The sequence below is a fragment of the Cyprinus carpio genome, chromosome A20 (assembly GCF_018340385.1).
Source record: "Cyprinus carpio isolate SPL01 chromosome A20, ASM1834038v1, whole genome shotgun sequence".
Lineage (NCBI taxonomy): Eukaryota > Metazoa > Chordata > Actinopteri > Cypriniformes > Cyprinidae > Cyprinus > Cyprinus carpio.
Window position 1 is genome coordinate 13,034,670 of NC_056591.1, and position 52,988 is coordinate 13,087,657.

General features: G+C 37.1%; 3 protein-coding genes across 5 annotated transcripts; 2 read left to right on the forward strand and 1 right to left on the reverse strand.

Moving 5' to 3' along the window:
* Positions 1–535: 535 nt before the first annotated feature.
* LOC109073930 (palladin-like) lies at positions 536–12,001 on the forward strand. The gene is made up of 10 exons (XM_042777674.1): positions 536–650; positions 1,321–1,422; positions 3,524–3,742; positions 4,928–5,075; positions 5,856–5,946; positions 6,660–6,792; positions 7,738–7,945; positions 8,390–8,558; positions 9,040–9,173; positions 10,256–12,001. The coding sequence occupies exons 2-10, from the start codon at positions 1,342–1,344 to the stop codon at positions 10,414–10,416; spliced, it is 1,344 nt and encodes a 447-aa protein (XP_042633608.1). The 5' UTR covers positions 536–650; positions 1,321–1,341; the 3' UTR covers positions 10,417–12,001.
* A 137-nt stretch (positions 12,002–12,138) lies between these two features.
* LOC122148968 (carbonyl reductase family member 4) lies at positions 12,139–15,303 on the reverse strand. 3 transcript variants are annotated; one of them, XM_042777673.1, is made up of 6 exons: positions 15,240–15,303; positions 14,481–14,632; positions 14,166–14,286; positions 13,866–13,999; positions 12,799–12,933; positions 12,139–12,693 (listed from the first exon to the last, which is right to left on the reverse strand). In XM_042777673.1, exons 2-6 carry the CDS (start codon positions 14,623–14,625, stop codon positions 12,515–12,517), a joined length of 714 nt encoding a protein of 237 aa, XP_042633607.1. In that variant the 5' UTR covers positions 14,626–14,632; positions 15,240–15,303; the 3' UTR covers positions 12,139–12,514. The 3 variants fall into 3 exon arrangements, with proteins under 3 accessions (XP_042633607.1, XP_042633606.1, XP_042633605.1); XM_042777672.1 differs by having other exon boundaries at positions 15,235–15,300; XM_042777671.1 differs by lacking the exon at positions 15,240–15,303 and adding an exon at positions 14,987–15,200.
* A 2,451-nt stretch (positions 15,304–17,754) lies between these two features.
* LOC122148969 (serine/threonine-protein kinase Nek1-like) lies at positions 17,755–52,785 on the forward strand. The gene is given in 38 exon segments (XM_042777675.1): positions 17,755–17,893; positions 18,978–19,117; positions 19,255–19,351; positions 20,327–20,424; positions 20,752–20,835; positions 20,965–21,032; positions 21,110–21,196; positions 22,066–22,120; positions 22,542–22,742; positions 22,917–22,989; positions 23,219–23,373; positions 23,573–23,638; positions 24,509–24,568; positions 28,102–28,149; positions 28,253–28,333; positions 29,476–29,723; positions 29,850–29,975; positions 30,083–30,185; positions 30,651–30,737; positions 31,354–31,437; positions 31,638–31,716; positions 32,506–32,600; positions 32,708–32,890; positions 32,978–33,043; positions 33,154–33,394; positions 35,383–35,523; positions 36,200–36,370; positions 36,472–36,650; positions 36,652–36,679; positions 36,813–36,921; positions 38,040–38,116; positions 38,335–38,543; positions 48,583–48,722; positions 48,841–48,970; positions 48,972–49,175; positions 50,019–50,153; positions 51,115–51,247; positions 52,680–52,785. Coding segments are annotated over 37 exon segments (4,272 nt in total). The 5' UTR covers positions 17,755–17,893; positions 18,978–19,000; the 3' UTR covers positions 52,694–52,785.
* Positions 52,786–52,988: the final 203 nt, after the last annotated feature.

The following is a 52,988-nucleotide window of genomic DNA, read 5'->3' on the forward strand; positions in this document are numbered from 1 at the left end:
TTGAGTTTAAAACTCATCCAGAGTTTTTTTTTGCCTTCAAAGCTGCTGCTCCTATTGTCCACCTCTTCATCTCTGTTTTCTCCATTATCTTCCACTAGTTCATTCCTCCCTCTCTTTCTTCCTGGCACTCCAGAGCCAGAGGGGGAAAGATAAGAGACCGCTGTGGAATTTTAAAAACGCACACAAAACAGATAACGAAAATTATTCTTGCTTCCCAGTCCATATGCAAAAAATATGTCCCACGTTCTTCTTGTCAATGTCAATTTTCATATTGCAGTGTATTATAAAAGCTGCGGTTCTGTTCGTTTGTTTTGTGTATGTGCTTTAATCCTAGCCTCTATCTGGAAAGGTTTTTATGGACAGGGAAATTCTATTCTGGAGCAACAGTTTCCCACTTGTCTCTGTGTTTAAGAAATGAACAGCTACAGATTCTGTACTTATAGAAATGCTTATCTGTTGCTTTGAAGTCTTTTTTTTTTCATTTATTTTTCTAAATGTGTTTTAACAGGGCTTTGCCACGTAAGACGAATACACCCCGTACACAGCGTATTATCTCTGATACAGAGATCCAGGGCTCCAAAGATGCAGTCATACAAGACCTGGAGAGAAAACTACGCTTCAAAGAGGAAAGACTCAGCAATGGACAGCAGGTATGTGTGTGAGAGGTCTTATGTTTGTATTACTAAAGAAATTACAGTACATCATTAATAGTACTACCACACTAGCCTTATTAGCATTGCCATCTTGAATATAATGTAGTCTAACCAATAACACATGCAGTCAAAATCAACTTCCCATCTTGCTGTTCTAAAACGCTACTGATTTCTGTAGAGTAAAAACAAAAGAAAAAGAACACTGTTCTCTTCCATACAATGGAAGTAAATCAGAGCCAATGCTACAGTACATATTAATATTTTGAATTGGCTGTTATTTTTATATTTTCAGCTAATTGTAGAGCATTTATTTTTTTTTTTTTTTTTTACATTTCTATTTAGCTTTAATTTTAGTCATTTCTTTTTTAGTTTTAGTAATTTTTGTTGTATGTGTATGTATGTTCAATGTAACTTTTCATTCTTATGAAATACAGCTAATAAATGGAGAAAATTACCTTCCACCATCAACTCCTCCAACTAAAATGTTCAATCACTATAGCACCTCTATACCCACAATGCAAAACCCACCACATGTTCAGCACGACTAATAGCCTTGAATTCAATAGTACAGGCCACCAAATAATCATCATGCTTTTGCGTGTGAGTGTGTGTGTGTTTTCTCACACACTAACCGAGGCTCTGACAGATTAATCCTGCTTGCTTTCAGAGGTTAACCTATGAGGAGAAGATGGCTCGCAGACTGCTGGGTGCTGACAATGCTGCCACAGTGTTTAACACACAACAGGTGGAGGAGGAGCCAGTTACACAGGTATAAACACACACAGATTCGCACAACACACAAAAACCCACCTACACGTCCCCATTGTGTCCCAGTAAACAAAGCAGTTGTTTGTAATTGGCTGGTTTTTAAAACATGCGTTATAATAAAAAGCATCCGTTACAAAATCCATCCACACACTTTTTTCCGATGACTACCAGTGTACAGCTAAGCTGTTGGATGTAGTTCAGAGCACTGTGGTTTGCCTGCATGCTTGTAAATGCGTCTTAAATCGGCTAATAGCTACGAGCTCCCGCATGTGCTTGGCTTGCACATATGCATGATGTCATTTTGGCGAGGAGAGTCGTGTCAGCGAGGCGTTTTGGAGGTGTGTGAGCAGGGAAGATCATAAAAGCAGGATTAGCATCCCAACACAAACACACATTGCCAGTAATGTGTGTGATTTGTCCACTTTTGTGCAATAGGTGTGTATTATGCGCAGGATGTGACATCATCCTCAATCCCCCTGCCTGTTTTCTGATCTCTTTACAGGAAGGCAGCTCAGCTGACTCAGAGTCTGTCCCTCAAAAGGTTATTCATACTCATCCTGTCTGTTACAAACATCAAGCAGCAGCCTGTCTGTCCTTATATTTCGCTCTTCTGTCAGTCTGTCTCACCGCTGTTTTCCCTTCGCTTCACCTCATGAGATCACCCCCAGCTGTTTAATTCTCTCACACCCCTCTGTGTGTGGTCACCCCCATGTTTTGGCCCACTGTATGTGATTGTGGGGGGGGGGGGTGTTTACTCAATCTCCTGTGTTTTCTTCGATGTCTCCGTTTATGGAATATTTGCATCCTGATAAAGCACTGTGGTAAAGTCCTTGACGGCGATATGACTGTGATGACTATTGTACTCTGTGGGAAAATCATCAAATACAGAGATTTACACTGCAATCTTATTGAACAAATAAGCAGTGTATTCTGTGTTTGTATTAAACCAAAACTCCTAGGGGGTCCAATATTTGGAAGAAAAGAAAGTACAGTTTTTGAAAGAAATACTTAATTTTATCATGGATACATTAAATAAGGGACAGTACAGATTTTACATTTGATTCAAAAAAAAAATTTTTTCAAATAAATGCTGTCTTTTTAATTTTCAGTTCATTAAAAGAATCTGTTCTTTGTCAGTTATAAGTTTCCACAAAAATATTAAGCAAAATTAAACTGTTTTCAATAATCATATTAAATGTTTCTTGTGCACCAAATTCTGAAGGATCACGGGACACTAAAGACTAATGGCTCTCATTTGCTAATTACATTTTAAAACGTATTCAAATAGAAGGTCATTATTTTAAATTCTAACAATATTTCATAATATTGCTGTTTTACTGTATATTTAATCAAATAAATCCAGCCTGTAAATACAGTAATTTTCCTTGGCCAGCAGTCAATCATACAGTTTAGCAATCCTTATAAAAAAGATTTGGCCACCGAAATGGCCAATCAACATCATATAAAAATAAAAAAAAAAAGTGGGAAAAAAAAAAACTGTGCTGGGTGCCTCATCATGTGTCTTGTTGTTGCTAACTGATCAGAGACCGCATGCGTCTGCTTCGCACATTTCCTACCCTCGAGTGGAGACACTAAAATGCACATTCTTCTCGTCCACTGAACTGTGGGAAGTGGAGATGCTGTTAATGTTGTGCCATAAATTTTAAAGTGTGCTTGGCGCTCAACAACATGTCCTTGGGCAAATAGCGGTTGTCTGTGTGTTTTGCATAGGAAATGTGCATGCGTGTGTGCTTTTGGGAGGATGTGGCTGGACGTGCAAGAGAACAAGATAGAGAGGGTGCGTTCGTTGTCTACATATATAGTTATGATGGTGTGTTTTTCTTGCTGCAGCTGTGCCTTAAACCTGCAATTATTGTTGCACACTTTTCTCCAGATGTGTTCCCTCTCCCTGCAGAGTGAAATAAAAGGAAACGGAAGACTAGAAACAGGCCAGATGAAAGAGCAATAAGAGTTGGATACAAGACTATATGACACCGTGATGAGAGGATGTGTGCTTGAATGAATAAAATGAGTGATTGAATGAGTTAGTAAGCTGAGGAGAAGATCATAAGTTAAAACCTTTGTGTTTGTTTGTGTGACAGGAGTATAAAGTGTCCAGCTTCGAGCAGCGGTTGATCAGCGAGATTGAGTTTCGTCTGGAGCGCTCACCTGTGGAGGAATCTGACGATGACATTCAGCATGATGAAGACACGCCCGGGGAGGTTGCGCCGTTCTTCGATCAGAAGCTCAAGCATTATAAAGTCTTCGAGGGAATGCCTGTGACCTTCAGCTGCAAGGTCATCGGAGACCCAAAGCCAAAGGTAAGAGGCCATCAACCATGCAGTTTAGCTCTCTTAGCATATTTACACGATGTTGCTTGTAAGCAGATTCATGTCAGCGACTTCCATGAAAGTGCAAATTTTGTTTATTACTGTAATCTCAGCAGTTAGGTAATTAAAGGAATAGTTCACCCAGAAATGGAAAATCTACTTATCCTCAGGCTATCCAAGATGTAGATGAGTTTGTTTTCATTAGAACAAATATGGAGAAATTTACCTTTACATCACTTGCTCACCAATGAATCCTCTGCAGTGAATGGGTGCCGTCACATTGAGAGTCCAAACAGCTGATAAAAACATCACAATAATTCACAAGTAACCCACATCACTCTAGTCAGTGAATTAACATCTTGTGAAGCAAAAAGGTGTGTGTTTGCAATAAATTCATCAAGATGTTTTTTTTATTATTATTTAAACCATTGCCTCCGCCTAAAACACAAGTCCTCTATCCATAATATTGCTTTCTCCAATGAAAAAGTTGTCTTGTCTGAATCAGGAGAGAAATATACACAGATCAAGCACCATTTACAAGTGAGAAGAGTTCAAAATGGTTCTAAATAAATATGTTGGTTGATTTTGATGTGAGAGGACAACGGGAGATGGACATTTTCACTGGAGAGAAAGTGTTATGGATGATGGACTGGTAGCAATAGTTTTAAAGTTAAAATGCCTCTATGGATCTGTTTCTTACAAGCATGGTAACTTTTCACTTCAAAAGACATTATTTAATGGACTGGAGTTGTGTGGATTACTTGTGGATTGTGATGCTTTTATCAGCTGTTAAAAAACACAGTTACTTAAAGGTTTTTTTTTTTTTTTTTTTTTAATGAATAATGTCATTTTTTTATTACAGTTTTATACTGCATATTATTCTGGAGATTACAGTTCACAGTATGGTGTTAAAGTTAAGTTACTTAAAGTTAGTAGGCGAGGTTACTGGAATGATGGGATTGGTGGTTTATCGTCTGTGACTAGGCTGGTTTCATCAGAAGCTCTGCTCTGCTTCACTTCTGAGATTTCTGCCATATAATGGCTGTCTCGCTTTCATTGTTTGACTCTCTCGGACTACCGTGAGACCACAGTAATGACTGTGTGATGACAGCTGACTTAATAACAAAAGTGAGGTACAAGCTTTGCATAACCATGTATATATCTGTGTGTGTTTGAGTGTACTGGTTTAAGGATGGAAAGCAGATCTCAAAGCGCAGTGAACACTACCGTATCAGTCGTGATCCAGATGGCACATGCTCCCTGCACACAGCGGCTGCCTCGCTGGATGATGATGGGAACTACACCATTATGGCAGGCAACCAGCGGTGAGATATAATGTAACAATATAATAAACAGCACATGATTATATTGTCATAGTAAAACATTCTTATGTTGAAAAATAAATCAGAATGCAAAGATAAGTTGCTAAGTATGCAACCTAATGTTAATTATTATTCTTATTATTATACACTGTTTGGGTTTGTTTGGTTGGTTTTGTTTTATTTTAGTTTTGTTTGGAGATTTTTGTTTTTTGAGTTATTTTTTTTTATTATTTGTTTTATTTTTCAAACACAGATGGAAACAGTGGATTCAAACAGATTAATTCTCTGTATTCTTACACATGCAACACAAAATTCCCTAAGAGAACATGGATTTCTCAGAAAATTGGAGACAAGTCAGGAGGCGATAATTTTGCAATAGTTAGTTATTTTCCCAGTAAAAATGAACTGAATGTGTTACGAATGTCAGTTACGAAAAAATATGTCTTTTTATCAGAGTTTGATCTCATTTGATTGTTTTTTTTTTTTCACATTCATGAACATTCACATAAACACACTTTCTCAAGTGGCTAGTCAGCATGACCAGTGTTGTGTGGAGATGATAAACATCGGTAGTCAGAGGAATGACTGACCAGAAGCAACAAAATTACTATAGCCTTTGGAAGGGTCAGAAGTTCAAAAACATGAAGACATATTCCAGCTTAAATTGACCACAAAATAGTTATGTGTCATGCATGTCTCTTTTCTTTCGTTGTCTTCTCCCTAAGAAAGGCAGATAGCATCAGTTTCTTTACTCAAATTTTTCTCTCAATATCTTCTGTCTTAGGGGAGAGTGAGCTGTACTGGAAGGATGATGGTCCAGGCCGTGAACCAAAGGGGGAGAAGTCAGCGCTCCAAACCTGGACACATCCGCAGGTATATAAGCACTGCTGTTTCTAAACATACACAGCTGGAGGATTACAGCAGGTCCAGTATCAGGTTTGCTCTATGGGACTAGCGCTAATAGAGGGCGTGTCCCATGTAAAGCACACTTTTGTAATTTGGACAATGATGCAAGGACCAGTTAAGATGTCTTTTGTGCAGAACAGAATATGTGAATCTTTTTTAAAGGGTGGGGTTTCTTCTGGATTAGAGATAATATATCTGGCCATTCAGGTCGCTTGAGGTTTTTATATGTTTGACTGACAGAGTCAATAGTCTCTGAAGGCAATGCTGTGTGCCAACCTATCATTTAGAGCTAAAACTTACATATGAATCCCTACACAAAGTAAGCTCTTCATAAAAAAAATAATAATAAATTTCTCCATAATTAATTAATTATATATCACCTACTGTATTAAGTTAGATAAATTGTTTCCCCCTTCACCTTAAAATAGTGATTTTTAACCTATCCTATCTTACCTTTCTTGACTATATTAAAATGGTACAAAATCTAATTAATTAATATTACATTTATTGAAGTAAAATCCTTTAATTACCAAAAACATTAATATGCTAACCCTGTTACCAAATCTAATATAGTTTTTTTTTTTTCCTTTAAATACATATTTGATATTAAAATTTGATTATTCACAATGATAACATGAATAGAATTGGGCAACTGACTTTTTTTTTGTCTTTTTTCGCAGACCACGCTCAAGGTCCAGAGACAGCGGTGATGAGAATGAGAACATTCAGGAACGTCACTTCCGCCCTCATTTTCTGCAGGCCCCTGGCGACCTTATTGTGCAAGAGGGTAAACTCTGCCGCATGGACTGCAAGGTGACTGCACAAGCACTGCCACACTCACTTTAACATGCTGACCATCTCCCTTAAAGGCATAGCCCCCCCCCCCTTTTTATGAGTAAATTCATTCTATAGTACCTCTACCTTCTATTGGTCTATTTCTCTCTCTCTGGTTGTTGTCTAACTGTAGTATTATATTCTGGATCTGTACTGCTGCCATGTCTGGCTGTGAACTGTGTATGTTAGAATAAAGGCTCACTGTGCCATAGAGGGTTTCACACGATATAAAAAGACCCTGATCAGTAATGCAATCATGCACAGAGCCTTTAATGTCAGTGATATTTATAGAACCGATTTATTTCCTCTGGCTTTGAGGCTTTCCAAACTTTCCAGGCCACAGATGTCCCTAGATGCAGTTCAGGAGGTCTGAAATCAAAGTGCCTTTTTTCAGTTTGAGTTCTCTGCTTTTTTTATTTACACAGCCTGTTCTTTCAATTCAAGTCATGAACGCACTCAAGTTTGCTGTAGTGAGATGTGTGATGGACACTGTAAATATCACACAGGGAATATGCACACCCAGGGGAACTGTACTTGAGCAGTGTGTTCACAAACGTCATGAGTGTTCTGAGGAACATCACAACCAAAACAGTTGGATAAATGAGCATCTCAGCCCCATGTGTAAACACACAAACACATGCACATATTCATAGACAAACCTAAATGCACAGACACGTCAACTGGTGGTCTGTCGCTGGCACACCTTCGGGTGGAGCAGGTGTTGTGTTTCTCAGGAATGTGAGTTGTTGAAAATAGAGCCCAGGCATTGTGCACAGACTGATTTCCCATGAGAACCACACGCATACAGCCACCAGATACCCTAAATATTTTAAAAGGGGCAATTGCACTATAATTTTACATTTTATAGCAGAGTGGGAAAGAATATATAATGCTGAAAACAACTGACTTGTCTTTCAAACATAGGTTAGTGGCCTGCCAACTCCTGACCTCATCTGGCAGCTGAATGGCCATACCATCCGTCCAGACTCCTCCCACAAGATGCTGGTGAGGGAGAACGGGGTTCATTCATTGGTCATCGAACCTGTCACAAGCAGAGATGCAGGAGTTTACACATGCATCGCCAGCAACAGGGCTGGACAGAACTCATTCAACCTAGAGCTCATTGTTGCAGGTACACAACTATCATCTTCTACACAACCACAGAGTTAAATTTGTAATAAATAAATCAATTTGTAATAATTGGTAAAAATAAGATACTATAAGATAAAAAATGTACCACTAGCAAACAAGATTGGTAAGATTTTTGAAAAAAGTCTCATGTTCACCTAGGTTGCAATTTTTTAATCAACAATACAGTAAAACCAGTAATATTTTGAAATATTATAGCAATTTAAAATAAATGTTTTCTATTTTATTATTATTCATGTAATTTATGTGATGGCAAAGCTGAATTTTCAGCATCATTACTCCAGTCTTTAGTGTGTTATGATAGTTTTGATTTGTTTCTAATGTTCCTTCAGAAATCATTCTAATATGCTTATGGAAACTGTGATACCCCCCTCATATTTGTATTAATTTAATATATATTTATAAATGTGTGTGTGTGTGTGTTTAGCCAAAGAGATGCATAAAGCTCCATGTTTCATTGAGAAACTCCAGAACACAAGTGTTGCTGAGGGTCACCCAGTGCGTCTTGAGTGCCGTGTGTCCCGGAGTCCCATTCCCCCACAGATCTTCTGGAAGAAAGAGAACGAGTCCTTCACTCACAACACCGACAGGATAAGGTAGGAGGAGACCTTGGGCCAATCAAAGCCCTCCTACAGCCATTTCAAACTACAGTTTAGCTAAATATGTATTTTATTATGGTATATCATGTTAAACACTATTTACCTCATAGATACAGTTAAAAAAAATACTGTGCACCATGAGTCTGTATATGGCAGGTGTTGCAAGCCTGGTTTTTAAAGGTACTACATGTGTGTGTGCATACCGATGAAAAAAGACCCTTGTAAAAGAAACATGCACACAAAGTAACCTCACCACAGGCGCTACCGTCTATGCCACCAAAGAGAGACGAGAGCAGTTAGTCACAAGCTGTAAGGTCTCCAGTCATTGTTTTGTGAACGTGGTTTGCTCGTAAGGATTCAAATCAAAGAAATATGCCTGTGCAGCATGAATAAACAATCCTGGCATCTCATTATAATCCTGTTTCAGTGCAAACCATGTTGCCACTTACTCATTCTGATGTTCAATTCTATTTCCCAGCATTCACCAGGACAACTTTGGTTACCTCTGCATGATCATCCAGCCGGCTCTGAAGGAAGACGCAGGCTGGTACACGGTTTCAGCTAAGAACGAAGCTGGCATCATCTCCAGTACAGCACGTCTTGATGTACACGGTTAGTCAAACACACAGTGGAAAATGATCTGAAGAATGCATGTAACAATGCTTAGTTATGATTGGTATATACCAAAGTACACTAAATACAAACTTAGTCATTTTAAGTGGTTTATTTTGATCAATGCGCTTGCATAAATTGCTTCAGACTAAGAACAAAACCGTATTAATCTGTCCAATAAAAGCACACTCCCTTCCTTCGCTCCGTGTGTGTTCCCATAACAATCCCATAGCGATTAGCCAGTGCTGTGTTTGCCATCAACAACAGTTTTTACAAAACGGATGCATTACCTAACATTAAACCAACATTAACATTAAACCCAACAATGGACTGGCAGCCTGTGTGCTGGAGTCTTATGAAAGTGGTTTTAATCACACATGGGGTGTGATTTTACACTGATTGTTCTGATCTCCATCATACCATGATTCAAACTCAACACATCTAGGTCTGGAATGAATTTGAGCTAAAGTTTGCTCAACACTAACATTTTTGGCTTTGATACCCCAATACTGATATAAAATGGATTTACCAATATTAAAACGTAATTATTAAATAAAAAATATATATTAAAGGTCTATACTATTGACTTAATATATTTAAAGAAAAACACTGAAAGATAAACTGATTCATTTTTAATGCTACATGTGAATTTAGGCATCACGGTATTATGATGTTTGAATGTGGATCAGAGTTAAATATAAAATATTGTCTGATAAATCAAAATAAATTGTCTAATATCAGTAAATGATATGGTAAAATTGTATCATGCATATTGCATTATGTATTTGCATATAATCAGAATATAAATAAATGAAATCTACATGAAATCCAAGGCACAATTTCTCCTTTCAAATCACATTTTCCGCCTCTGACTTGCATTTGTGTATTTATTTATTTTTTTTACTTTTTTTCTGGAATACTGTGTAACCCTAAATGAAACTTTCCAAGCTATACAGTTAAGTCTCCATATGTTTTCATAATTGAGGAACTACATTGATTATCTAGACATCAATATTACATCCTCTGAATTGTTCAAAGTGAGAAACCATGTTCATCCTCGCCCTTTCCTTCCCTTCCCTCAGCCCAGTGGCAGCAGACTCACACTCCGAAGCTCAAGAAGGTGCGTCCATCATCGAGCCGCTACGCCGCTCTGACAGAACGGGGTCTGGATGTGAAGGCAGCCTTCTTCCCAGACTCCAGTCCTCTTCCTCCCGGCACCCTAGTGGAGAGTGACGACCTGTAGAGCCTAGCACGGGGATCTGACCTTGGAACTCAGATCCGTTGATCCAGTGTACTCCATAATCCCCACCCATTTCCCAATAAAAACCTCTAGCTGGGATGAAAAAGTGATCGATTGACTTTGAATGGTGAGGGAGGAAGCTGCAAAGCATCTCCTCACAGATTATGATTCTTGGTATTATCACTACGTCTCTGCCTGAGGGAGGACCATTCGCTATACTTTTATTTCAGTTGTTTTCTGAGGGGGAAGTGATATGGGTGATTAAGCGAGGTCATATCCTGCTTGTAGACAGACTTAATGGTTCGCTGACGCACTTAACACACACACACACACACACGCACCAGCATGTGCTTTGAGGAAGGAAGTAGTATACCAATGATCACCTTGTTTTTCATCTCTAGATTTTACAAGTGCCTAAAAAATATTTAATTTTCAAATTAAATTTAAAAAAATAATAAAAACTATTCAAGTAACTATCATCTAGCTGTGCATGTTACTACGGTGCCAACATGTTACACATTTTATGTATTTAGTTATAATGCTTTAGATTAGATATATTTATGAAACGCTGGAAGAAATGTCTTCCTCTCCAGCACAGGAAATAGGACTTTTTTTGGGTGGTTTGGTGGGGGGCTGGTTCTCTGGATGAAGGGAACAGGGCTGTGGAAAGAGGGACACTCCTAAAACTCCATGGACCTCATCGTCCCTGGAGCTTCAGGGTCCTTGAGATCCAGCATATTGATCAGACGCACACTGCCATCGACAGAAGCCGCGTCTGGATCTCGGCTCCAATCCAGAGATGTCACACAAGGCCGGGCCTTAATGATCTTTTCCCACCCTGTCTTTTTTAGGAGAGATTAAAAGCGGAGACTGATGTGTCATTAACATGAGTGATGAGAGTTTTGCAAGTTTTGGCTGACTGACAGTTTGGACAGATGTTTGTTGTGTTTCCGTGGAAGCGAGAGTGATGAGGAATGCCTATGATGGAAGTACAGGAAGCAGAATCGGTGCATGCATGTTTGTGAAGGATGGGCTGACTGTGGATGAAGGCGAGATTTATACGAGTATTACTGATTTTAATGATGATGGTGCATGGAATGACAAGATGGTAATGCTTTGACAGGTAGGCTTCAGTTTTCAGGTTTGGAATTACAGAAACATGCAAAAATGTGATACTGGCAGCACAAATTTGTTTCATAAATTATATGTCATTGGCTTTTTAGGTAACTCAAACCTATTCCGTCTTCGTAACGCATTTGTAAAGATATTAGCATTCTCTCAACATTTGCTTTGATCAGTCGAGTATCAAATACTCAGTTGGGAGTTCACATAGTTTAGCCTTCATCTCACACACAATTGCAACATATATACACAACAATATAGCATAACAATATACACAATATAAGCCTGTGATTTGCATATGTTTTTTTATTCTTACACAGCTGTTTATCTTTCAAATAGACAGATATAAGGAGGTTCTTTGCAGTATTTTCTGTTTTCCAAGCCAATCTGTGCCTGTATACGGACTGTTCTCCTTATTCTCTTCTGGTTTATGAATAGTAAAATAAATAAACATCTCTGAAATGACTGAGTCCGGGTTGAGTCCAGTTGCTCTTGGCAAAAACATCCCTCAAAGATGAATTAGCTTTTTTGATAATCTGTATTTTTATGATGGTGAAAAGGCCACAATTGAACATTTTAATTAGTCTACCCATTTTATTTTTCTTAAATTATTTTTATATGAGTTATGGCTTTAACTCATCTGTAAGTGTAATGTAGCACAGCTTATTTGGATGCTAAAAATAACTATGACAACACAAAGCGAGTCATATCCTCCACGCATTGACCTGTGACCTCTGTTATCCCAAGTATGCATGCAGCCATAACCCAAAAACTCCAGTGAACTAAAAATAACCTTAATCCAATCCAGATGGACCAAAACTGCTCTTACACAATGATACGTGTGACTCAGAATTCAACAGAGCAATGAGGAGGTGATTAACAATCCCAAGATTTGACGCAGTCTGTAAATACAGTTAGTGTATATTATCAGAATAACAAAAATATGCAGTCGGCTCACATGGTTTGCTGGCAGAAATCATCACGATGCCAGCTGTAGTCCTCCATCCACCAGCAGAACCTGTCCCGTGATATAAGGAGACTCCAGGAGGAAAAGAACAGCCTGGGCCACCTCTGCAGGTTCCCCAAAACGGCCCAGTGGAATTCTTCTCACCGCTTCTTCCTTCTCCAGCCCTGCTGTCATGTCCGTCCGAATGAATCCTGAGAGGGGAAGGTGGAACGAATTTTCAGTGTTACTTGTATGACTGCTATTATGCAGATTAATAGGCAAAAGAAGCAGTTGAAGAAAAAGATAGGATAAACAACCTGGAGCCACCAAATTCACTTGTATATTCCGAGTAGCAACTTCCTTCGCCAGTGAGCATGTGAATCCTTCCAGTCCGGCTTTACTGGCACTGTACACACACTGACCGGAGTTACCCTTCACACCCACCACAGAGCCTGAGGAAACGTGATTAAACCTATAAAGCCTACTGTATATATTTGATACACACATTTTTAAGGCCTCTAAATTAACAACACAATGAAAACTCTGATGGCAAATCTGTTGTGCACAATCTACTACAATCCTTATGTTGTCAGACTGATAGTTTATACTTTTTTAGAAAGTAAAAGCCCTTTTAGTATAATTCTAAAAATGTCCCTCTTCTGTGCTTTTTGAAATCTTGAAAATGAAAATGATTTGAAGTAATCATAATACTGAATTGAATTTTTGTTATACTATATATTTTTAAACATTTCAAGTCAAACATTTATTGGACTGAAGCAACTTAGATTATCCATACTTAATTTTTAGAACAAAATCATGTTAAAACGTGAGTACTAATTATGATACACCAGGCTTCTGAGGAATATTTATTTGTGCATCTCTCAGTCATCTCTGTATTACATTGTATTATATGTTTTAAAATTATATGATGTATAATTCCAAGCTATCAGAATTTTTTTTTTGCCATATAAATATCAGCAAGTACACTAAATTGCACATTTTGTACCTCTGAATAAAATTTGAGATGTTTTTCTTCCTTGAGTACAAGCTCCATATTCTCTAGTTTCATAATATAATATGAGCAATAAAAGCCAGACATATCAAATATGATACTCAACAAAAAACACTCAAGCAGTTTTTTTTTATTATAGAATAGTCAATGCGATTTCCATTGAAATTTCCTTTGAAAGTGTGAGAATTACAGTATGATGCAGACAGTGAAACAATTTCAAATCTGTAGCTTCTGCGCCACCTAGTGGTGATTAAACGAACCTAAAATGACCAGGTGCTGATGCATGGAGACTTTTCCCCTTTTCTCCAACTTAAACTTCATGACATTGAATTGAAATAATGTATAAGAAGTTCATAAGGTAGTAAGACTCACCTATGTTGACAATAGCTCCTCCGTGACTGAGCATGCTCCGTAAAGCACCTCTGCACGTCAGTATTGAGCCCAGCAGGTTGGTGTGAAGAACAGACAGCATGTCTTCAGATTTACTCCTCAATAACAATGCATCTCTTTAAAACAAACCAACATGCAATATATATATATATATACAGTCTTTTATTTATCATATACAAATCTGCTATTTTTATTATCATCATCTCTTTTGGCCATGGCATCTGTCTGATATATTTATTCAACAACACATTTTCTGCAACACAGCCTTGTGGCTTTTCTGACCTGTTGATGCCAGCTGCATTAACCAGGTATCCCACAGTGCCACAGGTCTTACTGATGGTCTCAAATGCTTTCTGAACGTTTTCTTCTTTAGAGACATCACAGCTTAGACCCAAATGTTTTTCTGAAATTAAATATACACTCCAGAATTATAACATCTATTTTAACACAATTTAAGATTAAGTCTTTTTAGCTGCTTTTGTTCAATAGATACATACTATACATAAAACTCCAATTTAGGTAAAAAAAAGGCCTGAAGTGTATGATGTCTACACTTTTCATCAGCAAATCAATGCACAGTAATTCAGACCGATTCACCTCCATGGAGAGATTCAGCTGTAGCCTGTGCAGCCTCCTTATTCCTAGACAACACCACAACCCTATGACCCCTCTGTGCTAAAAGCTGAGAAACTGCTCGCCCAATGCCACGCGAACCCCCGAACACTACAGCCAGTCTGGACATCACGATTCTAAAACAGAAACAACAGCACAGGATGAACTGTTGGCCAGCAGTCAGATACTGAATGAGTAAAGGTGAAAGTACAACTGAAAATAGTAACTATTTTTAGTAAAAAAAAAAAAAAAAAAAAGTAATAAAATAAAAGGAAAAAGAAAGAAACCATGCATTTTTGATTGACATTTGATTATTGCTGTGCCAAGAAATTTTATTTAAAGTACTTTGGAGTGCCATGCAAATATCTGTAAATATATGGTATAGGTATATGCATAAGATACACATTGAACAGCACCTTATATCTATCTATAACTATCCCTTATAAAAAGTAAAAAAGTAATAGTTTTTTGGACATGTAGTTTGTAACTACCGTGGTATTCTGGAAAGCCATTCTTAGATGTGCCACACTACTGTTTCTTAGGTAGTATCTGACATTCAAGTTGTTAATTCAGCAAACTGTAGTAGAGCAGAAATTATTGAATGTTCACTCAAAAGTTATAATTTCCACTGACACTCAGCAACATCCCATAGAGACCTTTTGACAAAACACAACTATAGTTGGTTTAACGGCATAGGATTTAGGCTTTTAGAAGACAAGATATTGATAATATCATCTACCGTACGTTGCTGTTGCTAAATGTGAACTTGTGGTACAGAAAGAACGGGTGCCGCCATGTTGATTGCACTGCGCGCGGTGAGCCGATAGGTGGAGCCAAACGCTATGAGTATAAATATCAGTGTATAAACTATATCGGTAAATTAATATTAACTCAAAGACCTTATTGAGAGAAATCAAAGCAATATACAGGTGCATCTCAATAAATTAGAATGTCGTGGAAAAGTTAATTTATTTCAGTAATTCAACTCAAATTGTGAAACTCGTGTATTAAATAAATTCAATGCACACAGACTGAAGTAAGTCTTTGGTTCTTTTAATTGTGATGATTTTGGCTCAAATTTAACAAAAACCCACCAATTCACTTTTTTAGTGAATTGTTGGCCTTCTGGAAAGTATGTTCATTTACTGTACATGTACTCAATAGCTTGGTAGGGGCTCCTTTTGCTTTAATTACTGCCTCAATTCGGTGTGGCATGGAGGTGATCAGTTTGTGGCACTGCTGAGGTGGTATGGAAGCCCAGGTTTCTTTGACATTGGCCTTCAGCTCATCTGCATTTTTTGCTCACTTGTTTCTCATTTTCCTCTTGACAATACCCAATAGATTCTCTGTGGGGTTCAGGTCTGGTGAGTTTGCAGGCCAGTCAAGCACACCAACACCATGGTCATTTAACCAACTTTTGGTGCCTTTGGCAGTGTGGGAAGGTGCCAAATCCTGCTGGAAAATGAAATCAACATCTTCAAATAGCTGGTCAGCAGAAGGAAGTATGAAGTGCTCCAAAATTTCTTGGTAAACGGGTGCAGTGACTTTGGTTTTCAAAAAACACAATGGACCAACACCAGCAGATGACATTGCACCCCAAATCATCACAGACTGTGGAAACTTAACACTGGACTTCAAGCAACTTGGGCTATGAGCTTCTCCACCCTTCCTCCAGACTCTAGGACCTTGGTTTCCAAATGAAATAAAAAACTTGCTCTCATCTGAAAAGAGGACTTTGGACCTCTGGGCAACAGTCCAGTTCTTCTTCTCCTTAGCCCAGGTAAGACGCCTCTGACGTTGTCTGTGGTTCAGGAGAGGCTTTACAAGAGGAATATGACAACTGTAGGCAAATTCCTTGACACGTCTATGTGTTGTGGCTCTTGTTGTCTTGACCCCAGTCTCAGTCCATTCCTTGTGAAGTTCACTCAAATTCTTGAATTGATTTTGCTTGACAATCCTCATATGGCTGCGGTTCTCTCGTTGGTTGTGCATCTTTTTCTTCCACACTTTTTCCTTCCACTCAACTTTCTGTTAACATGCTTGGATACAGCACTCTGTGAACAGCCAGCTTCTTTGGCAATGAATGTTTGTGGTTACCCTCCTTGTGAAGGGTGTCAGTGATTGTCTTCTGGACAACTGTCAGATCAGCAGTCTTCCCCATGATTGTGTAGCCTAGTGAACCAAACTGAGAGACCATTTTGAGGCTCAGGAAACCTTTGCAGGTGTTTTGAGTTGATTAGCTGATTGGCATGTCACCATATTCTAATTTGTTGAGAAAGTGAATTGGTGGGTTTTTGTTGAATGTGAGCCAAAATCATCACAATTAAAAGAACCAAAGACTTTAACTACTTCAGGCTGTGTGCATTGAATTTATTTAATACACAAGTTTCACAATTTGAGTTGAATTACTGAAATAAATGAACTTTCCCACGACATTCTAATTTATTGAGAAGCACCTGTATATCGAAGCGGAAACGCAAGGCGGGGGGACTAACTCATTTTAATGTATTTATTTACTAAATGTACTGACTAAATAATATAACAGCTACACGTCACTTCATCCCTTGAAATCAGAAAGCAGCTAGAATTACTTTTATAGTAAATAAATCTTAAAAAACAAACAAACAAAAAAAAAACCTTGAGATTGTTTTTGCTTATGAATAACAAACATAGAGATAACAAAGGTTTTAACCACGATAAAATAGTAAGTTAACAGAATCTTAAAACATAGACAAATAATTAGAATATATATATATGTATTTATATATGTGTATATATATATATATATATATTTTTATTATAAAATTTTATATATAATATAATTTATAATATTTTATAATATAATTATATAAAAACAATGAATATTAATAAAATAATTAACTAATAAATAATGTAGAAATATATGTAATAAAAATAAATAAATAACAATCTAAAATATAAACTAATATAAATAATACATATTGTTGTTATTTTTACTATTATTATAAATAATAATAAAATAATTTTTTTTTTAAAAAAAAAAAAAAAAAAATACAACAATGCTCTATACTTCAGAAATGCAGTGCACCATAACCTTTTGACTTTTCATTTGCAAAAGCACTTCAGTTTACGACCATTAAAGCGGAAAGTGACCAAGTGGCTCCATACGGCTCCAACCGGTGACGGTTGCTAAGGTGGAATTTTGCACCAAACATTGACAGACAAACCTAAAGGCAATGAGTTTTGACTGACATGTTTTTCACCCTATAACCTGAGACTCGACGTGAGCGCTGACCAATCAAATCACTCTTCTCAGTCAGCGTGCGCCGTCTTCCCGCATGAGTCCGCCCACATCAGAAAATCTTCATGTGAGCTTCCCTGATGCTGCCAATGCTCGCGGACTATTCTGTATATAGAAGGTAAAAACTGATTTCGTTTGCAGAATTGTGTCTTTTATGCAATATATATCGCAGAACTCTGCTTTAAAGTGCATGTCAGTGTCATTTCGCGGGAAGCTAGTAAGACTGGTACGTTCATTTCTCTTCGCGGTTTTCATTAGCGTGCATTTAGTAGCGTATTATCATCAGTTTGGGCAGACCGTTCAATGAGACATGATGCTTTTCAAACTTTGCAACGCAGTGTTCATGTGATGATGCCTTTATCCGTGTTACACAAAGCATCATAACAAATCTTGTTTGTAAAAAAATAATGTTGTAGATATTAAACTGTAAGTCAATCCACATCTCTCAATATCTCTAGCAGTGCCACTGTTTTTGTCCTGGGCTGTTATTTAAATGAAGGTCTTATAAGTTTCTATGTTTTGTCTGCTTTGTGATTCAATATAATTGGACGACAGAGCTTTCATCAGTTTGTTAATCTAATTTATTGCTATCTTAAGGTCCTTCTCTGTCCATCTGATTCTTTCTTTTAACATCTCTCCTTCTGTACCCCTCTTACCTCCTTTAAAGAGTGGTGGTAATTCCTCCTGACATTTCATACTTAATTCATAACCTTTCCTACACTGGCTTTTGATTTTAGTTTTGCTCAGTTTTTGCATTCGTCCAAGCCTGTATTGCTTTTAGGCTTTATTTGTTATTCATTTTAGTGTCCCACTAGTTTGTCTAAAAAGGCAGTCTGCATTTGCCTCATCCAGGCCAGGTGGCAGTTGTAGGGATTCCCAGCATGCAGCTGGATTCTGTGTGGAAAAAATATGAACCTTTCACTCATCAGGAGCTGCTCCGATCGAGTCGGTTTAATAATTCCTGCTGGCATCGTGAATGGATGACTAATATGGATTCTGTGTGGAAAAAATATGAACCTTTCACTCATCAGTATGTTTGAGTGCTATCAGACAAAATATTTGGTTCACCTATGAAAATATATATATATATTTGTATCTATATCTATGTATCTCTCTCTCTCTTCTGAATTGACTGCTAATAATAAAAATCTAGTATTGTTTTACTGATCCTAATTTTATGTGTTCTGCTCTCTCTGTCTCAGCATGAGAAGTCATTTACACAGACATGGATAAATATGAGAGGTTGAAGAAAATTGGGGAGGGATCCTTTGGGAAAGCCATCCTGGTCAAGTCAAGGACAGACAGCCGACAATATGTTATCAAGGAGATTGGCATCTCCAGGGTGAGTTGATCGTTGAGTTGATCTTTGGAATAAGTATTTCAGTTATTAAAAACCTAATTGTTTAAAAGTGGTAAGATGTATTATATTTGATGTGTATCTTCTTATATATATACATGCAGTATTCTTTTCCTCATCAGATGTCGAACAAAGAAAGGCAAGAATCACGCAAAGAGGTGGCAGTTCTGGCTAACATGAGCCATCCAAACATCGTCCAGTACAAGGAGTCCTTTGAAGGCAAAGCCCCCTCATACACTGAGACATCCATATTCAGAAATGTGTATTAAGTGATGTTGTAATGTGATGCTTCGTTGCCCAGCTCTGCCGTTAAGTTGACAGTCATGACAAACGGGTATCAACGAGGTCTTTGGTCTTTAGTTGACCGATCTTGATTAATCTGAGAACATTAGTTCCGGCACAGACCAGACCCACTGCATTTCTGTTCTAAAGGCTTGTGTCTGGTTGATCGATCGTGCAGTCTGCATGATCTGGAGGATTAAATTATAGAGAGGATGTCGTTGAGCTAATGATAGTTTCTCTACATGAAGTCATGCAGCAGCAGTATCTCTGACATCCGGATGCTAGGCTAATTAATGACATAAAACTGGGGTGGTGTATGGATGTTAATGATATTAGCAGTAGAGGGCATTATGTCTGCTTAATTCCTTTTTAAGTTTACAGTGAAACCTAAGAGTCTCAATCTGATTTATCACATACTGTAAAGATACAATACTATCCCAAAGTTTGTAAGATTAATGTATTTGAAAGATGTTTCTTATGCGCTACATTTATTTCAACAAAATATAATAAAAACAGTAATATTGAGCAACAATTTTAAATAACAGTTTTTTAATATATTGTATATTTAAAAATTAATTTGAATATATTGTAAAAGCCATTACTCCGGTCATTGTCATGACCCTTTAGAAATCATTCTAATATGCTGATTTACTACAAAACATTTCTTGTTATTATTAGCATTAAAAATATTTTTGTGGAAAATGTGATACTTTTCTCAAGTTACTGTGTTGAATAGAAAGTTCAAAAGAACAGCTTTTTTATCTAAATCTTCTGTAACATAATAAATATGTTTACTGTCACTTTTGATCAATTTAATGCATATTTTTTTGATTTAGAAAAAAAATCTCACTGTTTAAACATTGCTGTTACTTTGTCATTGAAGTACAGTAATGTTTCTCTCTTTTTCTTCAGAGAGTGGTTGTTTGTACATAGTAATGGCCTACTGTGAGGGAGGAGACCTGTTTAAGAAGATCAATAATCAGAGAGGGACTCTATTCACTGAGGAACAAGTAAGAGGAACAATGCTCTGCACCTAAAAGGCCACTAATTTTTCTCACTCCTACAAAAGTGAATAGTACCTATGAAAAATCAATTTAAAGTCAAGTGCAATTCACTCATATGGGATGAAGAATCCAGTCTTACCAGCCGCTAACCTGTTTTATTCTATAACATACCATTAAATAATAAACAAAATGATGAAGTGAACTTTTAATTTCTTTTATTATAATAAAATAATCTTTGTTGTTGAATGTTAGCAAAATACCAATTTTAAACTCAAGAATAATCTTGCATTGTTATCATCTGAAATCCTGATCCCTGTCTGTTGTTTTCTGGAAATTCTTGACTGGTTTGTGCAGATCTGCCTGGCTCTGAAACACGTACATGACCGCAAAATCCTACACAGGGACATCAAATCACAGGTACCACTATATCTCTCTCACACACTTGAACCAACATTTCAATGGCAGTACAGCACAATGTACAATATCCTTAGACTTGGTTTACATACAGTATGCCTCGTACATGATTTCTGCTTTTGTTTTCTATCAAATATTTTTCTGACCAAAGATGGTACCATACAGCTGGGTGACTTTGGAATCGCTAGAGTCTTGAACAGGCAAGATATTTCCATTTGATTTTGGTGAAGGAATGTGGTATAAATGACCTTCATATGTAATGTGGTTCTGTATGCAGCACCGTGGAGTTGGCGAGGACATGTATTGGCACACCTTACTACCTGTCACCAGAGATATGTGAAAATAAACCATACAACAACAAGAGGTAAAGTACTTCCTGTTCTGAGCCAGAGGGGTATATATGGGCAGTACAGTAGCTACAGAGCACTCATTAACACTTGTACAGTTTGCTGAATCAATGATGTAAGTTTATATGAGTTCCTCTGATCCCAGCAGCTACGTATTGATCCCAAGTCATTTGTTCCTGGACTGTTTGTAACTTGATCAGTTTGAATATTTTAGCCACTATTGATGAACACCAGCTGTGTTACATTTCTATTCAAAGGATTAGGGTCGGTAAGATTTTTAATTATTTTTTCAAAGAATTATCTTAAGCTCAACAAGGCTGCAATTATCTGATCAAATCCAATAAAAATAATAATACTATGAAATATTTTTACAATTAAAAAAACTGCTTTTTATTTGTATGTATTTTGAAATGTAATTTATTCCTGTAGTAGCATAGCTGAATTTTCAGAAGCCATTGCTACAGTCTTCAGCACCACATGATCCTTCAGAAATCATTTTAATATAACGATTTGATGCTCAGGAAACATATTATTATCAGTATTATAAACAGTTTTGCGGCTTAATATGTTTGGTAAAACCATGATTATTTTTTTTATAATAATTCAGTCTGTGATGCATTAATTGGATTTTAAACCACATATGGATATGCATTGGTTTGGATTGCCAAAAAGTCAGATTTTGTACAAAGCTATATTGTTTGATATTCAAATTACTTTAGATTTATATGCTGTTTGTTTGTGTGTATATGTTTTCATGTGCACATGTGAGTAATCCAAATGCGCTACCCCAAAATTTACCCATTTGTCCCACTTTCTCCCTTTCTGTTTGCTTTGTTTTTTGTCTTCTCTCCTTCTTTCTGCGTTGTTCTGTCTGGTCTGACCCTAGTGATATCTGGGCCCTGGGATGTGTCCTGTATGAAATGTGCACGCTTAAGCATGCAGTAAGTACCTCATGTTCTCAATAGTAGCTTTTTTTTTATTTGTGAGTGGTTTTGTGCTTATCTTTTGATGTGAATGATAAAACAGAACCAGATCTTTCATATCTTTTTAACCTGTCTCTGCATGTAGGTTTTATTTTCTCTCCCTCTTCCTCTGTCACTTCCCTTCTTTCATTATTTACACCATGAATGCTCTGTAGAGACTTATATTTTACAGTGGAGAGGCAAGTGAAACTGCAGCAGTTTTAAAAATTGAGATGATTAGCTGTGTGGAGAGACACATTCCAACTGAAGAGATTTCATTTGAAAGACTTTTCCTGTATTCTTTGATATTATTGAAGGCTTACATGATTTATGATTTGAGTGAATATGGTATTATAATTTTATTTTCAATTAGGAGCATTTATATGATGTCTTTTCTCAGTTTGAGGCTGGAAACATGAAGAACCTGGTGTTGAAAATCATCCGTGGTTCATACCCGCCTGTTTCCGTGCATTACTCCCAAGACCTGCGCTCTCTCTTGGCCCAGCTGTTCAAGCGCAACCCCCGGGAGAGACCCTCCGTCTCAGTCATTTTGGACAAGCCTTTTCTTGCTCGCAGGATTCACAAGTTTCTCAGCCCTCAGGTGACACATGATAACAGACTTGTATGGGCAGTGTGATGAATCATAATAGTCAGTCTGTGCGTTGTGACTCAGATATAACTCAGATGTTATATAACGCTTAGGTCTAATTCCAGACCCACTTCAGCATGTGTTGCAGAATTTGTTTGTTTAGTATGTCCCCCTTATATGTTGCAGATTTTTGCTCAGGAATTCAGCCACTCACTTCACCTTAATCAGCCTAAAATGGGTGTGGCCCAGGGAGCACCAGGTAGGAAAACATTCATTAATAACTAATAAATATGTTACCTTCTGTTTATTGTTGCTATATCCGGATTATTCTATTACCCTGAATGTAATAGGGGGAGGGGATTATTTCCAAGTCTTGGTTTCCACTGTCAGATGAGCGGTAGTCACTTATTAAGATGTGCCTGGAGTATATTGTTGACTTGTTCTCTTGATCTCTGAATATCATTGTTCTGTTCCTCTTCACTCCCCAGCCAAACGCCCTGCCCCAGGCCCCATCCCCATCTCCCCAGCTCAGAAAATCACAAAGCCAGCAGCTAAATATGGAGTGCCTTTAACAGTCCGAAGACCATCTGATGCCATCAGAAAGGTCCCGGATGCGGCAAAGAAACCAGTCAAACTCAAGCAGGTGAGAACCATGGGAAATAAGGACACCATGTATGTCATTGGCTAATCCACTCCTTTGTTTTGCCCATACATTATCACTCAGTATGTATGGAGGGGCATTTGTGTAACATTCAGACATTTGTTGATGTTGTCCCGCTGTGTGCTATAAATGAGAGCGAGAGACCTCTGATCCTCGCCCCTCGGTGTCATGTGTTGTCCAGGCTCCCCCTCCTGCAGCAGCTCAGAGGAGAGTGAGTCGAGTGGAGGAGGAGAGGAGGAAGCATGAGGTACTTCAGAGAGTGCCCTCTATCTACAGACTCTTCTACTAACACCCAGCCCCAAACCTCCTTATTAACCCACCTACCCCTGTACAAACATCCTCTGTCCTCCACCAGTATCTTTTTTCCATAGTCTCAAATTGGCTTACACTTTATTTCATTAATAAGTCCCATTTATTGGTCTATTCTAGGTGTTTAAAGATCTGGGCTGCTATAGGCATTATTGTAATCTTCTTGCAAAGAATGATACGTCATATATCATTATTGTGACTTTGAGCAAGACACTTATCCACAGGTTGGTCTAGCAGCACTATCACTGTGATAAGTGAACTTATAGTTGCTTTGGATAAAATTGTAAGCAAAATGACTGTTTCTGACTATTTAAATATAATAAGAGAGATTAGATTTATGCTTAGTTATCACCTACTGCTGTAGTATCACAAACTAATATTCTAAACACACACACACAACTTGTTTTTCTCTTCAGTTAATTTTTTTTTTATCTTTCCCCTCCTTTTTGTTGGTGTCCTCCTGCTTCTCTCCAACTGCTGTCATTTATATGGTGGGCATCTACATTTGTTTCCTTTTCCACCCCTTTTTTTTAATTAACCCTTTCACCAGTCCAATGTTCATACTGTAAATGTGTATAGACCTGCTCTACCTTCTGAGCCACAAGGTGCTGAACCATTATGCTATTGTTCAACAACTGATCTATTTTGGAAACAAATATTCTTTAAAGATTATATGTGGACATTTAACTGCTCTTGCCTCTCTTTGCTGCATGGAGTTGCACAAACAAATTTTTCTATGTCATGACTATTGCAAACAAGTAATGGGAAATATTTGTGGTTTGTGGTGTTTGTCATGTTTCTATTTCAGGAAGGACTGAGGAAGAAACGGATGGAGATGATGGAGAGGGAAAGGAAGCAAAGAGAACAGGTGAGCTATTGTTGACATCATGTCACATGTTTTTTTTTTTTTTTTTAACTATCCAGAATCATCTTTTACAGATATTTTTATTTCAAATAAGTGTTCTTTTGTACTTTCTGTTCATCAAAGAATCCTGAAAAAAATATGTCTTGAGGTTTTCACAAAAAATATTAAACAGCCTAAACCGAACTGTTTTCAATATTAATATCAGTAAGAAATGTTTCTTGAGCATCAAACCAGCATATAAGTATAACATAATTACCATAATTTTATATATATATTAGGGATGTGACGAGATCTCGTGGTATGAGATCTTGCAAGATCCGATGTGTTCCGCGAGATCCGGCTGGTCTCGCAAGAACGTGACGATATCCTTGCAAAACAATTTGCAGTTTACATTAGAGCTGCACAATTAATTGTTTAAAGATCGCGATCTCAATTCAAACACACAGGCAATCTTATTCCTGAAAGACAACGATTTAGCTTTGTTTATTTACAACTGTTTCACATTGCGAGTGTCAGTGGAGCGTGAGAAGCACGTTTTGTCGCTGCCCATGCATTCAGGCTGCTGCTGATACAGAAAGAGCAACACAAAAAGTTTTTTCAATCACACATAATTATTTCTGTGTTACAGACATTTTATTAACATTTATGTATTTTAATTTTGCTCAAATTAATATATTTTTTAAAGACTTAAGCAATAAACAATTTGTCAAAACCACTAGTAAATTGTTATTTTTAGGGATGCACTGATATGAAAATTTTGGCCGATACCGATAATTCTTTAAATATCAAAGCCCATAACCAATATGTTGGCCGATAAATCTAAATCCACATTTTTACATAATTTTTGAGATCCTGATTACCAAAAAAAAATCTCACCATTAAAAGGCATTAAACACTTCAACATGAATCAAACATAAAGCAGCCTTACAAATAAATAAAATAATGCTTAAATAATGGAAACAAGTTACTGGACAACATTACTTACCTGTAAAAAAAATATAAGGCGATAAGATGATGGAGTGTGTTGAAAGAGCACAATCATGTAAGGACTATAGCCAGAGATATTATCAAAATCATTAAATATTGTCATTATTAAGAGTATTTGGCATTTCCAATTAATGTAGACTTGTTATTTTCTGGCTATTATTATTAGGTTACTTTTATTATTAAATTAACATTACAATTAATTTGCTTTGCAACAATTTTATAGCGCATTATCGCATAACTGACACGCTCTGACTCACAGCCTGTGAGGAAAATAAAAAATTAGGCTATTAGCTTAGGCTACTCCTCAAAGAAAATGTTTTAAAAATGTATTTTAAAACAGGTTTATTATAGCCTACAATGAATTATAGACCTATAGCCTAAATAAAATTGTTACACTTCAGTAACACTTTATCAATGAAACAAAAGAGCAGCTTTTTTTTATGCACCGACTTTCAAAAACAACCTCTTCAACATGAATAATGTTTCTTCTCATTGTTTTCACTATGTTCGGGCCACAAGAGAAACATTAAAGAAATAAATTAAACAGTTATATATACCACATATTGGGAGATATAATAAAATATTGTTATACCACATATTGGGAGATATAATAAAATATTGTTACTTGGTGTGTCCTTGTATCTTACACCTTTAACCCTATGATTATTCAGGTAGGGTATAAGGAGAGTCAAATCTAGACTAAACCATAAAGTACTCACCCTCCCACAGGTTGCAGTCCTTTCGGAATGACGTAGAAGACTCTTGTTGTTTTTGTTTGAGGCTTAGTTTGTAGTTATAAGTAAAGTCTCAAGGGAGGCAATCATAACAAGAAAATCTTACTCCTCAGACCTTATACTACTTTTGTGGTAATTCCTATTACATATCAATGTCTGTTACTCATGACGAATGTCTTATGTCGCTTACGTTGCTGTCTGGGTCTAGCACTCTTCCTCTTCTTCATCGTAGTCTTCGTCTGTCTCATCTCCGCTTGATGTTGCAACATGCTTTCTTCACCTTCTAACTTTCACAATGGTTGCTTATTCAACCTAACAAAGCAAGTATTGTAAGTGCAAGCATTTTTATATCAAAGCACATATGGTATTAACATAAAAACAAGCTAATTATATAACATTGAAATAGACATTCGGTAATGCGATATATCACTATAATGAACATGCACAATATTGTTATCATGGGGACTTCAAAATACAGTGAATAATTTTTTATTAGCCTATAATTTATTCGGATTTTTTAATGCATTTTAAGAATATTTTTCCAATCAACTGCGCACTCTCATGTAAACAAGCATGGATGAGAAGTGCATGAGGCGTTGAATGAAAGCGCACATTCACTCTCTGACAGCAGGTGGCGCTGAAAGGCAGAAATGCAGCCGTTACCCCGGAAACAAAGCAGCTGTGCAGTGCTACTTTTTAAAATGTTTTTAAATGATTTAAACAGCCATTCAGATTTGTGTGTTCGCTCTGGTGCTCATCACAGCGCTAAATACTTAAATACATAGACTTAAAGGGGTCATATGATGCTGCTAAAAAGAACATTATTTTGTGTATTTGGTGTAATGAAATGTGTTAATGCGGTTTAAGGTTCAAAAAAACACATTATTTTACACATACTGTACAGTATTGTTTCTCCTCTATGCCCTGCCTTCTGAAACGCGTCAAATTTTACAAGGCTCATCGGTCTGAAAAGCGAGGTGTGCTCTGATTGGCAGCTATCCAATGCATTGTGATTGGCCGAATACCTCAAGCGTGTGACGGAAATGTTATGCATCTTAACATATTGTGATGCCCTGTCCGGCCGGAGCGACGAGACATAAACATAAAACCCATTATAAACGTGATATAAACATGATTTCTAGTTGTGTTTTCTTTTGGAAGGCAAAAACAAAGTCGTTTTGCTTTCTCAACGAAACAGCATCACACACCGCGGCCTTGAGTGAGCGGAGGCTGGAGGCCTAGAGTGAGATTAATAACTTCTGTAGCAAATGTAACTATTGCTCATTGTTAATGTTAGTGCATTAACTAATGTTAATTAATGAGAACTTATTGTAGGGTGTTACCTATTGGTCTTTATAATACTTTTGCACTTTAATCTGTGTGAATTATTTACTTTTTTGTGTATTGCTTTATTGTATTTAAGTGTTCAGTTTCTTTTTGTTATAAGAAAAAAGTTATAAAACCTGTTATACTTTGACAACACTTTTTTGCAATAAAATTTCAGTATCGTGATAATACCATATACCATGATAAAAGCATTAGCAATTAATTGCAACATGAAAATTTGATACGATCACATGCCTACATTGAAACCGGTAAATAGCAATATCAAAATCCATATCCGAAACCATATGTGTGTGTGTACATGGGTACTAAATTGTTGTGTCATGAGTTCACATCAAGTTCAGCAGATGCTGTTCTGGTTTCATTAGATGGATGGATGGATGCTATTTGTAATATGCCTCTTGGGTAGAAAGACATTAAAAGCCTCTTGATTGAGTCAGTGACCCTCAGTAATTGTGTTTCTCTCTGTAGATGTTGTTACTGAAGGCTGCTCAGATGAAGAGATTTGAGAGGGAAAAGGTGAAATAATCAGTGCACATCTGCAAATGGTTATTTAACAATAAATTAACGATGGTTTAATTTGTTTGTGTTAAAAGTTTAACTTGGACCTTTTTCATTTCAGCTGAACCGAATCAACCGGGCTCGGGAGCAGGGCTGGAGACATGTGCTCAGTTCCAGTGGAGGCAGCAGTCCTGAGCGAAAGGTACAATGGTCTTTCTTGTCTTCTACAGATAAGTTGATAAAGTGACGTGGCATTCAGCCAAGTATGGTGACCCATACTCAGAATTAGTGCTCTGCATTTAACCAATCCGAAGTGCACACACACAGAGCAGTGAACACACACACACACACACTGTGAACACACACCCGGAGCAGTGGGGAGCCATTTTATGCTGAGGCGCCCGGGGAGCAGTTGGGGGTTCGATGCCTTGCTCAAGGGCACCTAAGTCATGGTATTGAAGGTGGAGAGAGAACTGTACATGCACTCCCCCCACCCACAATATCCTGCCACGACTTCCCCTAAAGGCTGCTAATATTGTTGTCACTCTTAAAGGGTTAGTTCACCCAAAAATTCAAATTGTCATTAATGACTCACCCTCATGTCGTTCCAAACCCGTTAGACCTCCGTTCATCTTTGGAACACAGTTTAAGATATTTTAGATTTGGTCTGAGAGCTTTCTGACCCTCCATTGAAAATGTATGTACGGTATACTGTCCACGTCCAGAAAGGTAATAAAAACATCATCAAAGTAGTCCATGAGTAGTGACATCAGAGGGTCCGTTAGAATTTATTGAAGCATCGAAAATACATTTTGGTCCAAAAATAACAAAAATTCCGACTTTATTCAGCATTGTCTTCTCTTCCCGGGTCTGATGTGAGTGCGTTCACAATAATGCAGTGACACCGCTGACGTACGACGCTGCTGACGTGTTTTCTGGTGTGCCCAATAACAAAGATAACACGTCACTGCAGTGTTGTGAACGCGCTCATAACAGACCCGGGAGAGAAGTCAATGCTGAATAAAGTCGGAATTTTTGTTATTTTTGGACCAAAATGTATTTTCGATGCTTCAATAAATTCTAACGGACCCTCTGATGTCACTACTCATGGACTACTTTGATGATGTTTTTATTACCTTTCTGGACGTGGACAGTATACCGTACATACATTTTCAATGGAGGGTCAGAAAGCTCTCGGACTAAATCTAAAATATCTTAAACTGTTCCGAAGATGAACGGAGGTCTTACGGGTTTGGAACGACATGAGGGTGAGTCATTAATGACATAATTTAAATTTGAACTAACCCTTTAAGGTTTCTCTTTCTGTGCTTCTTTTTTGCATAGTTTTATGGGAGTGGTGGCGGCGGCATTGGAGCACCACATTCCCCTGCAATAGGCCCCTCCCCTGTGCCTGGCCCCACCCACGCCACACCTTATCTCCCTGGCCCCACCCCTATTGCTGCTCCTGTTCCTGCTTTAGCTCCAAGCAGAGCTCCATATGACCACGTCCACCCAGCAGCTGAAAAACCAGCCAAACCTACACCTAAAGTTGGTGCTGGAGAAGCAGCCAAGTCTTCAGGGAACAATGGCAGGTGAATGAGATGGATGAGAATGAAACTCTGCCATTCAAGACTGTTTTGACAAGTGTTTTTTTGTATTCCTGTCTTTTTTTTTTTATGTAATGTGCAGCGATGTTGATAATGTTATTATCATTAAAGCACCTCTGCTGACTCTGGGACGCTGAATGGTCATGCCTGCATCCCTATTAAGGATGTTGTCAGGAAAGAACCACGTAAAGCAAGTCTCCAAAACGAGCAGATTTCAAAAAACGACTATGCCAATAGGTCAGGTGGCTATGTGTTTTATCAGTTATATATGTCAGATATTCAGTCTTAAGCCTTCCGTCTGTCAAGCAGAGCTAAGATAACCTCTTCTATCTCTCTGTCTCTAGGTTTCGAGGTCAGCTGGTGGCAGAGAGGACTAAACAGGTGGAAGAGTTTCTACAGCGGAAAAGAGAAGCCATGCTGAATAAAGTCCGTGCGGAAGGACAGCTGGTGCGAGTTTTTTTACCTTGACCTCTTTTGGTTAAATGAGTGTTCTGGTTTCATTACAACAATGTTTCGGGCATAAAGTCAATTTCCATGGAAAATCATTTTCACTCTAGGTTTTAAGGTCAACGTGATATGAAAAAATACCCTATCTATTTTGTAAATCCATGTTATTGATCTTATTGTGAACTATTAATCCATGCATATGTTAATTAAAATGTCATAACTTTATTTTCTGGTAAAATGATAGACTTCCCTCTGGTGATATATGCAGACTTCTCCAATTATTTAGTCCGCATAAACACTGCCCCTTTATTACAATCAACCTCAAGCTTGCATTCAGATCTGTCTTCATTCAATTAACTGACGGACAGAAATAAGTCTGTATAAGGTGTTGAAGTCAGTGATGGAATTGATGTTACATTTAATTATATGGCTTTTATAATATCGAATTAACCAATGGGCGAATAGGGGGCCCGGCAAAACCTGGCCGCCATCTTTGCAAGCTGGACAAACTCCTCCCGATGCAGGAGACCCCAAGTCAACAAAGAGGAGGAGGTAGGAGTCCTGTCTGGGACCAAACAACACTCCTCACTCCATCACGTCACTTAAACCCTTCATTGTTTGGTTCCTTAATTTAAGTTGTAAATGTCCACGTGATGTTGCTGCATCTGCTCACCTGTGCCATCTGATGTCCAGTACCTGCACAGTGTATGTTTGTGTATGTGGCCGCGACCTACACTGGAAATGCTCTGGTTCATCATTTCATTGCATTCTGGCAAAATTCCCCAATGTGTGTTTTGTCTTTTTTTTCATTTGAGGATGTTACTCTGCTTCAACAACCCTTGTTTTGGATCCTTCATCATTTTATTCCATTTTTGAAGAGTATCCAGTGTAACTGCAGGATTCTAGCTGAAGACTGACTGCTGCTTTTTATGCTCATTAATGAATGGCTTTGTTTCTGCTGTAAATGTTCACCACTTGGTTTTCTTGAGTTTGCTGTTCCCACAATACAGCGTAAATGTTTAATGCTGTTTTTCTTTTCCAGTATATTTCACCAATTATATTCCATCAGTTCATGTTCAATGTGTTTTGCCCCTATTCTTATGTTTGTTGGAAGGAGACAATGGGAAGAGCACAAAGAGAGATGGTATGTGATCTGTGTGTTTCTCAGGAGTACTTGACGAGATTACGACAGATCAGACTACAGAACTTTAATGAACGCCAGCAGATCAAAGCTCGCCTCAGAGGAGAGAAGGTATATGCACCCACATATACACCTCTTTGACATTTCTTTCAACTGTAGATTTATTGTTGACAATCTTGTCAGCTGTATCATTATATTTATATAAATGTTTAATAATATTTATTTCTATCAGTTTCAGTGCTTTTACACATTATGAAATAGTTTTTTAATTAATTTGTTAATTTTTATTATATTTGGACCATCTATCGCAGTATGACAGTGACTGCTCAGACAGTCAGGAGCCATGTGAAGAGGCAGTACTCAGAAGGAAGAAGATCGAGGCCTTGAAGGTTTTGCATTTTAATATATATTTTTCAAATTAAATGATCAGTGTAAAAATTTTAATCGAATACTTGAATTATATATATACCATTCTTTTCCTTTTTTTTATGTTTTTGAATGTAGTATATTTTTTTTAACAAAAGGTATTTTGTTTGTTTTTTATGCAGTAAAAACAGTAATATTGGGATAAATATTACTAAAATTTTAAATAACTGTTTTCTATTTTAGAATGTTTTAAAATTCCTGTGATGCAAACCTGAATTTTCAGCAGCCATTACTCCAGCCTTCAGTGTGACATGATCCTTCAGAAATCATTCTGATATGCTGATTTGGTGTTCAAGAAATATATAATCTTATAATCAGTGTTGAAATCAGTTGTGCTGTCGTGACAAATAGACGAAACCTGTGCCGCTCTGTTTGGACGCTTCGGAAATTAATCAGAAATTTAAAATCCTAAGTACAAAAATGAAGCAAGCAGGCATCCATCAATTTTGCCATCTTCTATGTAGACATCACCTGGTAACAGTGGTAAACACCTGCCACTCAGATGACGCAAACGTACCGTGATTCAGAACCAAAAAAACACAGTATGAACACGAACCAGTGGGGAAGGGGAGAAGCAATCAAACACTGGTTTTGGACCAGGCAATCGAACCAAATATGAAAGCACCCATAGATGATTCTTAGAAGGTCTTATTGAAAACGTTTAAAGTGTAAATGTCTTAGTATCAGAATGCAAAAGCAACCAAACTGTTATTTGAGTAAAACCGTTATCAAGAATGTGTGCTTTTGTGTAAGCCCAGTCAAAGGCTCGTGCTGCTATACTTAAAGAACAGCTGGAAAAGAAGAGAAGAGAAGCCTATGAGAGAGAGAAGAAAGCATGGGAGGATCATGTATGTCATCTTTGTTTGCCAATCTTCTTGTCTTTCCTCATCTCCCCTCGTCCATCGCTTATGTTTTTTATTGTGCCTTTTGCTTTGTCTTATCTTTTGGAACAAAGCAGCTTGTTGCACGAGGAGTGAAGGTTGCTGTTGGAGCTGTGGGTGGAGCTCCACCTCCTGCAGCACCTGCCACTCAGCCATCTGACTCCACCTCTCAGGAAGATGCTTCCAAAGCCACACCCTCCTTTAGACCCACCACTCCAGCCATCTCCATGACTGCTGCTCTGAAGGATGTGGGCGCGGTTAGTCACCTATCACGCTGATTAAATCACCTTTGCTTTATTTGCTCAAACAGCCATCTCATGTTTACCTGTTTTCTTTTTTGGTAGATTTCATTAGGGCAGAGTTCTCCTATGAAAGAGGTCTCCCTTAAGGCAGAAACATCTGGTGTACAGGTGGGAAATGCATATTTGGATGTGAGAAATACTATTAATATGAGCAGCTGACCGAATAATTATCAATGAACACTTTGACTATAATGAGATCTATGTATTTTTTTTTTTAGAGTGACAAGAAGGAGATTCTTCGCCAGCTTAATCAAAAGGTGCAATCCACTGAGGAAGATGCTGTGAAAGATCCCACACCTTGCAGCAGTGCATCATGCCCAACTCCTCAACAGATCCAACCTTCCATCACTGAGGAAAGGCCACCTACAGCTGGTGATAGGAGGAAATGGGAAGCTGTAGCTCCACCCATATTGTCTGTAGCTGAACAAACTCTGGAGGAGACCAGTGCAACTTTGACAGGTATAAACACAACAGTCAGTATGTTCTTATTACTAGTACTGTCAAATCCTGTGTGACTACTTAAATGTGTTTATATGGTATCTAAAGGGTTGGTTGATTATGATTTCTCTTTTTTAACTTTAGTTAGTGTGTAATGTTGCTGTTGGAGCATAAGCAATGTTTGCAAAGTTAAGACGCTCAAAGTTCAGTGCAAAGGGATAAATTTTATTTTAAAGAAAACACTGTTTAAGGACTACAAAAAAATGCTGGTAGGGACTACAACGAGCTTCTTCCCGGTTTTGTGACATCACAAACCCCTATGTTTACATAAACCCTGCCCCCGGGAACATGCATCTACCCGTAATGGCAAGGGGGTGTGACGTTTCCCAACAATATGCACAAGGCGGTTAGCGAATCACAAACACACTGGGCCAGCTAATTAATCAGAGTCCGATTGCATATTTCTGAGGGAGGGGCTTCATAGAACCAGGAAGTCAACAGACTGTTTTTAGGAGAACAGAAACAGCGGTGTAGAATAAAGGTAAAATATGTGATTTTTTTTTTTTTTTTTTTTTTTTTTTTATTAACTAAGCATGAAGTTATGTTGCTCTGCATAAAATAAATAAAGTTTTGAATTAAAATGTGTTTTTTTTTAAATTTAATGTCAAGTCCATACTCCATACAGAACAATTCCATACAATACAAAAGTAGGGATGTACCGAAATTTTGTTTTTTGGCTGAAAGAGAAGGAAACAACAGCCAAAAATATGAGCTGAGAATATATGCTGCAGCACCTGACAGTGTTCAGCGGGCAGGCTTCACTCTCCCTCTAGCCGTCACTGCGCAGTGAGACACTCCGATCAATATTACACTCTATGAATGTGCGTTCCACTCATATACCGCTCATGCTCACTGGAAAAGCAAAGTACACTCAAATAACACGCCCACAGGAAATCTCTATGTAGTGTACTTGTTCCTTACAGGAACTTCCTGTTTGCAATAGTGCTACTGTGCTATAACACTGCAACGCTGGTAAAATGACGCTACCTTCTCGTTCACTGATCTGCTCACTGCTATGCTCTGCTCACATGCTCTGATAATAATAGCTTCGTAGGACTATGCATTATTTGGATAATTAGTCAAAAAAAAAGTTATATCTGATTCTCTTGCATAGAACGGAACAAAAATTAATTATTGATATATATTAAAATATTTTATGTCCAATTTTATTGTGTTACATTAAAAGTGTTTTTTTAATTCAGTATCATTAAAATTGAGTTAAATTGAAAAATCTTACAAAATGACTTTATATTATTTAATAAAATAATAATTAATACAAAACGGTTTTGGGTTTCTGCCAAGTGCATCTAGAAATTTCAGTTTCAGTTTTCGGCCCAGAATTTTTTTTTAAATCGGTGCATCTAAAAGTAAATTATGTGTCTCCGATTCCTGGCACACATTCATATTTTACTTAAACTGGCTGCTGACTTGCTTATCAACAAAACAGTATAACTGCAAGTTTAAAATGCTTGATTCAATATACAAATGTTTTGAAATTGGTTTATGTACAAATGTCAATACATATATATTATAAGTTGACCAGGATTTACGTTGAAATTTACTTTGAAAATTTACTTTGAAATGTGCGGAGACATTTCACATTTATTTAATTAAACTTTAGCATTTTGAATTTTAATTATTGCATTAGGCCGTATCACAATTCCTGTTTTTCAATCCCAACATTTAAGACCTCTTACAATGATAATTAAGTCTTTATTATACCATTTAACATATTGAAGACATTTTATGAACCTAAATTTGATACTGTATTTACGACATATATTTTTTTTTTATTAATTCTGTTCTGTGTAATTACTAAAGACCTGTCAGATCAGAACATACAAACTTTTTTTCTTGTGTTGTAGGTCAGTAATAAAGGAAAAAATTAATATATTTTAGATATTCGTGTTATATGAGCACACATTCTCTTTTCTCTCTCTGTATCTCAGTGTCTCATTTGGCATCTCCAGAGATGAATGCTCCCTCTGGTGGAGACAGGAAGAAGTGGCAAACTGATGGTACCCCTCTTCTGTCTGTGGCTCAGCAGACTCTGGAAGAAACCAGCTTTACAACAGCAAGTCAGCTAACAGGTAAACTTCCTCATCCTGAGATTCCGGATTTTTTTTTTTTTTTTTTTTTTTATCAAATTGATAGTTTTTGATAAATCAGAACAGAGGTTCTGCCACTGACAGGTGACAAAGTTTTTTGCAGCACTTTGCATTTCCATGACTCTGAGTAGTGAATGTACCAACATGAATGAATGAATGAATGAATGAAGTAAAAATCAAAATATTGCAGCAGTGAAAGGCACACACCATCAGCTCTCATTACATCATTATCGCATATTCATAGTGCATTCAGTTATAAAGGCAACATTTAGGTGATCTACTGTGAGAAATTAGTGGATACATCAGGCTGCACATTTGAATATTTTGACATTTGTTTTTGCTAGTTGACTAGATGAAGAATAAAAGTAGTCGATGCTTTATACACATCCCTATTACTTCCAGAGTGAATGGATTATGTATTAGAGTGTGTTTTATTTTGTAACCATGGATGGTGTGTTGTGTTACATGCACTGGGACTCCAGCTGCTCTACAGCAACCGGATTAATAACAAACAGGGCATTAGGTTATTTGCTAGATCTCTAGTCTTCTTTGCTCTGAGAGCAAAATCATGTAATTTCTGTTGTATGTAATAAAAATGTAATAAAATGTGTTATTTATATGCAGTAACATATTATTCTTTTTTTTTTACTTGTTTCAGAAAAAACAGCAGGTGAAGTCATTTGCATGGATGCTTGGCAGGGGGAGGGGCTAAGGAAGGCTTGGGGGCAGAGTCCAGACTCGGAGGTTCTGAAGGTGTTGGAAGAGGCAGAGCTCCAGTCCTTTACCCAGAAACTAGATCCTGCCAGCACCAGTGACCACACACTGACTGGTAAGTTTTTGAGTGTTTTTCTTCCATGTGATGAGTTCAGTCTTACTGACAATAGCTTCCTGTAAATCCTGTGGTGGTGTTTTGTTTTGTTTTTTCTTCAGAAAGCCTTAATCTCATTGAAGAGTCTTTAGATGTCACTGATGAAACCAAACAAGTGCCTCTTCCTCAGCCACGCCAGCTTGCCATTGGCCTTGCCAAACAAGAAGTGACATGTCAGGAGATCACTGCAGAGGTTAAAAGTCTGGAAATAATCCCACCAACACCAGAGGAGATAAAAAAATATTCAGTCTGGAGAAAGTGAGACAGAGGGTGAGAATAGTATTACACTGATAATGAATGCATTACTTTTAGCGACATACCTTAATATCTGGAATTGAAATGTGTAGAAATTCAAATTCTTTTGCACTTTTGTTTGTAACAAACATTTTCTCTATCCTTCCAGTGGTAGATGATATGGAGTCAGTAGTTCTGGATGAATCCTCTCAGCAACCCTCAAAGCCCCCCCCAGCAGATGTAATCCAAGCATGGATAAATGACACTCCAGTGTCTCTGTAAGCTTTTTCCTCAGAATCTGACAATTGATAGCATAATGTTGTCATTAATATCTGTATCACTGTTAAAATGAATACAGATTGTTTTCAGACTTGTCATAGACCTGTCAAAGGTTTTATTTGCTCTTTTACTTCAGTTAGCTGATCTATATATTAGCATTTTAATCTTTTTTTATTTTTTTCAAAACTTTTTTTTTTCAAAAATCAAATTTACATTCAAACTACAGAATTTTAAACGTATTTCTGTATTATCATTTAAAGAGAAAGTTCACCTAAAAACTGCCTGACGTGTAGAATTGTTTGAAGAATAGCTTTGCAAATCTTGTGATACAATATCAGCTTATAGTTAGCAGGGGCAAAAAAAAAAACATATCACAAATAAGGTTTTTTTTTTTTTTTTTTTCTCTTTATAGTGCTTAACAGTCCTAGTCACTGTCACACAACAGTCATTGAATGACAAGAGCTATGTAACAATTTGCTTTTTTCCCTTTGTTTTCTAAAGAAAAAGTAACAGCACACAGGTTTGGAACGGTCACTACTGTTCAAAAGTTTGGGGTTGAAAGATTTTTTAATTTTTTTTTTATGTTTTTCAAATAAGTCTTTTATGATCACCAAGGTTTTTCTTATTTAATAAATAGAGTAAAATAGTAATATTGTAAAATATTATTTTAATTTAAAATTACTTTCTATTTTAATATATTTTTTAAAAAGGAAGTTTCTTCATTAATTTTTTTCAAATGGAATTTTTAGCAGCCATCACTCCAGTGAATTTTTTTTAAATGTAATTTAATCTTATGATGGCAAATCTGAATTTTCAGCAAACTTTAATTTATTATTTTTTTTTATGTTGAGAACAGTTGTCTGTGTAACATTTTTACAGAATCTGTAATATATTTTTTCAGGGTTCTTTAATAAATATAAAGTTCAAAAGATCAGTATTTATTTGATATAGAAATCTTTTGTAAAATTGTAAATGTATTTACTGTAGTCTTTTATTAATATGATGGTGAAATATTGATTTCTTAAAAAAAATAAATCTAAAAGTAGTGCACATACTGACATAACTTTCATATTTGCAAAGAAAGATCCCTTTTATCATTGTTTTTTTTATATATTAGGCCAGCAGAGGGCAGAGTATTACAAGCAGATTGCACAGAGATAACGTGCAGAGAAGAGAAACAGACTGAACCTGCAGGTAGTCTCAAATCTTAATGCTAAGACACCTTATCTTCCTCTCACACAAGCATGTCTCATTATGCACCATATCAAAGTACTCCAGGCTTCCCCTTTACACTTCGTTTACTTTCTAACAATGTTAATCCTCAGAAGTTTAAAGAATGCCAGTATGAATTTTTGCTGTCAAAAACAAATAACAAATGAAGTTTTTGTTACGTCTTCTTTTCTTTTTTTCAGTTGATGAGTCTCTGTTTGTGAAGCTAAGCAGTAGTCCAGCTCACAGACGTACAGTAGCTTTGGCCATCCTGTCTGCTCAGTCCTCATTGGAAGACTCTTCCTCTGTCACCTCGCGTTCCCGCTCTGTCTCTCCACTGCGCTCCCACCGGCGTGATGACACACTTCTCATTGGCCTGTCCACTGGCCTCTTTGACGCAAACAACCCAAAGGTGAGCATCATCACTGGAACCCCATTGTACCGAGTGTGAGTCTATACTTCTTTTCTTTCTCTCACATGTTATTTTCGAAGGCAAATCAGTGGAGCTAACCTCTGGCCAAATAATCAAATGCTAAAGCTGGGAACACACTACATGACTTTTAGGCATCATACACACACTTGCCAACTTTGTAAATGGTTAAAAAAAAAAAAAAAAAAAAAACTCGTACACTAAACATCTGAGAGTCAAACACTACCAGGCTTTCTGAACACAGCAAACTGAACCTCGTTGCATGACAAATGTGAACAATTTGTGTTGTAATATCAGCTCAAAAATCAAACATGTTTAATATCCTCTGAATGGATAGAATCACAGTCTTAAGCAAAAAAACAAAAAACAAACAAAAAAAAAAACAAATCTGTGCCCATCATACATTGTGATTTTCTGTGAAATCTGTCAATTTACACTGCCCAAAATCTGCAGACTAGGCATGTGATGGTATAAAATTTTCATGTTGCAATTAATTGCTAATGCTTTTATCACGGTATATGGTATTATCACAATATTAAAATTTTGTTCCAAAAAAAGTGTTGTCATAATAAAGTATAACTGGTTTAATAACTGAACTGAACATTTAAATACAATAAAACAATACACAAAAAGTATAAAGTAAATAATTTCACACAGATTAAAGTGCAAAAGAATTATAAAGACCAATAGGTTACACTTTACAATAAGTTCTCATTAGTTAATGCACTAACATGAACAATGAGCAATAGCTACATTGGCTACAGAAGTTATTAATCTTTGTTAAAAAACACAACTGTTAGTTTATGTTAGCTCGAGTTCATTAACACAGTAGCAACTTTTGATTTGAACAACGTGTTATTAAAATGTTAAATTAACTAAGTTTAATGAATGTTTAGAATAATTTTTATTGGCAGTTTGTTAACTAATGAATTAACTAATTTTAACTAATGGGGCCTCAATGTAAAGTGTGACTGAACAATAAAGAATCAAATTTTAATTTTCAAACAATATCTAGGGCATGTTGTAGTCCAGATTAAAAATGTAAAAAAGTTAAGTCTAAATATTTAAAGAGCGGTACATATGGGTTTTCGAAAAATCTTTTTTTGTAGTTTGTAATGTAGCTATCCTTCAAAGTAAACAGTCTGCAAAGTTGTTAAAAAATGCATGATATGCATGATAAATAAAGATATTGTCTCTCAAAAGAAAGAGTCGACTCTGAACCACCTTAACGAGTCATCATATATTTGAATCTTCTGCCTGTTACCTATTATTATTATAATAATAAAAATGAATGCAATAAAACTGCTGTCACATCACAGTACCACATACAAAGTTTAAACTTGCAACTGAGAAACGTCCTGATCAAGTCGTGCTTGTGAGTTTCCGGTTGAGCGACTGCATCGGTATCATCTTCGGACTCGGGCTCGAATTGATAAGGTAATATCAATGCCATTTTTGTAACCTTATACGTCTTTTTTTACAAGTAACCCTCCGGAGCAAAAAAAAATTAATTATGGTTATGGGCATTTAGTTTCCGACATGCATTGCTTACGGAAAGACCAATCAAAACAGACTTGGCCAGCTAACCAATCAAACCTGAGTATGCTTATGGAAGGAAGGGGATTATAGATCATAAGCTCAGAACTTCTTTGAACGAATGATTGAAAAATGATTCTAATATTAAATGTATATTCTGAGAAAATTACAATGTTTTCTGACCTTAGATGCATTTAAACCTGTTTCAGGGCACTTATGCCGATTATACACCGCAGGCGTGAGCTTCGCGGCAGCTTCACGTTAGCGTTACTACAGCGTCACTGCAGCTGCAGATTCACCAGAGTATTCACACTGGAAGCGTATGTACAGCGTCACAGCAGCGGCTCCAAAGCTGCATATTTCTTTACAAAGACAACTACAAATTAGTTTTTTTGAACTTGGTCCATTATAAACTTTAAAGTTTTAAAGTCTTGAAAGTTTATTAACATGGGAAATTGCATGTTAACACAGGGATTCGCGTGTAAATGATAAACAACAAAAACAGCTCCTGTGTCATTTCAGTCATACTTAAATATAGATTATAATGTTTTTTTTTTTTTTTTTTTTTTTTTTAAATAATACACTATACTTTTACCCATAGGCGCCGGTCTCTGGGGCTCGAGTACCCACAGAAACACGCCAGATATGAGCTATTAATTTGAACCATGTTATAGTGTGTCCATAATATTTCTTCTAGAAGCTGTCTATATGCTTTATGTTAGACCTAATTTCTTGTGATTACTTTCTTGCTCCATTTTTGTAATTTATTGTGAGAATTATTTGTTGCATTTTAACTAATCATTAGGCTTAGTAAAAATGTGAAAATGTTGGCATTTCTAGCCAATCGTAATTTAACCCTCTGAGGTCTAGGGGGTTTTGGGGGCCTGGAGAAGTTTTGACATCCCCTGACTTTTGTGCTTTTTTCAGTTGCTTATAAACATATACATGGATAAAGTCTAATAACACTGCAGTCAGTACAAACTGGGCTACAATAATATGTAAATAGCATGTATGTACATGATTGTGTTTTTGAGAAAACAATGTTTATGCGTTGTTAGTAAAAAACTACAATTTTGAAGTCACTGAAATAAGGTCATAAAACACATACAGGACATTTGTTCACAAGACTGTCAAACCTGGAGCTTGTAGCCTAGAATTTTTGCTTCAAAATGATGTGAAAATCATCTTGTTTACTCACTCACAGAAAACAATGGATTAATTAAAATTTTCTAAGACACTTTTTGTTTCTAAAGGGCATATGTGAGTGGGCGTGATTGACCATGAATATTTGTGTGATTCACACCTGAGAAGACAAAGGCTCGCATAATGAGCTGCATAATGAGCCTTTCAGTCAGGTGTGTGACTGAGAGGGAAGATTTACAAGAAAGAATGTGAGGACAAAATAAATGTATATATTTTTAAGTTTGTAGTTTATTTAGAATATATTTAATTATCCCACAAAATAACTTGAGATTCACTTGTGAGTGCAGTTAAACAGTTTATTAGGAACAATCAAAGCTGACTTTCAAAGCTGAATTTTTAGCATCATTACTCCAGTCACACGATCCTTCAGAAATCATTCTAATATTTTGATTTCTTACTCAAGAAAAACATTTATTATTATTATTATTATTATTAATTTTGAAAAGAGATGATTTTTTTAATTAATTGAAAGAACAGCATCGTTTGTAACATGATTATTGTATTTATCATCGCTTGTGTGCTAAATAAGTTTATATATATATGATAAATTACATTTTAAAATATATTCAAATAGAAAGCAGTTATTTTAAGTAAAAATATTACTATTACTAATATTTTAGTAAAAATATTTCCAATACCTCAGAAAGAAGAATGAAAAAGAAATCAAACTGAATATTTAAAAACAAGTTTAAATGGACAAATCTTCTACACATATTTTTAATTCTTCATTTTCTTTCTTGACATACTCCAGTTTGTGTAAAAACCCATGGCATGCTATTTCTGTGCATTTTGAACACTTTTTGTATTCAAAATTGTATTTATTTTGTCCATCAGAATTGTGCTTTCTCTTTAATTGAGTGTCAGCAGTGCAGCACAAATAGACTCGGCGCCAAAACCCCCGCTTCACTACTGCTCACGCGATGCTACTGCTTGATGTTTGCTCGCTGCTCCTGCTGTTGGGTTTAATGAGTTCATTGATTATAGTGTAGGCGGAAAAAATTACGCGCTGCTCACACTTGCATTGTGAAACCGGCGTTAGGATACCATATGTCCGGCTCTTTAAGTATTTGGAGCTGTGATGATCACCATTGCAAATACAAAAATCTGAATGGCTGTTTAAATCATTTAAATAGGTTTTAGAAAGTAGCACTGCGCAGCTGCTTTGTTTCCAGGGTGAAATTCTTACTTTGCTTACTCCTCTCGAGAATGACAGGGTATAATGGGAACAAATATAACTTACACAGGCAATACAAAGTATGTAAAAAAATATAGAAAATACAGTAAAGCAAAAATATAAGTAATAATAGTTTAAAAAAGAAAGTGATGAAACAGAAAGAAAAGGAAAAGAGAACCTGTATGCTAATTAGAAAAAAAAACCTGTCTTTAAAAATTTCTTCACAGAATAAATGTGCAGTGCAAGTAGCAATAAAGTGACAAATTGTAAAGTGTCAAGTGGTGATAAAGTGAAAACTAGGATCAAACTAGGGGCAAAAATCACATTGCAATCTGAGAAAAAAAAAAAAAAGAAAAAAAAAGGTAAAGTGGAGGGGGCAGAGCACCGAACCCTGAGGTACCCTGGTAGTTAGCTTACGTGACCGCTCTCCCCTCCAATACCTCTTTGTGAGGTAGGACTAAAATCAGCAAACTATAGTTCCTCTGATTTTCAAAATTTAAGAGACAGTAAAGTTTTGTGGTTATCAGTGTTGAATCCTGCAGACAAGTCCAGCCAAATGAATACACACGATCTCCCACTAGCCACAGGATTTCAGTGACAGAATGTCTGTAAATATCAGCTTTTAAAACCTGACTGATTACTGTCTAGCAAGTTGTTCTATGAGAGAAGAAATCTGAGAAGAGATACCTGAGGGTTACCCAATGCTTTTTTTTTTTTCTTTTTTTTGATGTCTTAGGCTAGTGGGAACAGGGTCAAAGGGGGCATGTTGTAGGATGGTTCAAGAAAGTTAGGAGGAGACCTTAGCCTGGAGAGTGGAGCATTGTGGGAGTGTCGTGGTTGTTCATGAATGTGTGGAGTAAAGAGCTGACTGATTTTACATAAGAAGAAAGTGTCACAGTGATTAGCCATATAAAACACACAGTTGGGTGTAAGATCACAAATACCAGACAATAAACTACTAAGGCTTTTGATGATTTTTAAATATGCATAGTTCTACCTTATAAAGGACTAGTGTTTATTTATAACTAGTGTACTGTAGTTATTAGTGTTATTAGTAACTAGTGTAGTATTATTTATATACTAAATTATTTATGCATATTTGCTCTTTATTTTTTACATTTTTTCAAAACTTCAATTTTAATTTTAGTTTAGGTTTAGTAATTTGTTATGTGCTTTGGATTATTTTCCCCCCCAGTTAATTCCCTCAGTTTAAGTACTTTAAAGGGATACTCCATCCCAAGATTAAAATTTTGTCATTAATCACTTACTCCCATGTCATTCCAAATCCGTAAAACCTTTGTTCGTCTTCGGAAAACAATTTAAGATATTTTGGATGAAAACAGGGAGGCTTGTGACTGTCCCATAGATTGCCAAATAAATAACAGTGTCAAGGTCCAGGAAAGTATGAAAAGCATCGTCAGAATACTCCATCTGCCATCAGTGATTCAACCGTAATGTTATTAAGCAACGAGAATTCTTTTTTTACACAAAAAAAGATTTGCCAAAATGGCGTTACGCTGATTTGGAGACACAGAGGAGAGGGAATTGTTGAATAAAGTCGTTATTTTTGTTTTCTTCGTGTACAAAAATATTCTCATCGCTTAATAATGTTAATATTGAATCACTGATGGCAGATGGAGTATTCTGATGATGCTTTTCATACTTTCCTGGACCTTGACACTGTTATTTATTTGGCAGTCTATGGGACAGTCACAAGCCTCTCGATTTTCATCCAAAATATTTTAAATTGTGTTCCGAAGACGAACAAAGCTTTGGTTTACGAACAAAGCTTGGAAGGACATGGTGGTAAGTGATTAATGACAAAATTTTCATTTTGGGATGAAGTAACCCTTTAACACTAACTTATTTCAGTTAGTTGACAAGACAGTATTTCTTCAATGTTTTTGTCTAATATTTGTTGATCAAGTTTTTCAACTAACATTCTTATTATATATCAATTTTGCTTCAATAGTTAGTTTCGGTTTCAGTTCTATATCAGTTTTGTTTTAGTTAGTTTCAGTTTAATAGTTAAAATTTTATACAAAACAACACTGCAAAAGACAGTGAAATTCAGGTGAGTGTTTGTGTGTGTGTTTGTCTTAGTGGAAAGATATGAGACTATTACAAAGCATATTAATGGAGGACCCCACTGCTGCCATTTATCACACTGATTAGAGCAGAAGCTCTTATACTACAAGGCAAGAGAGCACTAAAAAGAGCAAGAGAAAGACTGTGAGGAAGAAAGAGATGGCAGTTGGAAAATGAAAATTTGTGTTTGTGCACACGTAATGGTGTGTGTGTGTGTGTGTGTGTATGCGAGGATAGGCATATGTGTGAGTGTGGATGTGCCTCGGGCCATTTCTGTGCTGGAAGGACTGCTGAATGTGTGTGTGTGTTTTTGAGCTCCTGAGTGGAGCGTTATTAATGCGATTCTTCCACATCCTTGATGTGCCAGTAAACCAAAGGACTTTGCGCTGGCCTGTGTACTTTTTCACCCACCACACAGGCGCACATACACAAATACTTTTCTTTGCCCTCACAAAAACACATTAACATTCACACCCACGCCGACACTTTTGCAAACACGCACGCTCATTTGGCCTTTTGGCTTGCTTGCACCCAACCCTCTGGACAACTGGACAGTCAGATCACACACACACACACACACACACACACACACACACACACACACACACACACACTAAATGCCTTCTTTCTCGGCGCAGGCTGTCAGTCTGTTTAATCAGTAGTTTAGCACTCCTCTCCACTCAAGTGCGAGAACACAGTACATCTCTGTACCGACGGCTGTGGTGGAGATGGATGATTGTGCCATTATTAAAGCCCTCCTCTGCTCTGTGGAGACGGTTTTAAGTCCCTGCTGGGTGTTAAATAGCTAAATCATGTTATTCCTGTACACGATTCAGACTGAATAACTTCGAACTGCAGCTTAGAGATTGTGCTTGTGCATTTCTTATGCACAAGTATAGCCATATTCTATACTTTTGTAGTCCAGTAAAAATGTCTAGGTTTCTTACACCAACAATAGCTGTAAGCTACTTTTTGTGACAATTCTCTCCTCTCCCAGACCCTTAAATCTAAAGAAGTATATTAAAAATGTTTTAAAAAAAAATTCTGGTGTTAACTATTTACTACTGTTAAACTCAGCACGAAATGGAAAATCACCCTATCTATTTTCTAAAACGTTGAACATTTAGTAAAATAACAGACTTTATTTGTGTTGATGCATGTTGGATGTATCCAATCATTTAATCTTTTAATCAGCTTGCATTTAGATCTTCCATCATTCAATCAACAACCCATCAACTGAACCAAGTCCCACTTGGAAGTACATCACATGAAAGAAAGAATCTGATGTTGTTTCAGTTACATCCAGCTTTTAAAAATATTAACACTAGCTATGTGACAGTATCAAAACTTTGCTGTTAGAACATCCTGACCAGCCCAAAAGCATTGGTTAAACCAATGTTTCAAGTTTAAGACAGGACTATGTGTTTGGAAATCTTTTTAAAACAATCACTATGCACTTGATTTTGCATAAATTAAATGGGATGCTTTTTGTTGCTGTGCCTCTAAGACTTAGGCTACGTTCACACTGCAGGGCTTAATGCTCAATTCCGATTTTTTGAAAAAATTCGATTTTTTTGCAAGGCCGTTCACATTTTCAATTAAATGCGACCTTTTGTGATCTCCTGTGTGAACGTGAAATGACCCAGAAGTGACCCGCATGCGCAGAAGAAGTACTCAACGGCCAACGACATCACTCGTTGTTTGCGGAAGTAGCTAACGTTAAACATGGATGTCAACAACAGTGTAGGCAACAGCGGAGCTCTTTTTGCAATATTAAAGTTATTTTCCCAACGGAGCCAGCACAATTACAATCTTCTCGTTTTAAGAAGAAGATGAAAATTAAAAAGAAGGAGGAGAGCAAGGTTTTTGGCCATGGCGTTTTGTGGAGCAGTGTTAGCAACGTCGGTACAGAGAAACGTGTGGGTGCAGAGTCGCAGCCAGGAGTGGTGAGATACTGATGTGAGTGGCTTCTTTCTTCTCGTTCCCGCCTACTTCAATGCAGAATTATGACGTTTGTAGCGTATCAATGACGTACGGGTCGGATACATGTGGCCTGGCCGTTCAGACGGAGGTCGCATTTCAAAAGATCGGATACGTATCGGATTCAGGACCACATACCCAAGTGGCCTGGGTCACATTTGAAAAGATCGGATCTGTGTCGTTCAGACTGTCATGAAAAGATCAGATACAGGTCGCATAGGGGCAAAAAAATCGGAATTGGGTCGTTTCAGCCTGCAGTGTGAACGTAGCATTAATCATTATGTACTTGATTTTGCATAAATTTGATGGGATGTTTTTTTTTGATTTTGCTGTTGGATGAATTATAGTTGGCTGCGCCTCATCCTTCAATGACAACCTAGTTGCACAGCCTGCATTACATTGTGACAGGTTCACAAAACATCCGCACCAAAATGTGCTGCACAAAACTCTGTAGGTCAGACTGAAATAATCAGGGTTGTTGTCAAAAATAAACTTCAAATGCTTGTTTCTAACATTAGGATTCTTCTGTCTATGCAGAGACACAGGTGTTACCCCCCACCACAATGTTTGCTGAACTTCCTGCACCTCTAGATACCAAATGAAATTTTTTATTTAATGTGACCTGTTGTTTACACTCACCTAAAGGATTATTAGGAACACCTGTTCAATTTCTCGTTAATGCAATTATCTAATCAACCAATCACATGGCAGTTGCTTCAATGCATTTAGGGGTGTGGTCCTGGTCAAGACAATCTCCTGAACTCCAAACTGAATGTCAGAATGGGAAAGAAAGGTGATTTAAGCAATTTTGAGCGTGGCATGGTTGTTGGTGCCAGATAGGCCGGTCTGAGTATTTCACAATCTGCTCAGTTACTGGGATTTTCACGCACAGCCATTTCTAGGGTTTACAAAGAATGGTGTGAAAAGGGAAAAACATCCAGTATGTGGCAGTCCTGTGGGCGAAAATGCCTTGTTGATGCTAGAGGTCAGAGGAGAATTGGCCTGATAGAAGAGCAACTTTGACTGAAATAACCACTCGTTACAACCGAGGTATGCAGCAAAGCATTTGTGAAGCCACAACACGCACAATCTTGAGGCGGATGGGCTACAACAGCAGAAGACCCCACCGGGTACCACTCATCTCCACTACAAATAGGGAAAAAGAGGCTACAATTTGCACGAGCTCACCAAAATTGGACAGTTGAAGACTGGAAAAATGTTGCCTGGTCTGATGAGTCTCTATTTCTGTTGAGACATTCAGATGGTAGAGTCATGGATCCATCATGCCTTGTTACCACTGTGCAGGCTGGTGGTGGTGGTGTAATTGTGTGGGGGATGTTTTCTTGGCACACTTTAGGCCCTTTAGTGCCAATTTGGCATCGTTTCAATGCCACGGCCTACCTGAGCATTGTTTCTGACCATGTCCATGTACCTATGACCACCATGTACCCATCCTCTGATGGCTACTTCCAGCAGGATAATGCCCCATGTCACAAAGCTCGAATCATTTCAAATTGGTTTCTTGAACATGACAATGAGTTCGCTGTACTAAAATGGCCCCCACAGTCACCAGATCTCAACCCAATAGAGCATCTTTGGGATGTGGTGGAACGGGAGCTTCGTGCCCTGGATGTGCATCCCACAAATCTCCATCAACTGCAAAATGCTATCCTATCAACATGGGCCAACATTTCTAAAGAATGCTTTCAGCACCTTGTTGAATCAATGCCACGTAGAATTAAGGCAGTTCTGAAGGCGAAAGGGGGTCAAACACAGTATTAGTATGGTGTTCCTAATAATCATTTAGGTGAGTGTACATGTTCATGGCTGAGAAAACACAAACACGATTATAGGTTGTGCCATTTTTTTAAGCTTATTTTTAATAGTCTGAGAGAACTGAGGAGGGAGCTTTGCATTTGGACTGTTAGAGTATAGAGTTAGAGTTTGCTTCAGAAGAACATGAATATGTCTCTTTTCAATTTCTTTTTGGGTATTTGATTTTTGATGTTTGAGAGCGCTTGTTTGTGTATGTTCTATCAGATGCTGAGGACGTGCTCCTTACCAGACCTCAGTAAAGTGTTCAGTGATGCTGCAGAACCTGAAGGTGCAGTTGCTCCTGACAGCAACCTGGAGATTGAAGATCTGGAGGATAAAGCAGATGAGCAGTCTGAATCTGAGGAGTAAGACACACCACAAAACTCACATGTGTACCTGCTCACACACACACACACACACACACACACACACACACACACACACACACACACACACACTGACTTATCACTGTATCTCTCTCAGTGTGTATGAGGATGATGATCTGAGGGAGCTCAGAGCATCTATGGAGAGGCTTCTCCAGGAGGAGCGCAGTGATGATGATGATGATGAAGAGGAGGAGGATGGTGGATCCAACAGCAGCCCGGCTGATGACAGAGGCAGCTGGTCTTATTGGGTTGGCTAGGGCTGGTGATGACAAACGCAGTTCAGAGGGGGAGTGTTTTAATGGAATGGCTGAGCAAGATGATGATGTTAGCCACGGTGAAGAAGAACCAGGAGGGCCAGTTACTAACGGAATGGAGGTTGAGGAAGATGAAGAGCAGAACAGCAGTGAAGGCAAGCTTAATGAGGAGTGGCAGGTCAGGTAATGAAATCGACGAATACATCCATAAACAGCTGCAGATGCTAACTGTATCCACAAACAGAGCACAAGGGCTGAATACATTTGCACAAAACACAGGACAGACGAACAGCTGCTAACTGCATCTACGAATACAGCATTATGGCTAACTAGATCCACAAACATGTCAGTGCTCACAGCACAGCACAGCTAACCTTATCCGCAAATACATCCATGAACATTACACAAAAGCTTACTGTATTGTGCTGTAACACAGCACATTGGCTAACTAGATACACTAAAACAGCGAAATACAATGCTGCTCACTTCATACACAAACACAACACAATTAATAACTGCATCTGTGAACGCAGCATAACAGCTAACTGCATCTGCACGCACAGGTTAACCGCTAACAAACTCTTTAAATGCAACACAATAGCTAATTATTTTCACAAACACAACAGCTAACCTCATCTATGAACACAAATGTTGACACCATCCACAAAACACAACTAACTATGTTTAAAACAACCAACTCTGAACAATTACTGACTACATTAGCAAACACATCTCTATGGATATAAAACTGTAATGTAACAAACATGTTCAACTGCTGCTAAGCTCACTAAAAAGTGCTGCGTTTATTGAGCTAAATATATTGTTCTGGCTAATTAAAAATCTGATGATTGATTGGCTTTGTATGACTACAGTGTGGAATGACATTGGCAAATAACACTTTCAATACTGATATAGGTCAGCGTAGTATCAGCCAATGTTTCACAACAATACACTCTCACTGTGTGAACTTTGATAGATTGTAGTGCATGTTTTATCTCTGTGCATGGTTGTGTGAATGCAGAATGACAGTGAGGAAGAGGACGATGAAGACCTAGAGCAACAGGACAGTATTTTCAGTCGTCTGGAGGAGCTGCGGTTCCATCTAGAGCAGGCCATGGGCTTTGAGAACTTCATACAAGCCTACAACAAGATCAAGGTCTGAGTTCCTCGATTTTGCATTAAATGTCAACTCACCATGTCTCCAGTGAGATGAAGTGGTTTTGGTGCCCGGGTGAATGCATTGCAGAAAATACTGCATAAACTGAGAGGTCTTTAGTGGTCAAACACCACACAATAACAATGCAGCCATGTACTTCACTCATAAATTTTTAAACACTAAGTTTTGTTTTTAGCCTTCGGGTTCATTCTGGGAATTAGATACAGATGTTATCCTTAACCTTTAAGAATGTTAAATGTGCTGCCTTAGGGATGCTTTTTATATAGTTTGTCACACTGGGAGTGCAATAAACTGCTGTGATTTGCTGTATTTTTTGCTGCTGGTTGCACAAAAAAAAAAAAAAAATAACTACAGTGAAGAAACCCTGTAATAATAATGACCTTACAGTTCCTAACTTAAAGGAATAATTCATCCGAAAATGAAAATTCCTTCATCGTTTACTCAGCCTCATGTCATTCCAAACCTGTATGACTTTGTTCTCTGGAGCACAAAAGACATTTTGAAGAATGTTGGTAACTGTTTGAATTCCTTTGACCTCCACAGGGTATTAAAATTTTTGGGTGAACTATGGGTGGAATCCCTTTAAATATATGCATCTGTATGCAAACCTGTATGACTTTCTGTGGAGCACAAAAGAAGATATTTTGTAAAATGTCTGAATTTATTTTTGTCTATACAATTAAATTGAAATTGAATAGGTCCAATATTGTTTGCCCCCAATGTTCTTCAAAATATCTTCTTTTGTTTGCTTCAAAAGAATAAATTCATACAAGTTTGTAACAACATGAGTAAATGATGAAGTTTATTTTTTATTTTTTTATCTCTAGGTAAATTATCCCTTTTAGAATGTTGTTGCATCTGGCACTAGACTTTTCATTGGTTTGCTTGACTTTCTCCAGTAATATATTGTTATTTGTATGAATTTTGTTTGTTTATTTAGGCTATTCATGAGGATGAAGATGAGAACATTGCTATGGGCTCCAGCATGGTGCAAAGCATTTTAGGAACTGAGCACCAGCACTTGTATCCTAAAATCCTCCATTTGGTGATGGCAGATGGAGCTTACCAGGAAGGTAAAGTGTTTGCACACACATTCTCACTCTCTGATCCATTCATACACCATTTCATCTGATGTTCTTCAGATAGTCGTACTACTTCATTCAGTCAGATCTTTGCAGAAATAGAGCAATATAACATGAATGAGTGTAGAAGAGAGCGATTGTGTCATTCAGTGCAGTGAATCAAGCACTTTAGAGAATGCCTTGAAAACACACATTCATAAAGAGACGACTGTTTTATTCAAGACATAACCTGTTTTTATATTTGCGAGTGTATCTCCCACAGTTATTTTTTTCACTGTATAAATGTGTATAAATAATAGTAATATAAAGTGTGTTATATAATCTATTAATAATAATAACACTAATATTTTTATTTAAAATAATATCACCAACAAAATAGTAATAGTATCACTATATCTATTCTATCTATATATATATCATACTATCTATCTATCATCTATATATATATATATGTATATATATATGTATATGATAAGATTATAAATATTATATGTATATGTATATGTCTATGTATGTACACTGGAAACCCTGTAATAAATAAATAATAAAGTTTACATTATCCACCTCCCCAAAAATAATAAAAACAAAATTAGTGTACAGTAGAATTATATATAGATAATATATATATTATTATTATTATTAGGATTATTATTTATAATGGGATTTTTTAATTAAATTATTATCAATAGCTAAACATTTTTATTTTTATTAGTAATTATAATAATAATAATAAAACAATATATACACGTAAGTTATGTCTACCCCAGTTATTCATCCACTGGGTTTTAGTCCTTAGACTTACCAATACAAGACAATAACAAAAAAACTGTAAATATCATAATAATTTATATTTATATTGTATTTCCATAATATAAATTGTCTTTATATATCATAAAATGTAATGTTATGATTTTCATTATCATCATCTTTATTATTATAAGCAATAATAATAAAGATAATGATAATAATATCATTATCATCATAACACAACGCACGTCACAACATGACACAACAATGTAAAATCAAAGCAGAGTTCAGCTCTTAATGTGTGTAGATTATTCAAAAGTCCAAACAGATTTAGTAAGAGAGAAATAGATGCCAGCTCTTGCAGCAGATGTATTCGGCACAAGACATTCTGCACAAATCTCTGAGCTGTTTCCAGGGCATTTGGGTCAGGTCACATCATTTGGTTTAAGGGTATACTGTGTCTGCTTGTGTGTGTAGCAGCCTCTGATTGATGTGAGAGGTATTTCTGGCATTTACACTGTGTGTTCAAGGGCTAACTCCTGATTACGGACTTTAAAGTGACCTCTGACATCAGGAATATAGCCTGGAAGTTTTCTTCCAGGAGTTTGATTATCCTATAAGCATTTCCTGTGTTTTCTTTCCCTTGTGCCCCTCTCTCTCGCGCTCGATCTCTCAGATAATGATGAATAGAAGTTTATTCATCCGTGCCGCCGTGGCAGCCTTGGACAATCTGCTGGCAGGCTGAAGTATTCCCATGATGCACTCTGACAGGCTGAGGAGGTGCATGTGGAGGAAGGGGGATTTTAGAGAGAGAAGGGGGTAAAAAGAGAAATGGGCCACTCAAGCATGGGCAGTTTAGAGTCCACGGTTGACTTTAGTTCTACTTCCATATCCCAAGTCACCGAAGCACTACTCTTTAAATTATGTGCATGTAAATGTGCTGTGGATAATAATATTTAACCAAAGCGTAGCCGAGTGTTAGCAA

Bases quoted from the DNA above. Each gene is read 5' to 3' on its own strand.
- LOC109073930 (XM_042777674.1), top strand. From the start codon at position 1,342: ATGGCTCGCAGACTGCTGGGTGCTGACAATGCTGCCACAGTGTTTAAC. The intron at 1,423-3,523 runs GTATAAACACAC...TTTGTGTGACAG, and splicing joins AGGAGGAGCCAGTTACACAG to GAGTATAAAGTGTCCAGCTT. The intron at 3,743-4,927 runs GTAAGAGGCCAT...GTGTGTGTTTGA, and splicing joins TCGGAGACCCAAAGCCAAAG to GTGTACTGGTTTAAGGATGG.
- LOC122148968 (XM_042777673.1), bottom strand. From the start codon at position 14,625: ATGTCCAGACTGGCTGTAGTGTTCGGGGGTTCGCGTGGCATTGGGCGA. The intron at 14,000-14,165 runs GTCAGAAAAGCC...TTTGTTTTAAAG, and splicing joins AATGCAGCTGGCATCAACAG to AGATGCATTGTTATTGAGGA. The intron at 12,934-13,865 runs GTGAGTCTTACT...ACGTTTCCTCAG, and splicing joins AGGAGCTATTGTCAACATAG to GCTCTGTGGTGGGTGTGAAG.